Genomic DNA, 72,089 nt, shown 5'->3' on the forward strand with positions numbered 1-72,089 from the left:
TCCAACTTTTGAACAATTATAATTGTCAGAAATAAGTAATTTACATTAAGCCTAATTTGCAACTTCTAGTAGTCATATCTAACAAATTTAATTCCTCTTACACCTGAAACACAATCAAATATTTGTTCATAGTAATTGTGCTTCTCCCCTCTACCCCCTCTCCTTGTCTTCCAGGTCTGAATAATAAAAGAGAGGCATTACTGTTCACTTTTCTGGATGCAGTAAGAAAAAGTAAAATTTCATAAAGTTCAGCACAAGTTCTAGGAGCCTCTTATATTTGATCAGTAAAAGGAAACACTTATTGAAATCTGTCGGGTACCAAAGAAACCAACTTTTCTGTACATGAAGAGTCAAGACAGGGGTAAGAGAATAAAAGAATGTCTTATGAATGAGCTGTTGAAAATGTGAGATAGGTAGGCATAGCCAAATGCAATGTAACTCATTTTGGAATAAGTAATTCAAATTATACATTTGAATTGATTGATATGCAAGAATCCCTAAAAAGTAACTAGAAGTTCTTGAACCTTTTCCCTTTTAAGACACTTATTTGCCATTATTTCCAGATTTAAATAAGACAGTATAATACCGGGCATTATCACAGAAAAGGCTTGGAGGCAAAGCCACATATTTTTACCTTGGCCTCCTATAGAAAACCCAGGCTGGGCTGCGGACCCAAACAATTATATCATGAACCAGAGAGTTCTTATTAATTTTCTTTGTGTAATCACACTACAGACCCATGAGGAAATAGAACATGGGATGGTGTAATTTGAGTTTTAGGCAGAAGTGTCCAGAATCTATAAAAGGAAAAGGGGAGGGAGCGGAAATAAGTATTGAATTGACAGTTTTTGTGATCCAGGGACGCTGCTAAATTCTTTACAAATATCATCTCATTTAATCCTCACAATAATCATGTGAGGCAAGTGCTATTATAATTGCCATTTTACAGTTGAAGAAACTGAGGCAGAAAGAAGTTAAATGACTTCCCCAGGTCAAATAAGTAGAAAGTGTTTAAAGCTGAGTAGAAAATCAAGTCTTTGTGACTTTAGGAACAGTGCTCTATCTAATAAGGTGACACTTTGCTGCCTTTGAGAAGAGCAGACTTCAGTTCAGCCAGAGAGTACATGGATGAGAAAGAGAAACAAAAGTCACTGAAAATCAGGTTAATGGGAAAAGAAGGGTAAAATTTAGATACTATAGAATTTTTCCATTCCCTGACTCTGATCAGTATCACCTCATAAGGAAATCTTCATAGATTATTTTCAGTCTAAGAATGATATACTAAAATAGTTATACCAGTAGATATACGAAAATAGATGTGTTGAAATCCAAAATGAATTAAGAGATGGGAACACAATATCTAGCATGTGACACTGAATGCAAGTCAGTTCCAGAGGAGCTACATCCTTTGAAAGTGAATGGCCTGGAAGATGTGATTGCTGAGCTATCAGTGCACTTTGAGAAACCGAGAACTAGAAAAAAATGCTCTCAGACTGTAAATGAGTGTGTTTTCCCGAATTTTTAAAGAGTAGGAAGCGTTAGTACCTTCAACCCATGGATCAATGAATTTGACTTTAATTCACATAAAATTCTAGAAAATATCATTGAAGAAATGACTTTTGAGTGACAAGTAAAGGAGAAATGAATGATGATCACTAAAAGCAATCGTGGCTTCATCATAAGCAATGTAGGAGAGACTCATCTCATTTCCTTTTTTGAAATTGTTATTATGCTGTTATGATATAAAAAAATATTCAGGTACAGTATACCTTGATTTTAGCAAAACTTTTTGCAAACGTTTTATCTAATGATAAGATGGATATATTTTGTATATTACATATAGATGTGTGTATATATAGATATATAGATAAAGATATATCTTAGTGGACAAGATGTATATGTGCGTATATTTGGATATGTGTATTTATATATGTATTCATATTATTTACAAATATATTATAAAATATATAGAGAGACAGAGAGAAAAAGAGAGAGATTGGTTTATAGTGAAGCTAGAAGGATTAAAAAATGCTTAAACAGATCAAAAAATATTTTTTCACTTTATTCTTTTTCTTGTTTGTTGACCTATTGATCTAGTTCTTCTTTCACAACTGTAATTAATGTCAAAATATATTTTACATGATAGCGCATGTATAATCTATATCAAATTGCCTAATATTTTTGAGCAGAACAGGGGAGGAAGGGAATGGGAAAATCTGGGGCTCAAACTCTTGTAAAAATGAATGCTAAAAAGTATCTTGGCATATAATTGGGAAAAATAAAATACTGTTAAAAATTTTGAAAAATTTAAAGACTTTAGAACTCTGAGCAGTGCATCAAGAAACCAGTAATTCACAGGATTCAAAAGGAAGTAAGCTACTCACCTCCTGACAAAGAAGCAATGGACTCAAATTAGAGAATAAAATCTACATTTTTAGAAATGGCTAATAAAAATCTTCCTTTACTTTAAAAAAGTGATTCAGAAGAGGAGTACTGGGAATGCCTGGTCATATGATTGAGCAGAGAACTTACGTATGGGTGTAAGTGGAATTAGTGCAATTTCTTCATGACCTGTCTTGATATTTAAGATCAGGTATGAGGGTATTTCAAGGAAATTCTCAAGCCAGCCATGTTGAAGCTGTCATTCCTCTACAGATCTCATTGTTTTCTGAACCTCTTTCTCCAATATGATCCTGTTTGGGTAGCCTCCTTCCTTTTCAGCTTTATTTCTATGATGTTACATTAGATTGTAAGGTCTTGATTACAGGGATTGTGTGTTTCTTTTTGCTTGTATTTGCATTCCATAGTTTAGCACAGTGCCTGGATACAGTAGGAATTTAACAAATGCTTGTTGACTTGACTTCATTGATCAAAGATTTTCTCAGACAAGAAAACCTACAGACCATTCATGTTTAGTAACAGACCTTCATAGTAATGGAATGGAAGGCAGTAAAAAAGAAATCAACAATGTTTGAAAATCTGATCACAATGCCACAGTGGATCCCTCAAGTTTACTGTGGGTGAGAGTTGTCCTGCTAAGTAGTCTTTCTTACTCTTGGGAGTATACTGCACTCTAATGGTTGTGTGGAGACTACTAATGAGACACAAGTAACTCATTCCAAGTGACCTACATCTTGGGTGCAGGCATCAATCTGAAAGAGTTGTTACATTTCATGAGCTTAAGGTGTGAAAATGTCAAAAAAAAAAAAAAAAGAATGGGGTTGTGGTATTATGAGGGGGAAAGAAAATATTCCTTTTAAACCAAGGATGAGAAAATTTCTTGGGAACAATCAGGCAAGGAAAATAAAACTTAAGGTAGACAAAGAATCATAGGATTATAGAATTTCAGATTTGGAAAGAAAAAGATCATCTGGTAAAATCCAATGATTCTTAAAAAAAAAAAAAAAAAGATCCATACTACAACATCCTCAACAAGTGATTATCTTTGCTTGAAGATGTCAGGTGAGGGGAAATACATTACTGGATGAGACAATGCATTCAAATTTGAGATGGTTCTAATCTGTCTCTTTTTAGCTTGCATCCATGGCTTTTAGCTTTGTCTTTTAAAAAAAATATTAATTAATTTTTAGTTTTCAACAGTAATTTCCCCAAGACTTTGAGTTCCAAATTTTCTCTGCATCTCTCACCTCCCCCCAAACCAAAGTGGCATGCATTCTGATTACCCCTTCCCCCAGTCTGCCCTCTCTTCTATCCCACCTATTATCCACTTCCCCCTTATTTTCTTTTAGGGCAAGATAGATTTCTATACCCCATTGCCTGTATGTCTTATTTCCAAGTTGCATGTAAAAACAATTTTTTAGCATTTGTTTTGAAAATTTTAAAACTTTGAGTTTTAAATTTTCTCCCTACTTCCTTCCCCACCCATCCTCAGTAAGAAGGCAAGCAATTCAACATAGGTTATAAATGCGTATTTATGCAAAACACTTCCATAATAATCATGTTGTGAAAGACTAACTATATTTTCCTCCATCCTATTCCATGCCCATTTATTCTATTTCTCCTTTTTCCCTGTCCCTTCTCAAAAAATATTTATTTCTGAATTTTATTTCTATCATCCCCACCCCCACTAATCCCCTTCCCCCTTCCTTTCCTGTAGGGTATGATACTCAATTAAGTGTGTATGTTGTTCCCTTCTTAATCCAAATATGATGAGAGTAAGGTTCCCTCATTCCCTCTCACTTCCCCCCTCTTCTGCTCCACTGGGACCTTGTTCCTGCCTCTTTCACATGAGATAATTGAACCCATTCTACCTCTCTGATTATCCTTCCAATATATTCCTCTTTCACCCCTTAATTTTGTTTTTTAGATACCATTCTTTCATATTCAACTCACTATGCCTTCTATCTATCTATGTGTGTGGGTGTGTCTGTGAGTGTGTGTGTGTGTATGTATTTCCTCTGCTATCCTAATACTGAGAAAGCTCTCATGAGTTACAAACATCATCTTTCCATGTAAGAATGTAAACAATTCAAGTTTAGTAAGTCCCTTATGATTTCTCTTTCCTGTTTACCTTTATATGCTTCTCTTGATTCTGGTATTTGAAAGTCAAATTTTCAACTCATCTCTGGTCTTTTCATCCAGAATGCTTGAAAGTCCTCTATTTCATTGAATATTCACTTTTTCCTCTAAAGTATTATGCTCTTGCTGGGTAGGTGATTCTTGGTTTCAATTCTAGCTCCTCTGACCTCTGGAATGTTATATCCCAATTCCCTTGACCCCTTAAGGTGGAAGGTGCAAGATCTTGTTGTTCTGAATGTATTTCCACAATACATGAATTATTTCTTTCTGACTACTTGCAATATTTTCTCCTTGACCTGGGAACTCTGGAGAGAGAGGGAAAGGTCATGATGTATTAGGGGGTAAATAGAGAGGGTGACGTGCAAACGAGACGAGAAAGGTAGATTCCCTTAGGTTACCTAGGATAGAGCTTCTCTCTCTCTCTCTCTCTCTCTCTCTCTCTCTCTCTCTCTCTCTCTCTCTCTCTCTCTCTTTCTCTCTCTTTCTCTCTCTCTCTCTCTCTCTCCACCCTTGCCTCACAGTTTCTGAGGTCAGTACTCAGGTGGTCATACCTGAAGGTCAATCTTCAAGGGTCTCAAGTACCACTTATTCTCCACCTTCTTGGAAATGGCTAATAGGGCATAATTTGCTAAGTTCTATCTCTGTTTACCTGATACACACACATGAATATGCATATGTGTGTATGTATGTATGTATATACATATACACGATATATATATACACACATATAAGTGTATATTTTATAAGACAATAGGTCATATATACACACCTACAGGTGTATGTGTGCATGATCTATTGTCTTATAAGATACATTCAGATAGTCCACCCCCAAACACATAATATCATCATCTTGATCATCAGCATCATCATCATCTTCAACATCATTGTTTCAGCTCTCAATCTCCAAGTTCCATGAAAAAAGAAACTTGCAAAATGCAGAGAATGGACTGGGCAGATCAAAGTGTGGGCAAAAAGGATGAGGTTCCAATAATCTCCATGGTCCTATGACTCACTGAGGTTGTTAAATGAAGGAATAAGACTTTTTAAGCACTTACATGAGAAGCACTATGCCAAACAGCAGGATCTAAATAGAAAAATAAGAAAATCCTTGCTCTCAAGGAGCTCAAATTTTAAAGGGGAAAATGACACACATAGAAGATTTCAGTTGCAAATCAGATACAAAAGCCACATGGATCTTAGGATACAGCAACAAAGCAGATGTTAATTCAATTATCTCAGTGAGCCTGTGAATATTTTTGCTCAACTTCAGAAAGCAGTTACTTTCTCTGTCTATACAATAATCCACGGAACCCTGAATATATAAGAACATAAGAATAATGGAAGAATAGCAGCTTGGCCCAGGATTGTTTTGGTCTGAAAAGCATGGGAAAAAAAATTAAAAGAATGAGATGATGGTGATGATAACGATGATAATAATAGTACAGTAGTGTGTATTTACATAGTGCATTAAGGTTTACAGTGTATGTTTCATATATTATCTTATTTGATCCTTACAGCAACTGTGTGATGTATGTGTTATTATTAGCCTGGTGTACACAAATACACACAGTAAACATGCACATTAGCATATCAAGATAAACCTATATATGGAAATGTTTCATATATCTATGGTCACGTACAAATTACACACCAACAAAAAAGGCGCATTACACACAGTGTCAAAAATAGGAGTCAGTCATCAAGTTTGAGTTGTGGCTCTCCTATGTACTTCTTATGTGACCTTGGACATAATCTCTTGCTTCTTTGGGTCTAAGTATTCTCCTCTTTAAAATGAGAAGGTCTTTGTGTTCATCCTTCATTGCTGAAGAAGACCATGCCATCAGAGAAATGATGACATGACATTCACTTGACTTTGTTTTGAGTGAGGGAGGGCTGTACAGGTCACCAGCCTCATTTCTCCTCCATGGCCATCTGAATCCAGTGACCAGATATTCATCAGGATCACTGGAGAAGACCCAGGATGAGGCAATTGGGGTTAAGTGACTTGCCCAAGGTCACACAGCTAGTGAGTGTCAAGTGTCTGAGGTGAGATTTGAACTCAGGTCCTCCTGACTCCTACACTGGCGCTTTATCCACTGCACCACCTAGCTGCCCCAAAACAAGAAGGTTGTTGGGGAGTGACTGAAGAAGTTGTGATATATGATGGTAATGTGTTAAAAGAAATGACAAGCAGACTGATTTCAGAAAGAAGCTGGGAAGATACGCACTGATGCAAAGTTAAGTGAGCAGGACCAGTAGAACAAATAAGAGCAATAATGTATGATGATCAGTTGTGAATGACTTAGCTCTTCTCAGCAATACACCGTGATCCAAAGCTTCCAAAGGACTCAAAATGAAAAGGGCCATTCACCTCCAGAGAAGGACATGATGGAATTTGAACGCAGATTGACACATACTATTTTCACTTCTTTTCTTGTGGGGGTTGTGGGGAGTCTGTCCTCTTTTACATGATCAATATGGAAATATACTTTGCATGATTTCACATGTATAATTTATGTCAAATTGCTTACCATCTCAGGGATGAAGGTGGGAGGGAGAGAAATTGAAACTCAAAATTATTAAAAGTGAATGTTAAAAATTGTTTTCACATGTACTTTAGGAAAAATAAAGTATTCAAAAATGAGAGTATTGTACAAGATGTCAGTTCAAGATGTAAATTCTGGATTCTTTTGGACATATGCTGACACACTTTCTGAAACTCACTGGTGCCCAAACATACTCTTGGAATCTGAGGATGTCAGAGTATTTAGTAAGCACCCCCAATTTGGGGATATCTACAGCTGCTTGCTCAACATGCTAATACATTGGCCCAGCCCATAGGGAGCAAGTTATTTCCACTGTTTGGCTCCCTTGAGGCATAACAGGTGCAGGAAATGATGCTGGCTTCTCAGGCAATGGAATAGTTAATTTTTCCGATTTCACGTGGCCTGAACTCCCAAGGGTCTCAAGGGATATGCCTGGCTCTGCACTAACTTATTTATCCTCACATCCCAGGGAATAAGGAAGGATGAAAAGCTCTGGGTCTGCCCTCTTTTTGAAACATGGCTATCTGCCCCATTGGCATTCCCATTCTTTGAGCTTGTACCAGGACTAGGATCTGGTGGGTAAGTGCTATTAGACAAAGAGCAGGAAAGTCTAAAAGCAGAGTAACAACAGTATTGTTTTAAGAACAATTTTGAGTAACTAAGTCATTTTGACTATTATAAATGCCCAAATTAACTACAAAGGTCATATGAAAGAGGATGCTATTTGCATCCACAGAAAGAACTGATAAACAGAAGTATGAACAGAATGATATACACACACAAAGATACACACACATACACATATATGTGTGTGTGTACATGCATATATACGTGTTTGTGTTTAAAAGTAGCTGTCTCATCTACTATGGGGGAGGAGGGAAGGAAAAAGGAAAAAGAGAAAGTTACATGATAACGTCATATTTAAAAAGAATAGTAAGTTGTACATAATGGAGTTACAGTTTCAAGGACAATAACATTTTTTCTATTCTGCTGTTATGGAAATGCTTGTTTTATTTCTCAAGTTCAGAATAAAATAAACAAAATAAATTAAAAAGCAGATGTAGCATTTCAGCTAGTTTTGGGGCAAAGTCCTAAGGGGCTGAGAGGGAAATGAGAAGAGATAGATCCGGACTTCAACTTCTATTAACGGATTTTGGTTTCTACTAGAACTCAGCATTCCAGAGAATTATATGTGGCATGAGCCATGGAGAACAGAGAAGAGAACAGGGAAGCCCCATGGAGTGGAGTGTCAGACCCTCAGCTACACTCTGACAAGCCATAGGAGATGGACAGGCTAGGGGAGGACAAAGACTCTTGGCTTTAGTCGGTGGACTGGGGTTCACATCTTTACTCTGTTACTAGTTCCCTGCTTTACTGGACAAATTCCATCTGTAAAATGAAGTAATTGAATTAATTTTCTAGCTCAAACTCCTGATTTCCTCTTCCTGAATCTTCAGGTAGTGGCCTTAGTATATATATATTTATATATACAGCGTGTGTGTGTGTGTGTGTGTGTGTGTGTGTGTGTGTGTGTGTGTGTGTAAGGATGTGCTGATAAATTTTTAACAGTTAGCTCCAAAAGAAAAAAATAGGTACACACAGCACACTTTTAAATGTAAAGTTTAATTTGCAATATTGACTTTTTTCCTTCAATGTTTTCTTAAGTATAGACAGTCAAAAAAATAGCAAATCCAGCCATACTAATTTCTGAGGTGTAAATTCGTACTCTGAATATTTAACCACTGGCTCTTGCACAGGTTCATGAGGGCTCGAGCATAACCTTTCAGATGCCTACCTGATATACTATGGCTGTGTGATCTTGGGCTAGGCACAAGGATTTAAATTTAAGGATATAAACTATAGGCACCAAGTCGAGTTGATGGAACTTATCTGGGAATTCCCTCCCTGTCTCAGTGGTCTGGTCCCTCTCCTACTTTATATAGCATTATTCCTGAGCAGGGGATAGTGTCAAAACGATGAAGATCATTTAATCCAAATGCTTCTTTGTCCTGAGAGGGGGAAAATGGAAACCTATGGAGCTGAGTGATTTACCTTAGGTTACAAAAGTACTAATTTGCAGAGCCAGGAGTAAAAATGAGATCCTATTGTTCAACACACCTTTCTCCTTCTCTGTTTCATGAGACTCCCTCTAAATCAAGGTGCTTCTGATAGGGTGCTTGGGTGCATGTACTTGGGTCCTAATACTAAAACATTTCTCTTTAAAAATCACATTTCTCCCTAGCCTAAAAATGCTATCTCAGGCAGTTTCTCCCTCAAGGACACAGCCTGCTCTACCAACAGCTGTTATCTCCCTTACTGCTATAGCAGCCAGTTGCACCAATAGAACTCATTAGTTTGAACCAGTTGTGTACCGAACTGGCTGTGTACTGGGTCATAATGACATTTACTACTCACTGACCAATCATATGTATTCTAGCCTTGGACATACCTCTACTCCCTTACATTAATCTTGTCTAACAAGGCATTGATGAGAGAAGCTTGGTTTTTCCTGGTCAGCCCTGACCGTTGGTTGTCTTAGTGACTTTTCAGGCCTAAAATCACACCTTCAGGTGTCCCCACATTGGCTTATTTCCCAATGAATTGTGGGTAAAATACCTGTGCAGTAGATACCAGAAGTGCATATTTCTTTAAGAACTGACTACTCCTTAACCACTCCCTAATCCCACCCCAAAACACCTAGTTAGCATATTTGGCACAAGTGATACTATGGAATATCCTGTACCCCTTTAAGGTTACAGATTCCCTAAGAACTATTGCCCTCTGAAAAGCGTAATAAACCTTTACCTTGACTTCAACAATTCTTGAGTTCGTAAATTCTTCTCCAGATGACCTGCCTCTGGTACCCCAGTCTTTGTGGGGGTCTCACATCCCCTTTCCAGCCCTCATCAATTCCTACTTTTAAGGAGGTCCAAATTCACCCAGAGAGGTGCAACAAGCATGGTTAAAGAGAATTGGAAACCCTGTCATTATCTTCCTTCAAAAACACTTTCCTTTTCTTAACATCCCTATTACTTCCCAGGGCACTATCATTTCCCAAATCATCCAGGATCACAACTTAGGTTTCATCTGTACTCCTTACACTCTTTCACTCCCCATATTTAATCAGTTGTCAAATAATAATTCTACCTTCTGAATTTCTTTAGTATTCTCACATCCCTTCTTCCACCTAATGCTGCCACCAGCCTATTAGAGTATCCTTTACGATGGCCTCTCTGCCCTAAGTCTCTCCCCACTCCAGTCCACCTTTCTCCCAGTGTGAAAGTAAACTTCCCAAAACATAGGTCTGCCCATGTCACCTTCCCCCTTCCATCCCATTCAATAAACTCCAGTGGCTCTTTATCATCTGAAGGATCAAACGTAACATCTTCTTTTTATTGGTTTTAAAGTCTTTCCAATATAAACAATCTCTTTACTCCTTCTCTCCCTCTATAGACTCTCCATATAATCTAGTGGTGCTGGCCTCCTTGCTGTTCCTTGCACAAGACATCACATCTCCAGCTGTACCTCATGACTGGAATGATCTCCTTTCCCATCTGTGCTTCTTTCGTTCACAGGCTTCCTTCAAGTCCAAGCCAAAATTCCACTTTCTGCCAGAAATCGGCTCACAATGGTCACCTTTAACTTAAGTGGCTTCAACCCAGACATATTCATCCTGGTGGGGATCCCAGGGCTGGAGCAGTTCCACATCTGGATTGGCATTCCTTTCTGCACTATTTACCTTGTGGCTGTAGTAGGAAACTCAATCTTGCTGTATCTCATTCTCATGGAGCGTAGCCTCCATGAGCCCATGTTCTTCTTCCTTTCCCTGCTGGCTTCCACTGATCTAATGCTGTCCACAGCTGGTGTGCCCAAAACCCTCAGCATCTTCTGGCTTGGAGCCAGGGAAATCACCTTTACTGGCTACCTCACTCAGATGTTTTTCCTTCACTACGGTTTTCTTTTAGATTCAGACATTCTGTTGGCCATGGCATTTGATCGCTATGTGGCCATCTGCTCCCCACTGAGATATGTCACCATCCTGACTCCTCAAGCTGTCATCAAGATCATAGTAGGTATTTGCTTTCGCAGCTTCTGCTTCGTTTTCCCTGATATTTTCTTGTTGAAGCGCCTGCCATTTTGCCAGACACGCATCATCCCACACACATACTGTGAACATATTGGTGTGGCCCGCCTCTCCTGTTCTGATATCTCCATCAACATCTGGTATGGCTTTTCTGTGCCCATTATGACTGTAATTTCAGATGTAATATTGATTGCTGTCTCTTACACACTTATCCTCCATGCTGTCTTCCGCCTCCCATCTCATGCTGCCCATCAGAAGGCACTAAGTACATGTGGTTCTCATGTCGGTGTCATTCTTATGTTCTACATACCATCCTTTTTCTCCATCCTTGCCCACCGCTTTGGACATAATGTTCCCCTAACCTCCCACATCATGTTTGCCAACCTCTACATACTCATCCCACCTGCACTCAATCCTATCATCTATGGAATTAAGACAAAGCAAATAAGGGACAAGATTGTCATCTTGTTCTCCCCAAAGGCAATCCAGTGACATGGTACTGTGAATCAGGAAGAGTGTATAATGAGCTGCTAGTATGCAACTGTGATGCAAAATAGCCATTTGTTAGTTGTTTGATCTTTGCTGTCAATATGAGCTTTCAAGTAGAGAACACTTGAAATTTTCACTCAGGCCTGCAAGTGCGCTTAAAGGAAGGGATTCCATCCAATCCAATTCGGTTTAATTCAGAAACCATCTTTTATTCATCTCGGCATCTATTCCACAGCATAGGACCATGTATATGTTAAAGACTCAATAAATTATGCAGTGAATAGTTCTGGAATCAATAAATAAATGATGTTGACTGACCTGTGAACCTTCAGAAGTGCAGAATCCATTTTAGGGGAATTTCAAATACATGATCATTTATTAATAGGTATGGGTATAAATGACTGCAAAGAATCTAAAATCGGCAAAAACTGACAAATAAAGATTAATCTGGCTCCTTCTTGGGCTGTTTCTTCCTCTTCACTGTGGCCACTTCCTAGCCCTAGGATCTGCTCTTTATATCATATCATATCTTATATATGTATGTATATGTATACATATACATATATATATATATATATATATATATATATATATATATATATATATATTTCCTTAATATCCATCTATTCTTGTGACTTAAGTTTACCTTTATACAAATACCTCAATCTCTGTCTCTAGCTTTGACATCACATTTGAGGTCCAATCCCTCAGTTTAATTGCTGACAAGATATAACATCAGAAGCATGCTGTAGTGGGAATTGAACAATTACTGGATTTATAGTAAAGAAACAAACAAAACCTCGAATCTATGCTCAGTGCCTGACTCTTAAATACTGTCTTAGCTTTAGGTAAGTCCGTTAAATTATTTAGCTCTCACCATCTCCCATTATTAAAAGAAGGGTTAGACTAAATGATCTCAAATGTCCTCTAATTCTGCAATCTTCAAAGAAAGAGGGGCAGGACCAATATGTACAAAAAATATTTAAAATAATTCTTTTTCATAGTATCAAATATTGGAAACTAAAGGGGTTCCCATCATCTGACCACATATCTTGATATACAAACATACATGCACATATATGTATATATATACATACACACTTGCACATACACATGTATGTGTGTGCCATAAGAAATGACAAAAGGAATGCTTACAGAGAATTCTTAAATTTTCATGAAATGATAGAGCAAAGGAAGTAGAACCAGGAAAATAATTTATACAACAGACACAAAATTGTGAAGACATGATTTTGAAACCCCTAAGAACTCTGATCAATGCAATGACCAAATATTTTTCCAGAAGTCTGATAATGAAGCATGCTAATCATCTTCAGACACAGAGGTGGACTCACATGCAGAATGAGTTATTTTTTGGATAGGAACAATGTACAATTTGCTTAACTTGACTACATAAGTTTCTTACAAAGGGTTTATATTTCATTTTTTTGCAGTGATGGGATGAGTAAGTGGGAGAAAACAATTTATTTTTGTTTTGACAAAAACAAAATAAATTCTTTGATCTTCATTTGGATTTTAAACGATTTTCTCAAACTTACCAGGTCGAAAGGTAAGCATCATATTTCTCCCTCCCTTCAAAAAAAATATCTTTCTCTTCCTCTCAACTTCTTAATTTCTTTTCACCACTGAATTGCATTCAACAATGGAAAATCAGTATCGGGAAATAACAGTAATCTAGAGTTGGTATGATTGTCTTTACCATCCTATGTCCTGTATTCTACCAGTCACATGTTATCTTTTAAAATAGATTTCCTTAATATCTCTGGTTTGCATTCGTTACATTTTCCATTGTATTCTTCCTCCTATATCATCCCAGAAAGCCATCCTTTATAATAAAGAAAAAAGTAACAGCTAGAATTTTTGTAGCAGTTACTATTCCAAGGACTATGCTAAGTGCTTTACATATGTTTTCTCATTTGTTCCACACAACCTTGAGAGGTAGAATGCTATTGTTATCTATATTTTACAGTTGAGAAACGTGAAACGAACAGAGGTTAAGTGATTTTCCCAGGGTCACACAGTTGGTAAGTACTCAAACAGGGTTTGAATTCAAGTCTTCCTGACTTAAAAAAATAAGCATAAATGATACATGACACAAAAATAATGAGTTGCATTAAATTTGTTCATAATAATCACTGCTAACTTTGATATAGCATCTACATTGTGCTAAGCACCAGACAAATATCATCTCATTTGATTCTCACAACAACGTGGGGAAGTAGATGCTATTTTACCTCCATTTTACAGAGAGAAACTGAAGCAGAAGCTAAAGGCTTCTGGGTTACACAGTTAGTAAGTGTCCAAAACCAGCTTTGAATTCAGGACTTCCACTGTACCACCTAGCTGCTACTGCAAAAAAACTGTTCCATATAATTTATCAAAATTATCTTTAATCTTTTAAAAACTTGTCTCCATCCCTGGTTTCTTTATGAATCCAAACTCTACCCAGAGTTATAACTGGTATTTAACCAGCTTTGCTTCTAGCTTTTGTTTTTAAATATGATCTAAATATTCAAGTCACAAATCTATTTTGAATTTATTGTTGATACAAGTTATCAGGCTAAACCTAATTTCTACTAGACTACTTTCAATTTTTTTTCCAGCAGATCTTATCAAATAGGAATTTCTTATTCTGGGTAACTTCTGGTTTGAGATTTATTGTGAATACTGTTACTGTATTCAATTATTTCGATTTCTTCCTGTTAGCTTTGTGGTGCAGTAGAAAGTACTCTGTGTCTGGAGTGGAAAATCTGAGTTTCAGTCAAACCTCAGACACTAATTGCATGATCTTCAGCAAATCACCTCTACCTGCCTCAGTTTACTCAACTGTAAAATGAGGCTAATAGTAGCACCTATCTTCCAAGTTGTGGTGAAGATCAAATGAGATAATATGTATAAAGCACTCAGCCCAGAGTCTGGCATATATAGGGACAATAAGTGCTTGTTTTCTTCATTCCTGTGTAAACTATTCCATTGATCTACTTTTTAAAAACCAATTCTAGTTAGTTTTGATGATGGCTCTTTCACAATAAAGGTTTGGAAATTAATTTGTCTTTTTTTCACAATTTCCCTGGACATTCTATATCCTTTGTTTCTCCTAATGAATTTTGTGATTATTTTGTCTACCTCTGTTAAATATCTCTCTAGCACTTTGATGGATATAGAGCTAAATTCTTACTTAATATTGATAATATTTGCCATTTGTACTACATTGGCAAAGTGTAGCCGAAAACACAGAATATCCTTCTAGAAGGTTAAGTTGTTCAATTCCCTAAGGAAGTTCATATAACTATCTACACAAGTATTTTCTTCTTTTTGCTCTGTGCAATCATTGAGTTAGTTCACAACTCCAAAAAATAGTGCCATCCCCTCCAACATTTGTCATTTTTCTTTTCTCCCTATTAGCCAATCTAATAGGTGTGAAGAAGTGTCTCAGAATTCAAATCTTTTATTTCAGAGAGTATTTTTCCCCTTTCTCTCTTTTTCCCTTGTCATCAGTCTATTAGAGTCTATCAGTCCATCACCACCCATGAACAGACTTTCTCCAGCAAGATTTGGCTTGGAGGAGTTACTGCTATGTGCTTTATCTTGGCAAAGCATCAAGTGGGTCTCAAAACTTGAGCCATACCAGCGCACAGCAAACTGAGCATGTGTAGATGCCTAAATGGCCCCTTGACTTTTTTGATTTCCCTGAATTCACAGTTCATTCTGAGGGTAGGCATTAATTCTCCCCAATTTCTCTCCAAAAACTCAGTCCTTAAGCAGTTCAGCCCTTTTCAGCACACAATCAACAGCAACTTATTAAGTGCCTACTATATTACACCATATACTGAAGATAAAGTTCAAAAACAAAACAGACCTTGCAATCAAGAACTTATATTTTATTTAGAGAAATAAATAACATGTGCATATATCGACATGTAAAAACACAAATAAAAGTAGATAAAAGGCCATTTCAAAGAGGGTAGACAATAACACCTGGGGGAAATCAGGAAAGGGGAGGTAGCACTTGAAATAAATTTAGAAAGGAAACTTGAGAGAGAAGGAAGGAGGGAGGGAGCAGAGGGGTAGAGTCAGAAAGAGACATAGACAAACTTAGGGGCAGAGACAGACAGATAGATAGATAAATAGACAGATGATAGGTAGATAGATAGATAGATAGATAGATAGATAGATAGATAGATAGATAGATAGATAGATAGGCAGACAGAGGGAGAGAGAGGCAGAGAAAGAGACAGAGACAGAGATAAAGACAGAATTAAAGAGAGAGAAAAGGAAGGAAAGGGTTAGAACAACTACAGTGAGAGAGACAGAAACAGGCAATTTGCTGAATGAGAGGGATAAGGTCAGATCTGTGCCTTAGAAAGAGCAATTACACAGTTAAATTGAGAACAGACTGGATTGGGGAGGAGACTTGAGGAGGGCAGACCAATCAACTAGTAGGTTATTCAACTCGTTCAAGCATAGAATACTTAGTTTAGAAGACAGTCTCAGTTGTTCATTAAATTCTTTTCACTTCAGGTTACCTCTACATTACCTAAGCTTGAGGTTTGTGATCACATAACTACATCTCCTGCTTGCTCCCCACCTTGGTACATGGCTACCATTCCAGACTCCCGGCCTGATTCAACCTTAGATATTTATTCTCTACCGTTCCTCCATTGCTCTCTTTGTAAAGGCAGCTGTCTCACCAGCAGCACATCTAGACATCTTCATGGCTTCATCAGTAGGTAATCATGACCAATAAGTTAGTTCAATTTTGAGGAGAAGTAAGTAGGGTGTGTACATAATCTACTGCAACTTTCACATATTCTATGACAAGTCATTGTCTCAATAGTTGTATACCTTTGAGTTTTGTTGTTTTGCTTTGTTGGTAATGAAGTTAGTTTGTAGCACTTTGAAATTTCAACATGATCCTGATTATGCATCAGAATATATATTCTTTTTCAAGTTGCTATTGAACATCATATAAGGACAAAGAGCTGAGTTAATCTGAGATTGGTTGGACTGTTCATTCAGAGTTTATATACAAGAAAAAAGAATAATAATAAATATATTGCCCCCAAATAAATACATATCCAGTTGAAGATAAGACTGAAATTCTTCTGGAGCAGTACTAGTCCTTCTTCCATTATACAACCTGAAGAGGGTAGTCTTTAAGGAGGAAGAAAACACGTAGATGAAAACCAACTTTCTGAATGACCTGTGCCATAGGTATTAAGGCTATAATAATAAAAAAAACTAAAAGAAAAAACAAAACCTAAACATATATGTTTGAAGTGAATGCTTGAGACATTGTCATTACCCAAAAAGGTGACTAAATAACCATATCGCATGTTTGATGGTTTGTTTATTTTTTTAGGATATTGACTTGATGGCAGAGGTATACTAGAGCCAGCTTGAATTTGTTCAGAGAGCTGATTGTTAAATTTCCTCAGAAATCGCTAAATGCTTTAAATCATGACTTTGATATATTACTGAGTTCAGATAGGTTAACAGAATTCTGGGGAGTGGAAACAAATCAGAAAATGTTCTGCAGCACTCCTCTACAGAATACTCTAGTGTGTCCTTTTGTCAGACATATGAAAATTAGGCTTTGGACACTCTTACATGGACTGGAGAGTCCTTACTAGTTTTGTGTGGTAAATACATAGCAGGACTTCAAAAGGGTGGGGTATTGAACAGGAAAGAGGTTTATGGCACAAGCAGATGTCTAAAAACTTGAAGTGACTGATGTCTGGGGGGAAGTAGATCTGGAAGGTCTAAAAGGACTAGTGGATACTAACCAGACCTGAACAGTCATTAACAAATGACTGTCAGGGGAGGTGCCAAGATGATGGAGTAGAAAGATACACATATGCTAGCTCCTAACCTACAGCCCATAAAATACCTGTAAAGAAGAACTCCCAACAAATTCTGGACCAGTAGAAGCCACAGAACAACAGAGCAGAGGAGATTTCTGTTCCAGAGAGACCTGAAAAACTGACATGAAAGGTCCGTCGAGCACCAGACCTGGAGCAGAGTCCAGCCCTGCCTTGGCTGCGGGGCACCAAGAGGAGCAGATCCGAGCAGGCTTCAGGGACTGAATCTCCAGTTGGCTGCGCAGGTCGCCTCCACCCACAGGCACCAAAGGTCAGTGAGAGAGTCTCTTTGGCTCACCAAGAGGGGAGTGGAGTGTCCCCATAGCTCAGGCCCCTCGAGAGGCAGCAGAGGAGGCAGGAGCACACAAGGGCTGCCAAATCAGGCAGGAGCTTGGATCCATTGCTGAAAGTCTCTACATAAACCCCCTGAGGGAACTGAATCCCATGTGGTGGCCCTGATCCCACCTGGGCACCTGAACTTAATCTCACACTGAATAGCAGCCCCACCAAAAGCCCTGAGGCTGGGAGGCAGCATTTGAATCTCAGCCCCAAATAGCTAGCTGGGCAGATCTGGAGGTGAGGTGGGTGTGGAGAGGAAACTCAGAAGTCAAGTCACTGGCTAGGAAAATGCCCATAAAAGAGGGAAAAAAATAAGACCATAGAAGGTTACTTTACTGGGGAACAGATATCTCCTCCCACCCTTTCAGATGAGGAAGAACAATGCTTACCATCAGGGAAAGACATAGAAGTAAAGGCTTCTGTATCCCAAACATCCAAAATAAATATTCAGCTGGCTCAGGACATGGAAGAGCTCAAAAAGGATTTTGAAAATCAAGTTAGAGAGGTGGAGGAGAAGCTGGAAAGAGAAATGAGAGAAATGCAAGAAAAGCATGAAAAGCAGGTCAACACCTTGCTAAAGGAGACCCAAAAAAATGCTGAAGAAAATAACACCTTGAAAAATAGGCTAACTCAATTGGCAAAAGAAGTTCAAAAAGCCAATGAGGAGAAGAATGCTTGCAAAAGCAGAATTAACCAAATGGAAAAGGAGGTTCAAAAGCTCACTGAAGAAAATAGTTATTTCAAAATTAGAATGGAACAGATGGAGGATAATGACTTTATGAGAAACCAAGAAATCACAAAACAAAACCAAAGGAATGAGAAAATGGAAGATAATGTGAAATATCTCATTGGAAAAGCAAATGACCTGGAAAATAGATCCAGGAGAGACAATTTAAAAATTATGGGACTACCTGAAAGCGATGATCAAAAAAAAGAGCTTAGACATAATCTTTCATGAAATTACCAAGGAAAACTGCCCTGAGATTCTAGAACCAGAGGGCAAAATAAGTATTCAAGGAATCCACTGATCACTGCCTGAAAGAGATCCAAAAAGAGAAAGTCCTAGGAACATTGTGGCTAAATTCCAGAGTTCCCTGGTCAAGGAGCAAATGTTGCAAGCAGGTAGAAAGAAACAATTCAAGTAATGTGAAAATACAATCAGGATAACACAAGATCTAGCAGCTTCTGCATTAAGGGATTGAAGGGCATGGAATAGGATATTCCAGAAGTCAAAGGAACTAGGATTAAAACCAAGAATCACCTACCCAGCAAAGCTGAGTATAATACTTCAGGGGGAAAAATGGTCTTTCAATGATGAAAAGACCAGAGCTGAAAAAGAAAATTTGACTTTCAAACTCAAGAATGAAGAGAAGCATGAAAAGGTAAACAGCAAAGAGAAGTCATAAGGGACTTACTAAAGTTGAACTGTTTACACTCCTACATGGAAAGACAATATTTGTAACTCTTGAAACTTTTCAGTATCTGGGTACTGGGTGGGATCACACACACACACACACACAGAGAGAGAGAGAGAGAGAGAGAGAGAGAGAGAGAGAGAGCACAGAGTGAATGGAATAGGATGGGATCATATATTAAAAAAATGAAATTAAGTGGTGAGCGAGAAATAAATTGGGAGGAGATAGGGAGAAATGGAATGGGGTAAATTATCTCTCATAAAAGAGGCAAGCAAAAGACTTTTTCGTGGAGGGAAAAAGAGGGGAGGTGAGATAAAAACATGAAGTTTGCTCTCATCACATTTGACTAAAGGAAGGAATAAAATGCACACTCATTTTGGTATGAAAACCTATCTTACAATACAGGAAAGTGGAGGAGAAGGGGATAAGCAGTGTGTGGGGGGGTGATGGAAGGAAGGGCAATGGGAGGAGGGAGCAATTTGAAGTCACCACGCTTGGGGAGGGACAGGATCAAAAGAGAGAATAGAAGCAATGAGGGGCAGGATAGAATGGAGAGAAGTATAGTTAGTCTTACACAACAGGACTATTATGGAAGTCATTTACAAAACTACACAGATATGTCTTATATTGAATTGCTTGCCTTCAGAAAGGGAAAGGGAGGGGAGGGAGGGATGAAGAGAAACTGGAACTCAAAGTTTTAGGAACAACTGTAGAGTATTGTTCTTACTACTAGGAAATAAGAAATACAGGTAATGGGGTTTAGAAAGTTATTTGGCCCTACAGGACAAAAGAGAACATGGGGACAAAGCAAGGGAGGGATGATAGAAGAGAGGGCAGATTGGTGATAGGGGCAATTAGAATGCTCAGTGTTTTGAGGGGGAGTGGACAAATGTGGAGAAAATTTGGAACCCAAAATTTTGTAAAAATTAATGTTAACACTTAAATAAATAAATTTAAATTTAAAAAATGACTGTCAATTTGATAGAGGTATCTACTTTAGCATCTGAGAGATTAAGTATCCTTTATTTGTGCTGCTAAATATTTTTATTGAGGAAGTTTGTGAAAATATAGATTGCATACTTATAAACTTCAAAGGTGACAAGAGACCGAAAGAGACAGGGCTGTTCAGCTGAGCAACAAAGTTGGGATGTAGTGGACTGTATCCAATTAGATTAGGTTTAATAGGGGAAGATGGCGGAGTGAGAGCAACGACCCACCTAAAGTCTTGGACAAACTCCTTTGGATACCTTTGAAAGGAGAAGCTGACCAAATTTTGGAGGTGCAGAATCCAGTGGGAGACAGACTGTGATGGATTCGGAGCCCAGGTTAGACTGGAAGGTCCACAGGAAGGATCTGTTCCATGGGGGTGAGCCCCCAGCACACAGTGCAGCATGGCCAGTGCAGCGGATTGGAAGGGAACTGAGAAACCTGAGAGCAGCTGGCAGAACCAGCAGAGCAGCATGGAGGGTGAGGGCGGGAGACATGTCAAACGGAGCCAGTGAGAACCACTAAGTGCCAGATATCAGCACAGTAGCTCCTGAGACTTTCAGCCCGAAGATTAAACATTGGTAAGTCACCTACTCGAACTTCTGGGATACAGGATGTCAGAGTGATCAGTAAATGCTCTCTCCTCCCTCCTTGGTGACCGTGAAAGAACCATAAAACATTTCTCCAGAAAAATCCTGCATCAGTGGGAACAGCAGAAGGGGCCAATAGTCTCATAACACCTGAGGCTAGGAAAAATAGTTAAGGAGGATTCCTCCTACTGTGGTGGTGGCAAACCAGAAGGACAGAAGACCCAAGGCAGAGAAAACTGGCACTGGGACCCAGGCAAGCCTCGGGGTTAGGAGAGGAGCCCCAGGAGAGGTGGAAACACGCATTAATATCTAGGCATGCTTCAGCACTCCAGGGGAAATGGAAAGACAATAGGGAAGCTGGGATCACCATTCCCTGAGCTTGCCTTTGCCTCAGTTCAGCCGAGGAGATCTCCTGTGACCAGACCATTCCTCCCTCACACTTAACAAGCTAACCCCAAGGTTGATCCGGGAAACAAAAAACAAAAACCTGCTTTTAGCTTTTTCACACATCAGCTCAACACAAAGTTCTGTAGCTTCTGACTGAAAGAACTAGAAGCCACAACACTCAGTCAACATCATGAACAAGAAAAAGCAGATGAAGGGTAAAAAATCCATAGAATCTTTCTATGGGGATAAGGAACAAGAAACAAACACCAAAGAGGTCAGAGCTGAGACTGTACTTCCATCTGAAACTTCAGAAGGGACTATGAACTTCACGCAAGCACAAGCAGCTCTCCTGGAACAGCTGAAGAGGGAAATAGAAGAAAAACTGGCCAATGATTTTAAAATTATAAAAAAAAGAATTCATTGATGAGAACATCTCTTTGAAAAGGAAAATTGAACAAATGGAAAAGGAAGTTCAAAAATTAACTGGAGAAAATAACTCCCTAAAAGGAACAGTTGGTCAAATGGTAAAGGAAACACAAAACCTAACTGGGAAAATTGGTCGAATGAAAAAGGAAGTACAAAAATTAACTGGAGAAAATAACTCCTTAAAAGGAAAAATTGGACAGATGGAAAAGGAGATGCAAAAGTTAATTGAAGATTTGACAAAGATTAGAATTGGGCAAGTAGAAACTAATGCCTCAATGAGACAGCAAGAATCAGTCAAACAAAATCTAAAGATTGAAAAGATAGAAGAAAATGTAAAATATCTGATTGGAAAAACAACTCACCTGGAAAATAGATCTAGGAGAAAAAATTTAAGAATTATTGGCCTGCCAGAAACCCATGATGGAGAAAAGAGTCTGGACAATATCTTCCAGGAAATCACCAAGGAAAACACCCCAGAAGTGCTAGATTCGGAGGGCAAAATAGTCATCGAAAGAATCCAACGTTCACCTACAGAAAGGGATCCCAAACTCAAAACCCCATGAAATATCTTTGCCAAATTCTACAGCTATCAAGTGAAGGAGAAAATACTACAAGCAGCCAGAAAGAAACAATTCAAATATAAAGGAGATACAGTCAGCATCACACAGGACCTTGCAGCTTCTACATTAGAAGATCGAAAGAATTGGAACCCAATATTCCATAAGGCAAAAGAGTTGGGTCTACAACCAAGGATCAACTACCCAGCAAAGTTCAGCATAACATTTCAGGCAAGGAGAAAGTCATTCAACGAAGTAAGGAATTTCCAGAGCTTCCTGACCAAAACGCCATAATTCAATAGACAATTTGATATTCAAATGCAGGTCTCAAGAGAATCAAAAAAAAGATAAACAGGGGGAAAAAAACAAAAACAAAAACTTGTTACTCAATTAGGGCAAACTGTTTAGCTCCCTATAAGGGAAGATGATACCTGTCAATCTTGAGAATTGTGCAGCTATTATGAAATATAAAAGGGATATACATAGAGGGAACAAGTATAAAGTAAATGACGTCATGTTAAAAATATGATTTAAGTATGAGAAGGGATTGTAATAGGGGGTGTGAAAAGGAGGAAGCAGAAAATGGCAAATTACATCACAGGAAAAAGTACAAAATTATGGTAGAGGGAAAGAGGGGAGGGGGATGAGCATTTTTTGAGAGGACTCTCATCTGATTTGTTTAAAGGAGGGAACAATAAACTTAAGTATATAATCCTAAGTAGCTCTATAGGCAGTAGGAGGGGAAAGGGGAAGAAAGGGGAGGGGGGCTATAAGAAGGAGGGGAAGGCTGCAGGAGGAGGTGGTGAAAAGTGAATACTATTTAGGAGGGGAAGGGAGATGGAGAGCTAAAAGCATAAGTGGTGGGAAAGAGGATGGAGGGAAATAGACAGATGGTAATCATAACTGTGAATGTGAATGGAATGAATTCTCCCATAAACAGAGATGGATAGCAGAATGGATTAAAAGCCATAATCCAACAATATGCTGCTTGCAAGAAACACATTTGAAATGGGGGGATACACATAGGATAAAGGTCAAAGGATGGAGAAGAATATATTGTGCTTCAGCTGATGTAAGAAAGTCAGGAGTAGCAATCCTAATCTCAGACAAAGCAAAAGCAGAAATAGATCTAATCAAAAGATATAAGGATGGAAACTATGTCCTGCTAAAAGGCACCATAGACAGTGAAGCAATATCATTACTAAATGTGTATGCTCCAAGTGGTATAGCATCCAGATTCTTAGAGGAAAGGCTGAGGGAGTTGAAGGAAGAAATTGACAGCAAAACTATACTAGTGGGGGATCTCAACCTCCCCCTCTATGAATTCAATAAATCGAACTTCAAAATAAACAAGAAAGAGGTTAAGGAGGTAAATAAAACTCTGGATAAGGTAGATATGATAGATCTTTGGAGAAAATTCAATGGGAATAGAAAAGAATATACATTTTTCTCAGTGGTACATAGAACATTTACAAAAACTGACCATGTACTAGGACATAAAAACCTCACAGTCCAGTGCAGAAGGCAGACATAATCAATGCATCCTTCTCAGATCATAATGCAATAAAAATTATATCTAGTAAAAGGCAATGGAAAGATAAACCAAAAATCAATTGGAAACTAAATAATCTAATCCTAAAGAAGGAGTGGGTTAAAGAAGAAATCATAGAAACAATCAACATCTTCATTCAAGAGAATGACAATATTGAGACAACATACCAAATCTCGTGGGATACTGCAAAAGCAGTTCTCAGGGGAAGTTTTATATCTTTGAATGCCTACATAAATAAAATAGTCAAAGAGGAGATCAATGACTTGTTCATGCAGCTGAGAAAGCTAGAAAAAGAACAAATTGAAAATCCTCAAGTAAATACCAAATTAGAAATACTGAAAACCAAAGGACAGATTAATAAAATAGAAATTAAGAAAATTATTGAATTAATAAATAAAACCAATAGTTGGTTTTATGAAAAAACTAATAAAATTGATAAACATTTGGTCAATTTGATTAAAAAAAGAAAGAAGAAAATCAAATTTCTAATATTAAAAATGAAAGGGGTGAACTCACCTCCAATGAGGAGGAAATTAAAACAATAATTAGAAACTACTTTGCCCAACTTTATGCCCACAAATTTGATAATCTAAACGAGATGGATGAATATTTTAAAAAATACAAATTGCCCAGATTAACAGAAGAGGAAGTAGAATACTAAAACAACCCCATCTCAGAAAATGAAATGGAACAAGCCATCAATGAACTCCCTAGGAAAAAATCTCCAGGGCAGATGGATTTAGAAGTGAATTCTAACAAACATTTAAAGAACAGTTAATTCCAGTACTATATAGACTATTTTTGAAAATTGGGGAAGAAGGAGTCCTCCCAAATTCTTTCTATGATACAAACACGGTTTTGATACCCCAACCAGGAAGAGACAAAACAGAGAAAGAAAATTATAGACTAATTTCTCTAATGAGTATAGATGCAAAAATTTTAAATAAGATTTTAGCAAAACGAATACAGCATCTTATCATGAGAGTAATACATTATGATCAGGTAGGATTCATGTCAGGAATGCAGGGCTGGTTCAATATTAGGAAAACTATTAGCATTATTGATCATATCAATAACAAAACTAACAAAAACCACATGATTATCTCAATAGATGCAGAAAAAACTTTCGACAAAATACAACATCCATTCCTATTAAAAACACTGGAGAACATAGGAATAAAGGGAACCTTCTATAAAATAATAAGCAGTATCTACCTCAAACTTTCAGCGATCATTATATGCAACGGAGATAAGCTAGATGCATTCCCAGTAAGATCAGGGGTGAAAGAAAGATGTCGATTATCACCACTATTAATCAGTATGGTACTAGAAATGTTAGCTGTAGCAATTAGATAAGATAAAGAAATTGAAGGAATAAGAATAGCCAAAGAAGAAACTAAGTCATCACTCTTTGCAGATGATATGATGATATACTTAGAGAATCCCAGAGATTCAAGTAAAAAACTACTTGAAATAATAAACAACTTTGGCAAAGTTGCAGGTTACAAAATAAACCCACACAAATCTTCTGCATTCCTATATATTAGCAACAAAGTCCAACAGCAAGAGATAGAAAGAGAAATCCCATTTAAAGCTAGGGTAGACACTATAAAATACTTAGGAGTTTACCTGCCAAAACAAATCCAGGGATTATATGAACACAATTACAATACACATTTTGCACAAATAAAGTCAGATTTAAGTAAGTGGAAAAACAGCAGTTGCTCATGGGTAGGCTGTGCTAATATAATAAAAATGACAATTCTACCTAAATTATTTTACTTATTTAGTGCCATACTAATTAAACTATCAGATAATTATTTTCTAGAGCTGGATAAAATAATATCAAAATTCATTTGGAAGAACAAAAGGTCCACAATATCAAAGGGACTAATGAAAAGAAATGCTTGGGAAGGTGGCCTAGCACTACCAGACCTCAAATTGTACTATAAAGCAGCAATTATCAAAACCACTTGGTATTGGCTAAGAAACAGAGAGGCAGACAAGTGGAATAGACTTGGCACTCAAGACGCAGTAGGCAAGGAATACAGCAACCTCCTGTTTGATAAACCCAAGGACCCCAGCTTCTGGGATAAGAACTCACTGTTTGACAAAAATTGCTGGGAAAACTGGATAACAGCGTGGCGGAAATTAAGCATAGACCCATACCTGACACCGCACACAAGAATAAAGTCCAAATGGGTACATGATTTAGGTATAAACATTGATACCATGCATAAATTGGAGGAGCAAGGAATAGTGTATTTATCAGATTTATGGAGAAGGGAAGAATTTTTTACTAAAGAAGAGATAGAAAGCATTATGAAATGCAAGATGGATAATTTTGATTACATTAAACTGAAAAGTTTTTGCACAATCAAATCCAATGCAACCAAAATTCGGAGGGATGTAGTAAATTGGGAAAGAATTTTTATGGCTAAACTCGGGAATGAAGGCCTCATTTCTAGAATATATAGAGAACTGACTCAAATGTATAACTATACAAGTCATTCCCCAATTGATAAATGGTCAAAGGATATGAACAGGCAATTTTCAGAGGAAGAAATTAAAGATATCTATAATCATATGAAAAAATGCTCCAAATCAGTATTGATTAGAGAGATGCAAATCAAAACAACTCTGAGGTACCACATCATACCTGTAAGATTGCCAAACATGACAGACCAAGAAAATGATAAATGCTGGAGAGGATGTGGGAGAATTGGAACACTAATTCATTTTTGGTGGAGCTGTGAGCTCATCCTACCATTCTGGAGAGTGGTTTGGAACTATGCCCAAAGGGCTACAAAAATGTATCAATATCACTACTAGGACTGTATCTCCAAGAGATCATAAAAATGGGAAATGGTACCACATGTACAAAAATATTTATAGCAGCACTCTTTGTAGTTGCCAAAAACTGGAAGTCAAGGGGATGCCCATCAATTGGGGAATGGCTGAATAAATTATGGTATATGAATGTAATGGAGTACTACTGCACCATAAGATGATGAACAAGAAGACTTCAGAGAGGTCTGGAAGTACTTATATGATCTGATGCTGAGCGAAAGGATCAGAACCAGGAGAACTTTGTGCACAGCAACAACCACAGTGTGCGAGAGCTTTTTCTGGTAGACTTAGAACTTCGTAATAACGCAAGAACTTATTTTTAAAAAATCACAGTGGTGGTTTTCTAAGGCAAAATGACTTCCACACTCAGAGAAAGAAATATGGAAGTCATTTGCAGATTGTAGCAGATCATGTTTGTGTATGTGTGTATTTTTGTGTATTTTATTTTGATTTGTTATATGATTTCTTCCATTTATTTTACTTCAACTACATAGCATGACTATAGTGAAAATGTACTCAGTAGGAAAGTATATGTAGAACCTATACAGAACTGTATGCTGTCGTGGGGTTGAAGGGGGAATGGGGTGGGAGGGGGGGATAAAAATCTTAATTTTATGGTAGTGATTGTAGAACATTAAAAAAATAATAATAAAATTTAATTTGAAAAAAGTTTAATAAAGAAAATAATAAAGTACCACTTGGTTTTAAAAACAATCTAATGCACTAAGCACATAGGAGTAAAGAGACTGAAAATATTCAGCTGAAGAATGGATAATCAATTCCCCATAACCAAGAGGGAAATTTTTGTTCAGGCATAAGTTGAAAATGGCTTCTGAAGTTCCTTCCAACTCTGAAAATCTGTCAAATTTCTTTTGGCCTCAGGAGAAGTATTTTTGTTTTACAAAATCCTGTCTAAACACTGAAAATTTTAATATTCAATAAGATTCAATAAAATAGAAAAAAAGACTTTTGAAGCATTATTACTGTTAGAACTTCATACAGGGAGTAATACAACACAAGATAGGTTGTTTCATTACAGAGTAAGGAAAAGGGAAAGGGAATGAATTTATAGTAAGAGGGTTGGGGTTCCTCTCCCAACTCTGCTGCCTCTATGACCCGAGACAAGTCATTGAGCATGTCTGGGTATCAGGTTTTCCATCTATAAAATAAGAAAGGTAGATAAGATAACATTCAAAGGGTCTCCCAGCTCTAAATCTATAGTGATCCTCAGACCAGTAAGTGACATCTGGGAGTATTTAACTGAATAAGGGTGTATTTTTCTTCTTTTCAGGTGATTAAGCAAAAAAAGGAAGAGGAGAGAACAAACCACAGTCTCATATACATGGATGTAATTAATCAAATCACCTTCCATGCAGTTCTCATCATATTGATAGGCATCCTAGCCTTCAAGAAACTACAGTTCTCGATTGTCATTCCTTTTGGTTCTGTGTATGTAGTAGCACTTGTGGGTAACTCTTTGCTGACCATTCTCATCTGGTTAGAGCACAGTCTCCATGGGTTCACGTTTCTCTTTTTGGTTATGTTGGCTACAACAGACTTCTTGCTGTCCAATACCATCATGCCAAAGATGTTGGTTCTTTTTTGGGTGCAGAATGATTCCATTTCTTTCCAGGCCTGCCTCACCCAGATATTCTTTGTTATTTTCATTTTTATCAAAGAGTCAATGGTTCTTTTTCCCATGGCATTTGACTGCTATGTAGCCATCTGCTTTCCACTAAGACACACCATGATTTTGACCCACTCTGGGATCAGGAACCTTGGAGGATTTTCTTTGGTCAGGGGCCTGGCCTTCACCTTTCCTTTTGTCTTCCTTTGTTGATCAGCTGCCATTCTGTGGAAACAATATCACTGCTGATATTTACTGTGAACAAACTAAGGGCTCTAGGCTGACCTGTGAAGATATCACTGCCAGTAATATATATACTCTGGTGATGTCATTCTTGTCCACAGGCTTAGACGTCTTGCTCATTTTTATCTCCTATGTGTTTTTTTTTTCTTCTAGCTGTCTTCCGGCTCTCATCCCATGATGCTCAGTTGAAGGCTCTAGGCACTTGTAGTTCACATGTATGCCTCATCTTCATGTCCTACCTGCCTGCCTACTTGAGAGTGTTGGTCATCCACCCAGAATGTGGAATCCTTCTGGTCAATCTCTATGTGGTTGTGTCCCGTGCTTTGAGCCACATCGTATATTGTGTCAAGTCCAAACAGATTCGGGATATTGTCACATCCAGGCACTCCAAGTTGGGTCTGGGTTTCTGAGCTGAAGTTTGCTAGGAAAATTGTACAGCTTAAACATTGTGTATGAATCATTGTAGGTTATAAATATTGATTAATAGTTTCCAAATGAAGTAGTGGTTGTAGATGGAAGATATTTCCTTTGATTTACATAAATGAACTTCATAATAACTGCTAGCAGTTATATAGAGCTCAATGATTTACAATCTACTTTACATATATATGCAAACACCTATATAATACACACACATATTTATTATACACATACACATATGTTATACACACACACACATATATATATGTGTATATATATATATATATATATATATATATATATATATATATATATATATATATATATATATACACATACATATTCCCTCTAATTACCCTAATACTGAGAAAGGTCTCATGAGTTACAAATATCATCTTTTCATGTAGGAATGTAAACATCTCAGTTTTAATGAGTCCTTTATGGCTTCTCTTGTTTGCCTTTTCATGTTTCTCTTGTTTCTTGTATTGGAAAGTCGAATTTACTGGTTTCTGGTCTTTTCAACAAGGATGCTTGGAAGTCCTCTATTTCATTGAAATTCCATTTTCCCTATGAAGTATTATATTCAGTTTTGCTGGCTAGGTGATTCTTGGTTTTCATCCTAACTCCTTTGACCTCTGCAATATCATATTCCAAGCCCTTTGATCCCTTAGTGTAGAAGGTGCTACATCTTCTGTTATCCTGATTGTGTTTTCACAATACTTGAATTTTTTCTTTCTGACTGCTTATAGTATTTTCTCCTTGTCCTAGAAACTCTGTAATTTGATTAAAATATTCCTAGGAGTTTTATTTTGGGGATCTATTTCAGGAGGTGATCAGCAGATTCCTGCCATTTCTATTTTACCTTTTAATTCTAGAATACCAGGGCTGTTTTCCTTGATAATTTCTTGAAAGATGATGTTTTGGCTCTTTTTTTGATAATGGTTTTCAGGTAGACCAATGATTTTTAATCTTTCTCTCCTGAATGTATTTTCCAGGTGACTTGTTTTTCCAATTAGATATTTCACATAGTCTTCTATTTTTTTCATGGATTTGGTTTGGTTTTATATTTTTTTTTCTTATAAAGTCTTTAGTTTCCATTTACTCCATTCTGATTTTGAAAGAACTATATTCTTCAGTGAGTTTTTGGACTTCCTTTTCCATTTGGCCAATTCTGCTTTTTTAAGGTATTCTTCTCTTCATTGGCTTTTTGACCTCTTTTGCCATTTGGGTTAGTCTATTTTTTAAAGTGTTATTTTCTTCAGCTTTTTTTTTGGGGGGGGGGTCTCCTTTAGCAAGTTGCTGACTTCTGTTCCATGATTTTCTTGCATCACTCTCATTTCTCTTCCCAATTTTTCTTCTGCTTCTCTTATTTGACTTTCAAAATCCTTTTTGAAGCCTTCCATGGCAGGAAACTATTTCATATTTTTCTGGGAGGCTTTTGCTGTGGGAACTTTGCCCTTGCTGTCTTCCTCTAGTTGTATGTTTTCATGTACTTTGTTGTAGGAAAATACCTTTGTGGCAAGAAAGTAACCTTCTGCAGTCTTATTTTCACCACTTCCTGTCATTTTCTGAGCCAGTTGTTTGACTTTTGAGCTCTTTGTTAAGTGGAGAGAGATGTACTGCCTCAGGTTTCAGGGGATTTGTGCAGCTGTTTTCAGAGATATATCTAGGGACCTGTACATTCTCACTTCCTCCAAGGTGGTGTGATCAAAAGAGAGGTGTTTGCTCCTTTTCTGGCCTGCAGTCTACTCTGTGAGCAACCACAACCACTCTTTTCTGCCCTGGAACTGTGAGTAGGATACCCTCTCCTCAGCCACCACCAGTTTTGCCACATCAGCACTCCTCCTTGCTCCAGGACAGTGAAACAGATCAGACACTCAATTCCCCCACTGTCTGGAGGCTGAGAGATTCAAAACAAGCCACTACTGTGGCAGTAGCTATTGCCACACTGTGGCTAAAGCTGGGGCTGAATCATGTTCCTCACCCAGGTAAGAGAGCTTTCCCACTGACCTTTGAAGCTTTCTTTACTCTTTGTGGGTCAAGAAGTCTGGAAACCACTACAGAAGCCAGGGATTCAGTGCCCTGAGGCTTGTTCCAGTCTTGTATGTCCTGGTGTGATCCATACTAGTCTATGCTCCACTCTGAGACTGGTGCAATGGACCTTTTCTGTCAACCTTCCAGATTATCTTGGTCTGGAAATCTATTTCACTCTGTCATTTTGTGGCTTCTGCTGCTCTACACTTTGTTCAGAACCATTTTTTGCAGGTATTTTGTGGGGTTTGGAGGGAGAACTCAGGCAGGTCCCTTCTTTTACTCCACCATTTTCTATAATTATGTTGCTGTACAATACCTCGATCTAGAAGAGTACATGTGGCAGTTTTTGACAGGGAGAAGGAGGCAGGGTTTTCAGGAGCTTTGTCAGCTCATAGTCATTAATTATGTCTGTTCTGTGCAGGAGATAAACAGGAGTCTATGTGAACTTTCCAGTACTCTTTTCTGTCTCTATATTTCAGAGGTAAGCAGGGAATATTGTCTGATTATTATATAGAAGCAAAAGCCATAGTTCAAAAATTCAGAAAGAACAAGAGGAAGAGAGACAAATCTGAGGTCAGCATTGTGAAGTGACTGCTTTTTCTATTTCCCTCCAGTGGATTTCCTATAACACATAACGAAGGGAAAAAGTATAAGTTGACATATGTATTATTTAATTATATAATCACTGTTATAATAATATGTATTGTATGGCATATCACTATATTATACAGAAAATGGATACACAACCATATAATTGCATATGACATAGTATCATATTATATAATATAAAGATTGCAAAACTCCTTTATATACATCATATCATTTAAGTCATGAAATTATGTTTATGTTGAAGAAACTTTTGGTGGAAACAGGATATAGTTTGAAAAACATTCACTGCATGTGGAGTCAAGAAGACCGAGATTTAAGTTCTGATGAAAATACTTTCTATCTGTGTGACCTAGGAAAGTTGTTTAATCTCTTTCAGGCTGTTTCCTCATCTGTAAAATGAAGATAATAGAAATATATACCTCACAGACTTGTTGTGAGGTTCAAATGAAATAATACATGTGAAGTATTTTGCAAACCTTAAAATCATTATTTAAATGTTCTCTCACTTGGTATACCTATCTGTCTATACATATACATATACATATATATATACACACATACACACATATTTGCCTGTATATACATATATGTGTGTACATATACATGTGTATATATGTATATATATATACTATATATGTGTGTATATGTATATATATATGCCATGTAACACATCTCCATTCACAAGATGACAGCACTGAAGTTTAGATAAGTTCAATGGTTGCCTGTGGTCACATAGTTTGAAACTATCATAGAAGAACTTAGAATTTTTCAAGAATAGCACTTTATTAACTGCAATGCTTTTAAAAAATTTTGAAGGTCAATAATCATAAATTTTTTAGCATCCATTGAAATGAAAATGGAAATGTTATTTTAGTGGGCATTATTAGATCCCTTGAGTGCTTCTTCTCTAAGCACATTTGTGGTACATCCCACTCATTCCCTGTTAATTTCCTGGGCCTAGTCTTATTGAGTTTCAACTGCTTTCTAAGTGTTCACCCCTTTCTCCCTAGGAGCTGAGTAGAGAGTGGGACAAAGACAACCATGGATGTTAAAGGCCTAAGGAGTAACAAAGAATGAGCATATGTATTTACATAGCAAAGTCCAGATTTGTGTCACCTCGACATAGGAAGATATTTTCATAGAAATCTGGCACAGGTCATGTTCACTGTAGCTTTTAAAGTGTTGGACCACTCGTGTGAGTTATAATTCTTCGTTTTCCCTCCAACATGGAAAAGATATTGATAAGTACATTAAAAACTGTTGAATAAATTATTTATCTGAGTGTTTATTCATGCATAGATATAAACTTAAAAGGAATATTCTGTTGGTTACTCAAGATTTCTGAGGTGAAATATTTTCTTCTTAACTATTTTGCCTCCAAATTAGATGAAAGCATAGGCATATTTCCATTCCATAAACATTTATTATTTCAATTAAGTTCAATGAGCATTTATTAATCATCTGTGTACTAAAACAAAATTTAAAATAGCCTCTGATCTCAAGGAGTTATATATACAGTTTAGCTGAGCATACAGAACTGTTGAATAAATGATTCAGTGGGGTATACATCTAAAGCATAGTTGTAAGCTTGAAAAGAAGACTGTAATAGTTATCCCTCTTCTCCCATGTGAAATCTGTTCTGCTTAACTGCTTTTTATCAATGAACAGAATGAAACCATAGACATATTTTCATGATATGTTTATTCATTCAGTTATAATTATGAGCATTTAGTAAGCATATGAAACATGCTCAAACAAAATAAAAATAGTCTCTGATATCAAGCAGCTTATATTCTACTGGCAGGGATGGAGACAAAATATTTACGCAGGTAAGTAAAAGCAACATAATTTGAGAAGGAAGTGAGCACTTGTTAGTGAGATGAGAAAAATATTCTCTTAGTTGGTAGTGCATGAGGTGAGCCTTGAAAAGCAAGAATTCTGAGAAACAGTGGTGAGGAGGAAATGCTTATAGCCTATGTGAAGTCATGAATATGAGAGATGAAAAGTCAAGTTCAAGGGAAAGGAAGTGGGTCTGTTTGTCTGGAACACAGAGTATGTGAGGACAAGTAATGAGGAATGAATCGGGAAAGATATACTGGAACCGTACAGTGAATGGTTTTAAACTTCAAATTGACTAGTTAGTATTTTATTCCCGAAGAAATAGGAGTCATTAAAGACTGTTGAATGACAGAATGATGTGGTCAAACCTATGTGTTGTAGCTATGTAGAGAAGAAGTCAAAGAAGGAAATTTATTAAAAACAAAAAGTCAAATTAAGCCCCTTTTGAATACTTATGGGTAATAATCTTTCTTTCTCATCATCCCTGCAAATTATCTTTTCTGCCTGATATCTTCAGCAATCTCTCATATCTGCATAGGCTCTGCGTCCTCTTCATCATTCAACAGCTTTTAGCTTATTACTGTCCTTAAATATTGACATCCGGAACCAAACACACCATTTCAGATGTGGTCGGACTAGGGCAGAAGATGATTGCCTCTCTCAATACTAGCTTCTGTTAATGCATCCTAATCTTTTATTAGCTTTTTTTTCCCATTTCCCATTATTGATTTTCATTAAACCTGCAGTTCGTTAAATCCCCAGATACTGTTCACATAAAGAGTTTATAGTCACAGCTTCCCCATAATATATTTGCATGGGTGAACTTTTCAATAAAAGTGTAGGATTCTTTATTTATCCCTGTTACCTGGCATCTTACTAAATTCATTTCATCATTCCTAACTCTTAAGATGGTTTGGAATCTTCATTTTGTTACATAAATTAGCTTATTCCACCTAAAAGAATGAATAAACAAAAGAATATTCAAAACCAAAAATGTCTAGTGATGGGATAAATTGTGAATTCTCCATACTTGAACATATTTTTTGCATCTTTATTAAGATAAATTTTATTTAGAGAATTCTCAATAAATTAACATTTTAAAACATCTTAAAGACTCATTTAACTGTGCATATGAAGTTTTTTATACTATTACATGAATTTAAAAGTCTCAGTCAGCTTTTCAAAATTAATGAACTTAGCAGCTATGAAAGTTTTTTTCTTGTGATTAATAAGTAAAATATATGAATGATTAGAAGCAAACCAAAAATATGCACTAATAAATAACCTCTGATGTGCTTGTTCTTTTGAAGACAAGGAACAAATGTAGGAAACATTCTTTTAAAACAATATTGGAAACCTGTATGACTAAAGATTCTCATTAATATTTCACTATTTGATCTAGGAGTAGACAAAGCACGTGTTTAGAAATTTGCATGAGATTTGACCCCACTGACATTCTTAAAATGACAATTGTAGGGCGTTGTAAAATATCAAAAGCCAAGGGTCACATTTTTAATCCTTGCTGAAAGTACTGCTTGTTCATTGTGTAATCTCAGACTTAGTCCAATTATATAGCAAAGCATGACAGCATGTTATAAATTACTCTGTACCAAATTGATACAGTAATATACAGAAGGCTTAATTTGTTATTGATATAAATTATAATCTTCTTTCATTAGCTTGGAGCTGAATAACAGTTGATTTTTGGCCTTCTGTAGCTTTTCTAAATTTTTTATTCACTTTTAAAAACTAATGTGTAGTTAGACTAACAATTAAAAAGATCTTAGGATTCTCCACTTCCCTTTTCTACTATTTCTTCGTTTTAGAACTGAAAACCTGAAAAGTAGCTTTCCAAAATGATAGGACTTAAAAAAAAAAAAAAAAAACAGGCAACCTTTGATTGTTTAGGAACATTGCTATGTTTATTTTGCTCCTGCTGGCCAAGAAAGATTGGCTGTAACTTCTGTTAAAAAAAAAAAAAAATTTGTACAACGTATACCGTTTTTATCAACTGACAGTAAAAGCAGATTACCATGAAATCATGTTTCGCTAATCTGTTTAGGTTCTCCTTCTGCTCCAGATTCCCAGGTGAATACTTAAAGAGAAACTTAGCTTATTTTTATATAATTTTAATGTATTTTCAAATGTATGTGTGTATGTGGGTTCATGTACATAATATGTGTGTATATATGTATATGCTTATGTACTACCTTTATAATTCTGTTTTTAAGTATTTTTCTCTTCCTAGCACTCTCCATTGAAAAATAAATATGCACACTCAAAACAGTTAAAAGATAAAATTCATTTTTATTTTTGATAAAGCATGCAAAAGTTACACACTTTTTGGATTGTTGCATGTCTAAAATTGATAAAAATTGAAATGCTTAACAAATCTAGACAAACAACAATCTTGTGGTAGAACTTGGAATTCAAACAATCACTAAACGGTTGTACTAAAGATTAAAATAAAATATGGCCAAAGTGAAAGTTTGGCAGTCTATAAAATTCAATATGTTGTCTTGACGATCTTATACTCATCCTCTTATTTTAAATGAATTTAAATTTTGATATAAATTATAGTTTTAGCAAACAACTGTGAACTATTTTGAAAAACTATCATAGCAAGTAAAAATAACAAAAATTGGTGACTAAATCATTCATTGGTTTGCTTGGCACTATTACTTTTCTGCCATTTGTTGTTGGTGAATAGTTGTTGTGCTGTTTGCTATATTATCTTTAATTTTTCAAAAGTCAGAAATTTTAGTGATAGAAGTTTGGGTTTTCACAGAATCATGGTGGACACATCTTCCACAGACAACTTTCCTCTTTTGGGAAGGATTTCTTGGAACATTGGCTTCCCCTCTGCCATATCGGAAGTACTGTTTTCCTTTGTTTCCTTTGATTTTCAGTCCTGATCAGGTCTGGGGACCGCCTGGGAGAGGGAAACAGCAGCTACAGAATTCTCTCTCCTCCTAACCTGGAAGCTCCAAACCTGAAGATCTTAAATCAGTGGACAAACAAATTGTTTGTGCAGAGAGAACTCTTGATTCAGGTAAGTATTAAAGGTGACATTCTCTCATATCCCATCAAACCCATCAAATGAACAACTAATTTTTCATTCTAATATTTAATGTAATAGAAATAGCCAAACCAGGTCAAAGCAAATCTTAATTTTACCTTCTTCTACAATATCCTCAACCAACTGAGGAGAGATTCTAAGAAAATTCCCTCTCTTCTCCCTGTCCACTAACAACAAGGGAAGAAAGTGTTCATTGTCTTGATGTCATTTCTCTTGAATCAGAGATGAGAGGTAATTATTGACACTCCATCCTCGTGGGAATGTTAAGCATGAAACCTTAATATAAGTGACTCAGAGTCTCATTGTCCATTATACCAGAGATCCTGTTACTATAACCAAGACAAAATCACCATACCAACAAATAAGGTGAGTGATACATCTTTCTGAAGAGTGAAAAGAAGGAGTTTCAAAGGGGATGAATGAGTCATAGACAAACATAAAGAAAATAAGAGAAGAACAATGAAAAGGTAATGAGGAAAGGAGGAAAAATGATTGGTGTGAGGATTGCTGGAAGTGGAGAGATAATGGGAAGATAAGGAGAACATCTGAGGGATAATGATGAAGAATAAAAGGTAATGAGAAGGAAGGAAAGATAGTTCTGGAGATATGGAATTTTTTGAATGGGTTGGGGGTAATGAGGGGTTTGGGAAAGAATAAAGGAAGGAGAGACCTTGGATTGTAATAACAATAGATGGATATGATGAGACAGTACTGGGGATATAAAAACAGAGGTAGGAATGAAAGAAAGAAGTATAAGAAGAGAGGAGTGGGGTAAGATAGAAGGATGGCAAAACAGTGACTGAGTTGGGAAGAGAGATAATGTAAATGCAATGATCAATCAATTAACAATCAATTTATCAATTAGGAATTTGGCATTTTCCAAAGGCTATGCCCTGTGCTTGTTGTTGGAGGAGGAAAAACATAGCAATATAATAATAGGTTCCCTTTTTCAGAACTTACAGCCTAGCTACGGAGGCAATTTGTAACTTTATGAACAGAATAATAAGCAATATTTTGACACAGATACATCCATGATTTCATGCAAGTGGGAACTCCTTTCACTATGGCAGATCACAACCATCCATTCCTACTTGTCCTATGCAAAGCACATACATTTCCCCTCATAAATCCTCCTAGGGGTAAAAAAGAAACTACCCTAATTGGGAGAATGCTCTTCTAGGTCTTCTAATGTCCCGTGGACAACAATACAACATTTGACCTTTCTACCTTCCCCCCTTTTCTGTGAGTGACCTATACCCTATTCCAAACATCTGTGTATCAATCAAAAATTATCAAGTGCCTACAATGTGTTTATATGGAAATGCCAAAAAATAAAATAAAATGAAATGGTCCTAAAAAAATAACTTATATATAGTTTTGGGCAAGTAGCTATAAGGACATAAAAATATAACCAAAAGATTTTCAAAGTAATTTGGGGATGAGGCAGTAATAGCTGAGGAAACAGAAAAAGCCTCAGATAATAAGTGGTATAGGAACTGAGCTTTAAATAAAACAAGAGATATTAAAAGGTAGATTGGGGGTGACACTAATTCCAGGTATTAGGAACATAGTATGTGAGAACAATCTGGTGGCAAGATTTATTCAATTAAAATTGTTCATGGATCAAAGTATAAAATAAGTGGTTGTTTGGCACAGTTGAATTCTCAGATTGTAGAGGAAAAGAAGATAAGTGATAAGGATGGTTATAATCCAGGGCAGGTCATTTTGTCCAAGGGCAAGTCCTTACCACTCTGTGGGGTTTTCAGCAAAAGAAGTCACAGACTCGTTAAAAATATATAGGAAATATATTTGTAGCTTAAGCAAATCTCAATATGCCACTGTGGTCTATATCTGTGCTTGACCAAGTAAAAGTAAATGGAGGTGGCCTCACAGATGTGGCCAACGTTAGTAGGTGGCAGGCATATTTGTTCATCCAGTAGTTAAGTAAAGCTATGGGTCAGGCATGTAGAGACTATAAGAAGATTAGGAAAACAAAAAGCCCGGGAAAGGGATTCTGTAAACACCCGAAAAGAAGGAGCATGTAGAAATGCAGTTAAAACAGGGTCTGCGATCTCTGTTCATTAAACTCCTGTTTCTATAAGACTTTACCTTTTTCAAATTATCTTCACAACGAAATGGTGACATAGCATGTAAGGATATTAGTTTCCTAATCTACATTTTATAGAAGAGAAAAAAAAATGAGGTTCTATACTTTTTAAGTGACTGGAGCCAGGGGTGGAGAACCTGTGTCCCAAGACCACATGTGGCCCTCTAGATCCTCAAGTGTAGCCCTTTGATAGAATCCAAACTTCACAGAACAAATCCCCTTCAGAAAAGGATTTGCTCTGTGAAGTTTAGAGTCGGTCAATGGGCTGTACTTGAAGACCTAAAGGGCTACATGTGGCCTCAAGGCCATGGGTTCCCCACCCCCAACTAGACCAAGTCATAGAATTGGAATAGCAGCTACACCAATAATAAGAATAATAGAATGATGATGATGATGATGATGATGATGATGATGATGATGATGATAGCTTTTTAGGTGTTGCAAAATGCTTCATTTCACCTTCATGATAATTTTAAAAGTAAGTGCTATTATTACGTACTTTGCAATTGGAGAAACTGAGGCACAAAGAGGTTAAGTGACTTGCCTAGGGTCATGTAGCTAGTGTCTGAGACAGGATTAAAAATCAGTTTTTCCTAACCCCAGGCACAGCATTCAATTCTCTGTGCAACCTAACTTCCCTGTTAGCTAGCTAGCTTTTGGCATATAAATCTGAGGTTTCTGATCCAAGCCCACTCTTCCTCTCACTACATCAGTTTTCCCCTGTGTAAGCTGAGCCTAAGGCTTGTGATCACACAGACATTTGCTATGGAGTCCTCACCTTAGCACATAGCTAACATTCTCCTGCTTGGAGCCTGATCTCTGGCTTCAGCTTGGAAAATCTAGCTTTCTTCCACATTCTCTTTGCAAGTGACCCCCTAATTAGCAAGCTGTCCTCTGCTCTCTAATCATCATTCCATATAGCAATTTTTTCTCCAATGAGAAAAAATCACCAACTTATTACCTAGATTTATTTGAGAATGTAAATAGGTACTCAAAGATAAATTGTGGATATATCATACTGCAATATTCTCTGACAGGTCATTGGCTTAGTATCTTTCATATTATTATTTTTTGTCATAGGGTAAGTTTATATTACTGTGTGTTTTCCTAGTGTATTTGGCGAAATGGAATTGAGTATTTAATTTGTCCAAATCATGAAATTTAGAGGATAGTTTTTATTAAATTATTTAACATGCAATGGGAAAGCATTTGAGTTGCCATGACCCTGACTGGGCTATTTGGTCATGGCTTAGAAAGAGGAAATGGAAATATAGAATTTCTGAGGTGGAAGAGACTTAAGAGGTCATAAAATTTAAATCATAAGTGCACAAGAAAAGAGAGTAGGATAGAGCACTAGACCAGGAATAAGGAACACCTGATTTTATCTTCAGCTTCAGGCACTCATTAGCTTTGTCACCCTGGTCAAGTCACTAACCTTTGTTTGACTCAGTTTCCTCAATTGTAAAATGGGGACCATAAGAGTTGACAAGGTAGGTCTGAAGATTGAATGAGATAATATGCCCCCTGATTCATGTTTAACAAATGGTCATCTATGCTGGTTCAGAATGAACCGCATCTTTTGAAGGTGAAAACATGCTTCTCTGATCCTACTTCTTAAACCAGTCAATCCAACTTTTGAACAATTTTTATTGTTAGAAATAAGTAATTTACATTAAGCCTATTTTGTAACCTCTACCCATTTCTCATAAATCCGTCCTCTGGTGGTCATATCTAACAAATCTAATTCCTCTTATACCTGAAACACAATCAAATATTTGTTCATAGTAATTGTGCTTCTCCCCTCTGCCTCCTTCTCTTGTCCCCAGATCTGAATAATAAAAGAGAGGCATAACTGTTCACTTTTCTGGATGCAGTAAGAAAAAGTAAAATTTCATAAAGTCCAGCACAAGTTCTAGGAGCCTCTTATGTTTGACCAGCAAAAGGAACCACTTAGTGAAATCTATCATGTACCAAAGAAACCAAACCTTTCTGTACATGAAGAGTCAAGACAGGGGGAAGAGAATAAAAGAACGTCTTATGAATGAGCTGTTGAAAATCTGAGATAGGTAGGCATAGCCAAATGCAACGTAACTCATTATGGGATAAGTAATTCAAATTATACATTTGAATTGATTGACATGCAAGAATCCCTAAAAAGTAACTAGAACTTCTTGGACCTTTTCCCTGTTAAGACACTTATTTGACATTATTTCCAAATTTAAATAGGACAATATAATACTGGGCATTATCACAGAAAAGGCTTGGAGGCAAAGCCACATATTATTACTTTGGTCTCTTATAGAAGATACAGGTTGGGCTGTGGACCCTAACAAAGATATCATGAACCAGAGAGTCCTTATTAATTTTCTTTGTGCAATCACACTACAGACCCATGAGGAAACAGAATATGGGATGATGTAATTTGAGTTTGAGGCAGAAGTGTCCAGAATCTATAAAAGGAAAAGGGGAGGAAGAGGAAGTAAGTATTGAATTGGCACTTTTTATGGTCCAGGGATTCTGCTAAGTTCTTTACAAATATCATCTCATTTAATCCTCACAATAATTATGTGAGGCAAATGCTATAATAATTGCCATTTTACAGTTGAGGAAGCTGAGGCAGAAAAAAGTTAAACGACTTCCCCAGGTCAAATAAGTAGAAAATGTTTGAAGCTGAGTAGAAAATCAAGTCTTTGTGCCTTTTGGAACAGTGCTCTATATAATAATGTGACACTTTGCTGCTTTTGAGAAGAGCAGACTTCAGTTCAGCCAGAGAGTACATGGATGAGAAAGAGAAACAAAAGTCACTGAAAATCGGGTTAATGGGAAAAGATGGGTAAAATTTAGATACTATAGAATTTTTCCATTCACTGACTCTGCTCAGTATCACCTCATAAGGAAATCTTCATAGATTATTTTCAGTCTAAGAATGATATACTAAAATAGTTATACCAGTAGATATACGAAAATAGATGTGTTGAAATCCAAAATGAATTAAGAGATGGGAAAACAATATCTAACATATGACATTGAATGCAAGTCAGTTCCAGAGGAGCTACATCCTTTGAAAGTGAATGGCCTGGAAGATGTGATTGCTGAGCTATCAGTGCACTTTGAAAAATTGAGAACTAGAAAAAAATGCTCTCATACTGGACATGAGTGTGTTTTCCCCAATTTTAAAGAATAGGAAGCATTAGTACCTTCAACCAAAGGATCAATGAATTTGACTTTAATTCACACAAAATTCTAGAAAACATCATTGAAGAGATGTCTTTTGAGTGACAAGTAAGGGAGAAATAAATGATGATCACTAAAAGCAATCGTGGCTTCATCATAAGCAATCTAGGAAAGACTCATCTAATTTCCTTTTTGAAATTGTTATTATGCTGTTATGATATAAAAAAAATTATTCAGGTACAGTATACCTTGATTTTAGCAAAACTTTTTGCAAATGTTTTATCTGATGGATGAGATGGATATATTTTGTATACTATATATAGATATATGTACATAGATATATAGAAATACAGATATAGATATATCCTGATGGACAAGATGTATGTGTGTGTATATTTGTATGTGTGTGTATTTACATATGTATTAATATTATTTACATATATATTATATAACATAGAGAGACAGAGAGAAAAAAGAGAGAGATTGGTTTACACTGAAGCGAGAAGGATTAAAAAATGGTTAAACAGATCAAAACATTTTTTTACTTTATTCTTTTTCTTGTTTGTTGACCTATTGATGTATTTCTTCTTTCAAAACTGTGACTAATGTCACAAGTATAATCTGCATTAAATTGCCTAATATTTTTTGAGCAGGGTAGGGGAGGAAGGGAATGGGAAAATATGGAGCTCAAAATCTTGTAAAAATGAATGCTAAAAATTGTCTTGGCATGTAATTGGGATAAATAAAGTACTGTTAAAAATTTTTTTTAAATTGAAAGACTTTAGAACTCTGAGCAGTGGAACAAGAAACCAGTAATTCACAGGATCCAAAAGGAAGTAAGCTACTCACCTCCTGACAAAGAAGCAGTGGATTCAAATTGGAGAATAAAATCTACATTTTTCGAAATGGCTAATAAAAAATCTTCCTTTACTTAAAAAATGTGATTAGGTGACCAGGACTAAAGGGCAGTCATGTAAATTTTTTCCACATTCATTTTTTTATAAGATTTTGAGTTTCAATTTTTTTCTCCCTCCCTCTGTCCCAACCCACCCTCCAGAAGACTGCAAGCAAGTTGATAAAGTTTATACATGGGCAATCATGTAAGCATATTTCCACATGAGCCATATTGGGAAAGAAGAAACAGAACAAAAAGAAAAAGCCATAAAAAGTCATACAAAAACAAAAAAATGAAAAAGTGAAAATAGTTGGCTTTGATCTGCATTTAGACTCCATAGTTCTTTCACTGGGTATGGATAGCATCTTCTATCATGAGTCTTTTGGAACTGTCTTGGATCATGATATTCCAGGGAAGAGCCAAGTCAATCATAGCTGATCATTGCACAAAGTTGCTGTTACCATGTACAATGTCCTCCTAGTTCTACTTACTTCACTTAGCACCAATTCATGTAAGTCTTTGCAAGTTTTTCTGAAATCTGCCTGCAAATCATTTCTTATAAAACAATAATATTCCATTACATTCATATATCACCACTTGTTCAGCCATTCCCCAACTGAAGAATATTTGCTCAATTTCCAATTCTTTGCCATCACAAAAACAAATGCTCTAAATAATTTGTACATATAGGCCCTTTCCCCTTTTGTATGATCTCTTTTGAATACAATTAGTAGTGGTATTGCTGGGTCAAAGGGTATGCACAATTTGGTTGCCCTTTGGGCATCGTTCCAAATTGCTCTCCAGAATGGCTGAATGCATTCAAACTCTACCAACAATGCTTCAAGATCCCAACTTTCCCACATCTTCTTCAACATTTATAATTCTCCTTTTCTGTCATATTAGCCAATCTGATAGGGGTGAAGTGGTACCTCAGAGGTGTTTTAATTTGTTTTCTCTAATGAATAATGATGTAGAGAATTTTATATGACTATAGATACTTTTAATTTCTACATCTGAAAATTGCCTACTTATATCTTTTGGCCCTTTATCAACTGGGAAATAGTCATTCCAATTTTAAGGTACTGGGAGGTATCTTCAGTTGAGTGGGATCTTCCCTTTGCCTTATATTATTCAATATTTTTTTATAAATTACGTGAATGAAACAATGTTCTTTTAAATCTCCGAATGATGCAAACCTGGGAGATAAAAAAATTCTACTCTTCAAAAGTCAAAATCTAAAAATATTTCATTAGAAAGGAATGACAGAACCATGAGAAAAAGGTAAAAAGAATAAAATTTTTGATTGGTGGAAAGAAAATATTTCTAAAGAGCTATGTAGATGTGCAATGAGCCATCTTAAGGGAAAATCTCCTCTCTCTGGAGATCTTAAAGAAAAAGCAAACTGGATGATCACTTCTCGGTTATTTTGTACAGAGAATTCCTGTACATATAGAGAATGGAAAAGAAGACCTCTGAAGTCATGGCCATCTCTGGGTCTATGATTCTTCAGTGGGTTGAAAGGATGACATTATACTTAAGCAACTGATCAATAAAACAACAAATGTTATCAAGCAAATACTAGGTGCCAGGTACAAAGCTAGGTTCTAGGGATGCCAACACATGCACACATACGTACCTATATTTATATGTTATATTGTTAAGTTATCTATGTGGGAAGCATTAGAAGCTGGAAGAAATTAGTGGTGTGTCTCAGGGTGAGTTCTGAAGAAAATTTTGTTTCCAAGAGGCAGAGGTGAGGAAGCATGTATTTCAGGCATAAGGAACATCGTTAACAAATGCACAAACATGTTTGATATAGTGTAATTAGGGATAGACTATAAGAATGACTGTCTGGCTGAACTAGAACATATACCAAAGGGCATAATATGAAAGAAAGCTGGAAAGGTAGGTTGGGAAAGTAGGGAAAAGAATAAAACAGTATACTCAGGTTCACTAGGACTCATAGGGAAGGAACTTGGGGGTATTTACATGAACACTGAACTATCACTCCCTGGGAATTTTGCAGAGAGGATGTCTTTACAAGGTAAATGTGAGATTCTGTGATACCTTCTTCACTCATCTCCAGATCCAGGAGGAAGTTTGCGTGAAATCTGTCTAGAGATTTACAACATTAAAATTATTTTATGTAAATAGTAATCATAAAAATTAACAAGTATTTATTAAGTGCTTATAATATGTCAGGTATTGTGCCTTTCCCAATATAACTCAATTCTAGTGCCTTCTGTCTTTGAATAATTTACTTTTCGCAAATTTGGGATATCCACCCCATATATTCACACACACTATCTGTACCCAACCTGTAGTAGAGCATTCTGCGCTCGTATTGGTCTGATCAGCCACAGTTGTACACAATGAAATTTCACTTTATCATGGTGATATCATTTTGGTCCTCTTCTAAGACGAAGGACAACAAGCAACCATTTATCTATCGTATTAACTTGTTGTCCATATTTGTTTGCTTATTTTCTCCCACATTAGACTGTGATCTCCTTGAGAGCAGGGACTATTTTTGGCTCTTTTGTATCCCTAGTGCTTATCATAGTTTCTGGCACATAGTACTTAATAAATGCTTCTCGATTGACTGACCCCAAAATAGTTTATGAAAGGCAATGCCCTGGTGGAAAGAGAATGAATTTTTCCCCTATAATACATTCCCAGGGATAGTATTTATTCAAAGAAGCATAGAAATTTCCTTGGGCAATATTCTTCTCCACCCTTCATTTTTGTAGGTGATCAAGCTAAGGAAGGAAAGAGAAAACCACATCATCAAACTCCAGTCTGATTTTATGGCTGCCACCAATCATACCTTCCACCCAGATGTCTTTCTCCTTTGGGGCATCCCCGGTCTAGAAGAACTGCACATCTGGCTCTCCATCCCCTTCTGTACCATGTATGTACTGGCCCTTGGAGGTAACTCTCTGCTAATCATACTCATCTGTATGGAGCATAGTCTACACGAGCCTATGTATTTCTTCCTGGCCATGTTGTCCTTGTGTGACCTTTTGCTTTCCAGCACCATCATGCCCAAAATGCTGGCCATCTTTTGGTTCAAGGATAGAGTCATCTCTTTCCAGGCCTGTATGACTCAGATGTTCTCTGTCATTGCCATCTTTGTCATGGAGTCAACAGTACTTCTGGCCATGGCATTTGATCGCTTTCTGGCTATTTGCTTTCCTCTGAGGTACACCATGATCTTGACCCCTTCAGTGATCAGGAAAATTGTTGCATTTTGTGTGACCAGGGGTCTACTTATCACTTCCCCTTTTATCTTCCTAGTTGAGCGGCTACCATTCTGTGGAAACAGCATCATTGCTGATACATATTGTGAGCAAACCAAGATTTGCAGGCTGGCCTGTGCAGATATAACAGCCAATAACATTTACACTCTAGTGTTGTCTTTCTTGTCCACAGGCTTAGATGTCATCCTCATTTCTATCTCCTATACTTTCATTCTTCGAGCTGTCTTCCGACTCCCATCTCGTGATGCCCAACTCAAAGCTCTGGGCACCTGCAGTTCACATGTGTGTGTCATCTTCATGTTCTATATACCAGCCTACTTGACAGTGCTGATCAGCCACATGTACTATGGCATTCTGCTGACTAATCTCTACATTGTGGTGCCCCCTGCACTGAATCCCCTTATATATGGCATTAGAACTAAACAAATACGGGATCATATCATACACAGTTTCTGCCAATTGGGCCTGGGAGGCTTAGCTAGAGGTCTCAGGGATAACTAAGCTATTCTGTGTAAGTCACCATGACTTAAACATACTTTGAACCTATATCCACTGTTAAAGATTATGGTGACAATGATTGTAACATCAAAGGTTATTTTTTTCCTATCAGTTGGGCAGCTAAGTGGTGCAGGGGATAGAACACGAGATCTAGGGTAAGAAAGACCTCATTTTACTTTAAGTTTCATATACTTATTAGTATGTTACCTTTGGCAACCTCTTTTTACCTCAGTTTCTTCTACTGCAAAACGGGGGTAATAACAGTATCTACCTCCTATGACTGTAGTAAGGATCAAATGAGAAATCTGTAAACACTTCTCATATTGCCTGGCATATAATAGACACCCTATAAATGCTGGCTATTGTTGCTGTTATTATTATTTTTATGTTTAACATGGGTCTTGTGCACTAACAATGTGAAGTATTAGTCCTCTATTATTCTATATAAGTAATCCTACCTATTATTCTATGTAAATTCTAAATAACCACATGTAGGGCTTTTTAAAATTTCATTTATATGCTATTTCACTTGGTGGTCTCATCAGCAACTCTAGTTTTAGTTATCATCATTATTCAGATGATTGCCAGATCTACTTGTCCAGTCCTAACCTCATATTTGCATCTCTAACTACCAATTACATTTATCAAACTGGGTGTCTCAAAGTCATCTTCAATCCAACATGTCCCAAATTGAACTCATTTTCCCCCAAAACCCTCTCCTTTTCCTAATTTTCCTATTTTTTTCAAGGGCATCATCATTCTGCTAGTCATCTAGTCTCACAACCTAGGTACAACCTCTTCTCCTCATCCTCACTCATTTCTCATACCATTGTCAAATCCTGCCATATCTAGCTTAATGATCTCTCTTATGTATGCACTTCATTCCTCTGACACTGCAATAACCCTGGTCATCTTAAGCACCTCACAACTCATAGGCTTGTAAAATCCAACTGTTTGGACTCCCTGTCTCAGATGTTTGTCTACTCTAATCTGCCTTACACTTAGCCATCAAATTGATTTTCCTAAAACTCAGGTATCATTACATCATAATTACTATAGAAAAGAACCTAGTAGCTCCCTATTACCTCCAGGATCAAATCTATTTGGCTTTTGAAGCCCCTACCTGCCCCTACAACCACTTTTCTAATCTTATACTTTATTCCCACCCATAAACTCTTCAACCTAGTAATAACTATCTCATTGCTATTCTTTGCACATGACATTCCATCTCTTGACTTTCAGCATTTTTCTCTGGCTGTCTCTCATACTTGGAATGTTCTTCCTCCTTATCACTGCCCTTTAGCTTTCCTGACTTCCTTCAAGTCTCAGTTAAAGACCAAACTTCTAGTTCTAAATCACTTTTCATTAGAGAAATGCAAATTAAAACAACCTTGAGATGTCAAATTGGCTAATATGATGGAAAAGGGAAATGATAAATGTTGGAAACACTGTGGGGAAATTGGAACACTAATGCATTTTTGGTGGAGTTGCTAACTGATCCAACCATTCTCGAGGGCAATTTAGAACTATTCCCAAAGGGCAACCAAATTGTGCATACCCTTTGATCCAGCAATACCACCACTAGGTCTGTATTCCAAAGAGATCATACAAAAAAAGGAAAGGGCCTACATGTGCAAAAATATTTGTAACAACTCTTTTCATGGTGGCAAAATATTGGAAATTGAATGAAAAAATGCCCATCAGTTGGAGAATGGCTGCACAAGTTGTGATATATGAATTTAATGGAATGCCGTTATACAATAAGAAGTGATGAACAGATGGATTTCAGAAAAAATAAAATAAAACCTTGAAAGACTTGTATGAATTGATGCAAAGCAAAATGAGCAGAGCCAGGAAAACATTTTACACAATATTAGCCACATTGTGTGATGGTTAACTATGAATTACTTAGCACTTCTCAGCAGCACAATGACAGCAACAAAGTACTCATGATGCAAAATGGTATCCACATCAAGATAAAGAACTGATGAACTCTCAACTTGGATAGAAGCATATTTTTTTATTTCAGTTTTTGTGGGTTTTTTTTTCTTTTTTCTGTCTCTTCTTTCACAACTGTGACTGATATGGAAATATATTTTACATAATTACACATATATAACCTATATCAAGTTGCCTACCATTTTAGGAAGAGGAGAGGGGAAGAAGGGAGGGAGAAAAATTTGGAACTCAAAATCTTGCAGAAGTGAAAACTAAAAATTGTCTTGACATATAATTGGAAGTAAATAGAATATTATTTTAAAAAAATAAAGTCTTGTTGCTACAAGAACTCATTCCATGTCCTCCTTAACCTTAATGTTTTTCCTCTGAGATTACCTTCAACATACCTTGTTTTGCAGAATTGTTTGCATGTTGTTTGTTTAGTTGTATCCTTTGTATCTCCAGTGCTTAGTACAATCCCTGCCACAGAGTATGAATAAATGAAATCATGTTTCATTCTACTGATTACAGCTTTTAAGTCTTTCAAAGTTGTTTCTTTTCAGTGGTGTTGTTATATAAATTTCTCTCTTGGTTCTATTAATTTCACTTGGCGTTATTTCATATAAACCTTCCCAAGTTTCTTTGAAATGTACCATTCATCCTTCCCTATATCACGGAAGTATTCAGTTATATTCATAAGGGTTTCACCTACAGAGGAGTAGTACTGAGAATGCCTGGTCTTATGATTGAGAAGAGAACTTCTTTGTGGGTGTAAGTGGAATTAGTACAATTACTTCATGACCTGTCTTCATCTTCAAGATCAGGTACGAGGGTATTTCAAGGAAATTCTCAAGCAAACCATGTTGACGCTGTTGTTCCTCTCCAGACCTCATTCTTTTCTGAACTTCTTTCTCCAATATGATCCTGTTTGGATAGCCTCCCTCTTTTTTACCTTTATTTCTATGATGTTCCATTAGATTGTAAGCTCCTTGATAACAGGGATTGTGTGTTTCTTTTTGCTTGTATTTGCATTCCCATAGTTTAGCACAGTGCCAGGATACAGTAGGAGTTAAACAAAAGCTTGTTGACTTGACTTCACTGATCAAAGATTTTCTCAGACAGGAAAATCTACAGACCATTCAAGTTTAGTAACAGGAAAATTTCATAGTAATGGAATGGAAGGCAGTAAAAAAGGAAATCAACAATGTTTGAAAATCTGATCACAATGCCACCGTGGATACCTCAAGTTTACTGTGGATGACAATTGTCCTGCTAAGTAGTCTTTCTTACTCTTGGGAGTATACTGGACTCTAATGGTTGTGTGGAGACTACTAATGAGACACAAGTATCTTATTCCAAGTGATGCATATCTTGGATGCAGGCATCAATCTGAAAGTATTGTTATGTTTCAGGAGCTTAAGGTGTGAAAATGACAAAAAACCAAAAAACAATTGGGGTGTGGTATTATGGGGGGAAAAGGAAATATTCCTTTAAGCCAAGGATTAGCAAATTTCTTGGGAACAATCAGGCAAGGAAAATAAAACTTAAGGTAAGCAAAGAATCATAGAATTACAGAATTTCACATTTGGAAAGAAAGCGATCATCTGGTAAAATCCAACCCATTCCTGAAAAAAAAAAAAAAAAGATCCATACTACAACATCCTCAACAATTGATAGTCTTTGCTTAAAGATATCAGGTAAGGAGGAATACATTACTGCATGAGGCAATCCATTCAAATTTGGGATGGTTCTAATTTTTTCTCTTTTTAACTTTTACCCAGGACTTTTAGCTTTGTCTTATTTAAAAATTGCTAATTGATTAATCTTTAGTTTTCAACATTAATTTCCACAGGACTTTCAGTTCCAAATTTTCTCTGCATCTCTCCCCTCTCCCCAAATCAAAGTGGCATGAACTCTGATTTCTCCTTCCCCCAGTCTGCCCTCTCTTCTATCCCACCCATTTTCCTCTTCCCTCTTATTTTCTTTTAGGGCAAGATAGATTTCTATACCCCATTGCCTGTATGTCTTATTTCTCAGCTGCATGTAAAAAACAATTTTTTAGCATTTGTTTTTAAAACTTTTAAAGCTTTGAGTTTCAAATTGTCTCCCTTCTTCCCTCCCCACCTACCCTCAGTAAGAAGGCAAGCAATTCAGCATAGGTTATACGTATGTAGTTATGCAAAACACTTCCATAATAACGATGTTGTGAAAGACTAACTACATTTTCCTCCATCCTATCCCACACCCATTTATTCTATTTCTCCTTTTTCCCTGTCCCTTTTCTAAAGTATTAATTTCCGAATTTTATTTCTATCATCCCCACTCCCACTAAACTCCTTCCCCCTTACTTTCCTGTATTTCCAATTGAGTATGTATGTTGTTCCCTTCTTAAGCCAAATATGATGAGAGTAAGGTTCCCTCATTCCCTCTCACTTCCCCCCTCTTCACCTCCAGTGTGAGACCTTTTCTTGCCTCTTTTAGATGAGATAATTTACACCATTCTACCTCTCTGATTTTCCTTCCAATATATTCCTCTTTCACCCCTTAATTTTGTTTTTTAGATATCATTCTTTCGTATTCAACTTACTGTGCCCTCTATCTATCTATGTGTGTGTTTGTCTGTGTGTGTGTATTTCCTCTAACTATCCTAATACTGAGAAAGGTCTCATGAGTTACAAACTTCATCTTTCCATGTAAGAATGTAAACAATTCAACTTTAAGAAGTCTCTTATGATTTCTCTTTCATGTTTACCTTTCCATGCTTCTCTTGATTCTGACATTTGAAAGTCAAATTTTCTACTCAGCTCTGGTCTTTTCTTCCAGAATGTTGAAAATCCTTATTTCATTGAATATCCACTTTTCTCCCTGAATTATTATGCTCAGTCTTGCTGGGTAGGTGATTCTTGGTTTCAATCCTAGCTCCTCTGACCTCTGGAATATCATATCCCAATTCCTTTGACCCCTTAACGTGGAAGGTGCAAGATCTTGTTGTACTGAATGTGTTTCCACAATACACGAATTGTTTCTTTCTGGCTGCTTGAAATATTTTCTCCTTGACCTGGGAACTCTGGAATTTGACTACAATCTTGCTAGGAGTCTTTCCTCTGGGATCTCTTTCAAGACGTTATCAGTAGATTCTTTCCATTTCTATTTTACCCTCTGGGTCTAGAATATCTGGTCAGATTTCCTTGATAATTTCCTGAAAGATAATGTCTAGCCTCTTTTTTTGATCGTGGCTTTCAGGTAGTCCAGTAACTTTTATATTATCTCTCTTGGATCTATTTTCCAGATCAGCAGTTTTTCCAATGAGATATTTTATATTGTCTTCTATTTTTCATTCTTTTGTTCTGTTGTATAATTTCTTGATTTCAGGTGGTCCTGCCCCTACCTGAGCAGCTGCTCTTAAGCTCACACTGAATAGCACCCCCACCCCAGCTGAAAACCCCTAAGGCCTGGGAGCAGCTCATCTGAATCTCAGCCCCCAAGTACTGGCTGTTCTGAACTGGAGGCAAAGTGGTTGTGGAGAGGAAACTCAGAAGTCAAGTAACTGACTGGGAAAATCCCCCAAAAAGGGAAAAAAAAATAAGACCATAGAAGGTTATTTTCTTAGGAAACAGGGGTCTCCCCTCATCCTTTCAGATGAGAAGAACAAGGCATCCTGTCAGAGGAAGTCAAGGCCTCTGCCTCCGAAGGGAACTTTGGGCTCAGGCAATAGAAGACCTTGAAAAACAAGTTAGCAGCTTACTACAGGAGAACCAAAAAAAATGCTGAGGAAAATAACAGCTTTATAATGAGGCTAACTCAATTGGAGAAAGAGGTCCAAAAAGTCAACAAGAAGGAGGTTTTAAAAAACAGAATTAGTCAAATGGAGGAGAAGGTTCAAAAGTTCACTGAACAAAATAACTCATTGAAAGAGAAAATTGAGTTCAGGAAAATGAATGACTATGAGTTAAAAGAAGCAGTTAGAAAATAAAACCAATTGTTTGAAAAACTATAAGATAATGTGAAACAATTTATTAGAAAAACAAATGACCTGGAAAAATAGATCCAGGAGGAATAATTTAAAAATTATTGGACTACCTGAAAGCCATAATCAAAAAAGATCCTAGACGTTATCTTCCATGCAATTATCAAGGAAAACTGCCATGATGTCATAGAATCAGAGGACAAAATTGACATTTAAAGAATTCATCAATCACCTCCTGAAAGAAACCTGAACATAGAAACTCCTAGGAATATTGTGGCCAAATTGCAGATTTCCTAGATCAAGGAGAATATACTGCAAGCAGCTAGAAAGAAACAATTTGAGTACTGTGGAAATACAATCAGGATAACACAGGATCTGGGAGCTTCAACATTAAGGGATCAAAGGGCTGGGAGTGGGATATTTCAGAAGTCAAAGGAACTGGGTGGGATTGAAACCAAGAATCACCTACCCAGCAAATCTGAATATAATACTTCAAGGGAAAAAATGGTCATTCAGTGATATAGATCAATTTCAAGATTTCATGTTGAGGAAAAGACCAGATCTGTATTTAAAAATCTGACTTCCCAGGACAAGAACCAAGAGAAGAATGAAAAGCTAAACAGAAAAGAAAAATCATGAAAGACTCTCTAAAGCTGAACTGTTTACATTACTACATGAAAAGAAAATATTTTTAACTCTTGAATCTTTTCTCAGTATTTGGGTAGTTGGAGAGATTATACACACACACACACACACACACACACACACATACACATAGATAGATAGAGAGAACAGGGTGTGTTATATCAGAAGAGATAATATCCACACGCAAAAATAAAATAAAATAAAATAAAAATGAAGGGGTGAAGGAGGAAAATTCAGGGAAGAGAAAGGGAGTAATGCAATGGGGCAGGCTATAACTCATAAAAGAGATAAGAAAAATATTATTCAATGGAAGAGATAAGGGAGAAGGGGAGAGGGGGAAAAATAAAGCCACTCTCCCCACGTATGGCTAAAGGAGGGAATAACATGCTCACTAAATTTGACATGAAAATTTATATACACCCCAAGAAAGTAGGAGAGGAGGCGACAAGTGGAGCGAGGGGAATGTTAGAAGGGAGGGCAAATGGAGAAGGGAGTCACTAGAAATAAACACTTTCAAGAAGGGACAAGGTCAATTGAAGGGGGAAAAAATAAGGGGGGATAGGGTAGGTCAAAAAGAAATATGATTAGTATTACACAACATGATTACTATGGAAGTCTTTTGCAAAACAACACATATTTAGTCTGTATTGAATTGCTTGCCTTCTCAGTAGGGATGGGGTGGGGGGAAGGGGGAGGGAGAGAAGTTGGAATTCAAAGTATTTGAAAGGAATGTTGAGCATTTTTTGCATATAATCGAGAAATAAGAACTACAGGGATAGGGGTATGGAAATTTTTCTTGCCCTGCAAGAAAAGAGAGAAGATGGGGATAGGAGAGGGGTGGGGTGGGATGGAGGGGAGGGTACATTAAAGGAAGGAGTAATCAGAATGCAAGGTATTAGGAAGTAGGGGGAGGAGAGTGAAGGGGAGAAAAATTGGACATGTTACAAAGTGAGGTAAAAGCAATTAGTATTAAAACAATAGACTGAATTAATTACTGAGAATAAATCAATGATATCTTTAGTTTGGAGAAAAGAATTCCAGTCCAAATTTCCTAGAGGAAGGTAACCTCGGGTAAAATTTGGCATTGATGGAAAAGTAAAGGTTTTAATGATAAATTTGATTTTATGATTGCCATTTAATCAGGAACTAGAACATGTATAGAAAGGCATGTAAGCCACTTAAGCCTTGCCTCAAAAGATGTTCCTTAGCCAAAGTGAAACTATAATCATATTTGAAACCTGGTTATTGGAACTTGCCAATTTTGGATGCTATGGGACTATTAAGTGACTGTTTTTCTGAGTCTAACTCCAGGTATGGGTAGCAAGACAGGCAATCTGAGCTTCCAATCCATGATGCCAGTAAGCTGATGAGATGCTGGTATGAACTGTATAGGTGATCTCAAGTGAAGGGTGGGAGAGCGTCTGTTCAGCCTGGGCTGAAGTGGGGTCCTCCTGACCCAATTTCCCCACTGACACCTGGCAAATTTTAAGCTTGATTGAACACAAGTGGATAATTTAATCTTGCCTGGAATTGACATGAAGTTGGGGAGTTTTTGTATCCCTCCAATATCCTTATTATTGGTGGCAATTTCCTGTAATCAAAAGATTTGCAAACTTAATACCAGTTCTATTAAGTTATGGATTATGCATAGGGGAACATCTGAGGTTGTCTAAAATTAAGCTAGTAGGTGTAGGGCTTTAGAGCAACAACAATAAGTTAGGGTCCTTTAATTTTTAGTAATGCTGTGGAGACAATTATCTCAATAGCTTGTGAAGTTAGTAAAATAAATATTATTTGTGTATCAGCTGGTTAATGTTTAAAAATAAATTTCTTTTGTGGTCCATATTGTAAATGCTGTAAGAAGAAGTATAACCTGACCAAAAGTTTGAATTGCTTTATCTGTTATAAACTGTGTTAAAAATAAAAAATAAATAAATAAAGAATTCTCCTCTCTAACATATAAAAAAATTAAAAAAAGCTTCTATGGTCTGAGTTTATTTTATGCTGGATTCTCACCTTCCTAGCCAAATGCTTGACTTTATAACTCTTTGTCAAAGTAGGTGTCTGCTTCCAGTTGGGGTTTGGATGGGGTTGGATGTCCAGTCCCAGCCTCCAAAGATTATATCACTCATTTGATCTCCCACTGTCTATAAGCCTAGAGCTCCACACATCCTCCCAACCCAGGAACTGGGGCTGGACCCCTGCTGAACTACACCACTCTTTCACCCAGGTCCCACAGAGTTTTCCCACTGATCTTCTGCACTGTCCCCAGGGTTTGTGGGTTGAGAAGTCTGAAAATCGTCACAATTGCCTGAAACTCAGTTCCCCAAAGTCTGTTCCAGTCCATCTGCACCTGCACGGTCCATGCTGGACTGTACTCCACTTCCAGCCCAGGTCAATATATTCTTTCTGTTGATCTCCTAGGTTGTCTTGGGTTGGAAATTTGTTTCACTCTGTCATTGTGGGTTCTGTAGCTCTAGAATTTGTTAACAGTAATTGTTACAAGTATTTGGAGGTTTTTACAGAAGAGCTTAAGCAGTTTCCTGCTTCTACTCACCATCTTGGCTCTGCCCCTAACTTTGTCCTTTGGGGTCAAGAAAAAGAGCATGTGAAGTCACTCTTCCACTTGATAGCTGATTTCACTTGCAGCTCAACTCATTCTCTGGCCAGCTCTCCCTTCCCACCAACTACCTTAACCTGGTTCTGTTTTGAAGTCCTCCCCTTGACAGTTTGTCATCCTTTTTTAGAATGTAAGCTCCTTGTGTATAATGAATATCCTGCTTTCTGAATTTGTATCCCCAGTGATGAGCGTAGGGCATGGTACAATAATAAATAAAAATCTACCTGTTGTCCTTAAAGTACCTGAAGACATCTTGATTCCTTCAGTCAATTTTCATAGGGCACAAATCAAGGCCCTTCAATTATCTGGTTGCCTACTTCTAGATTTTCACCAACTTATTAACATACTTCCTCAATTGTGTTTCCCAGAACTAATCACAACTGGCCTGGGCAGAGTGTATTGGGACTATTGCTTCCCTGGTTCAGAGCATATTTCAATTGCTGCTCAAGTCATCATTATCATTATTAGCTACCATATAGCACACTTGACTCATATTAAGCAGATAGCCCTGAAAGGCCCTGGATAATTTTTAGGCATACCTTTCAAAAATGTACTAGTAAAATTTAAATTAGTATTATTTGTAAGTATTTGTCAAGTGCTTATAATGTACCATATCCTTTACTTGGTATCACTCTATGTGATTCACTGCAAAATTTTCCTTGCCCATCATTCTTTTTTTTAATTATGTAATCTGTGGATTTTTAATTAATTGATTTATTCTTAATATTGAACACTCATTTCCACAAGATTTTGAGTCTCACATTTTCTCCCTATCTCTCTCCTTCCCCCAACCCAAGACATCATCTATTCTGATTATTCCTTCTCTCACTCTGCCCTCCCTTCTATCACACCCCTCCCTTCCCTTATTCCCATCTCCTCTATTTTCTCGTAGGTTAAGATAGATTTCTAAACCCTATTACCTGTATTGCTTACTTCCCAGTTGCATATAAAAACAAGTTTTAACATTTATTTTTAAAACTTTGAGCTCCAACTTCTCTCCCTTCATCCCTCCCCACCCTGCCCCACTGAGAAGGCAAGCAATTCAATATAGGTTATACATGTGTAGTTATGGAAAAGACTTCCATAAAAGTCATGTTATAAAAGACTAACTGTATTTCCCTCCATCCTATCCTGTCCCCCATTTATTCTATTCTCTCTTTTGACCTTGTCCCTACACACAAGTATTTACTTTTAATTGCCTCCTCCTCCCATTTGCCTTCCCTTCTATCATCCCCCACATCCCACTTATCTCCTTCTCCCCTATTTTTCTGTAGTGTAAGATAGATTTTCATATCAAATTGAGTGTGCATGTTATTCCCTCCTTAAGCCAAATGTGATGAGAGTAAGCTTCACCTTTTACTTCTCACCTCCCCCCTTTTCTCCTTCATTGAAAAAGATTTTTCTTGACTCTTTTGTGAAAGATAATTTGTCCCATTCCATTTCTCCCTTTCTCCTCCCAATATAGTCCTTTCTCACCCCTTGATTTTACATGTTTAGATATCATCCCTTCCTATTCAACTCCCTTTGTGCCTTCTGTCTACATGTATATAATTCCCTCCAACTACTCATATACTGAGAAAAGTCTCAAGAGTTACAAATATTATCTTTCCATGTAGGAATGTAAACAGTTCAACATTAGTAAGTCCCTTATGATTTCTCTTCCCTGTTTACCTTTTCATGCTTCTCTTGATTCTTGTGGTTGAAAGTCAAATTTTCTATTTCAGTTCTTTTCTTTTCATCAAGAATGCTTGAAAGTCCTCTATTTCATTGAATGACCATTTTTTCCCCTTAAGTATTTTACTCAGTTTTGCTGGGTAGGTGATTCTTCTTTTTAATCCTAGTTCCTTTGACTTCTGGAATATCTTATTCCAAGTCCTTTGACCCCTTAATGTAGAAGCTCCTAGATCTTGTGTTATCCTGATTGTATTTCAACAATACTCATATTGTTTCTTTCTGGCTGTTTGCAATATGTTCTCCTTGAGCTAAGAAACCTGGAATTTGGTTACAATTTTCTTAAGAGATTTTCTTTTCACATGTCTTTCCAGAGGTAATTGGTGGATTCTTTCAATATTTATTTTACTCTCTGATTCTAGAATGTCAGGCAATTTTCCTTGATAATTCCACGATAGATGATCTCTAGGCTCTTTTTTTGATAATGACTTTCAGGTAGTCCAAAAATTTTTTAATTATCTCTCCTGGATCTATTTTCCAATTAGGTTGTTTTTCCAATGAGATATCTCACACTATTTGTTTTTTTTTTTTTATTTCTTTGGTTGTGTTTTATAATTTCTTGATTTTTCAAAAAGTCATTAGGTTCCATCTGTTCCATTCTAATCTTTAAGGAATTATTTTCTTCAGTGAACGTTTGGATCTCCTTCTCCATCTGTCCAGTTCTATTTTTCAGGACATTCTTCTCCCCATTGTCTTTCTGGATACCTTTTGCCATTTTGGTGAATCTATTTTTTTAAAGTGCTATTTTCTTCATTATTTTTTGGGGTCTCCTTTATCAAGTGGTTGACTCATTTTTTTATGATTTTCTTGCATCACCCTCATTTCTCCACCTAATTTTTGCTCTGCTTCACTTGATTTTCAAAATCCCTTTGGAGCTCTTCCATGGCCTGAGACTAATTCATCTTTTTCTTGGATGCTTTGAATGGAGGAACTTTGAAATTATTGTTTTTTGTTTGCATGCTTTGTTTTCCTTGTCATCAAAGTAAGAGTTTATAATCTTAATCTTTTTCTGGTTTTTGCTCATTTTCCCAGCCATTTACTTGACTTTTGATCTCTTTGTCAAGGTAGTGGTCTGTTTCCAGTGGGCGTGGGAGGTGTATTGTCAGCTGCTCAATGTTCCCAAAGTCTGTGGGCCTAGAGCTCCAGAAACAGTGGCTATATCTGACCCTGCTGCTACTCTGGCTGCCAGGAGTTCCTCTGTCCCCTCCCCCTTCCGCCACCCTGGGACTGGGGCAGGACCACTCCACTCTCCTGCATTGGTTCCACAAGCTTTTCCCACTGGCCTTCCAGTTTATCTTCAGTGTTTTGGAGTCATGAAGTCTGGAAACTACCACAAGTGTGAAAGATTCAGTCTCCCCAAGGCCTGCTCAGGTCTCCTCTGTGTGGTATGGCCCACACTAGATTGTGCCCTGACCCCTTAGTGGCACTATAAATACTTCTTGGTAACCTTCCAGGCTATTGTGGGTGGCAGATTTGCTTCACTCTGTCATTCTGTGGGTTCTACAGCTCCATAATTTCTTTAGAGCCATTTTTATAGATATTTCACTGGACTTGGTGGAGTGCTTTAGAAATGCTGTGCTGTTGCTCCATCATCTTGACTCCCTCCCCACTTCCCCATCATTTTTCCTGGAAACAAGAGTCAATCCTCTGTTGTTATTGTTATTGTTTTCCTAATAGCACTTGATGTTCAAAGATCAAACCCCAAGCCATCATCTAGACTGCAGATAGATTGTTAAAGAGTTTTTAGTACTTTGCAAGTCACTTGGCATGAGTCACTTGTATTTCATTCCTTAGAATCCATTCATTGCACTTTCTAGTTCATGCCTAATTCTATGCCAATCCAAATGATTAGGGGATATTTTGAGAATTATAGAATCCTATAGTAGGTAGGACCCCACAGAGTTTACTTGTATCTGTACAGTTATGATGTTCCTTAAAAACATATTCTCTGTCCACTACTGCTTGAATCTTTTTCTAAGGGTTTTTGGCCACTAGGGTACAGTTAGGCCCTTTTCCATCTATAGCTAAGTATTAATGGACTCAAAGCTCAACATGAAGCAACTGTGACATAGCAACAAATAAAGCCAATACAATCATAGATTGAATTAATAAAGGCAAATTATTCCAAATAATGATGTAGCTGTATCGTGCCCTGGCCAGAAAACATTTGGAATACCTTACTCACTTGTGAATGCCATATTTTAAGAAGTTAATGTGAATAGTCTCTATAATATTCAAAAGTAACGAAAAGGATCACAAGAAGGGATGATTCCCAGAGAACAGCAGTCTCCTTGTATCTGAAGGACTACCATCTCAAAGAGGGATTAGATTTATTATTCTGACCTCATCACGCCCTGTATCTTCAGACACTTCTAAATGGAAGAAATAGGAGTGGTAAAAATTGTAGAGAAGATCTAGGCTATATGTAATGAAAAAATTCCTTTTTTATAAATTTTTTGAATTTATTTTTAAAAATTACCTTCTTATTTAAAAGATATTTAATTTATTTTAAATTATGAAAGAAAACAAACATTTCCATAACATAGACTAATAAAAAAGATGACTGTATATTAAATTGCAAATCTATTATATAGAACTTACTATTCCTTTAACATATATTATAAAGGTATGCAATTTTTTTCTTTTTTTCTTCCTCCTCTCTTCCCAACCAGAGATGGCTAGCATTAGACAGAAAATTTGTGTGGTTGTGCATGTGTGTGTGTGTGTGTGTGTGTGTGTGTGTGTGTGTGTGTGTGTGTGTGGTCATTCTATACATATTTCTAATTATTAGTTCTTTCTTATATAGTGGAATCATATAGTGTCTTCCTTCACATGACCTTTGTAGGTAATTTGGGTATTGATAGTAGTCAAAATGACTTATTCACTCAAAATTGTTTTTTAAAAAAATATTGCTATTACTGTATACAATGTTATGTTTGATCAGAATGGTCATAACTCCACCAGAATTTTCAGTTCTAAGGGAAAGAAGAGTGACATTCAACAGCAGCAAGTCCTGCATATTCTCAGATTTTTCTCTAGACAAAATGGCATCCTGGACAGTTGCACCTTAGCCAACAGACTCATCAGAATTTCTACTTTGTTGAGGTTCTTGCCATTAAAGAAATTTTGCAGAAGCTTCTGGATTTGGGAGATTTGAGTGGAATCAACCACCCACATGGATAATGTCATGAATTTTTGATTTATGTAGCTTGGTATTTCTTAGTCTTTTCCACAGAATACAGTGTGCCACCAAAGAGGTCAGCATTCAGCTCTTTGAAATGGGTTTTGGTGATTGATATATGGAAATTAATACCTTTGTAGAGGGAGTCAACCTCAATACAGGCCTACGTACTAGAAGAGAGGGTACATTTTGCACGTTCACAGGCAGTGCAAAATGGCAAATAGCCCTCTTGTTCTCACTGATATCCTTCTCGTGCTTTTGCTTGATCTTGGTGATGAAATAGTTGACAATTTAGTTATCAAAGTCCTCCCCAAATAAGTGGGTGTCCCGATCTGTGGACTTGACCTCAAAGATGCCATGTGCAATGGTAAGATTGGAGACATCAAAAGTACCACCTCCAGGATCAAAGATCACCACATTTCTCTTAGCACCAACCTTTTTGTGCAAGGCATAAGCAATAGCAGCAGCAGTTGGTACACCAATGATTCAAGAACACATTGAGAACAGTAAGAGTTCTAGCATCTTTGTTGGCCTGAAATTAGGAATAATTGAAATAAGCTAGTACTGTGATCATAGCATTTGTGACACTCTTCCCAAGATAAGTTTAAGTAATTTTTTTCATCTTGTTCAAGAACATAGAAGATACTTTTTCTGGATAGAAATTCTGCTGTCCACTTTGTATTCCACCTGGACCTTAGGCCTGCCTGTGTCATTCACCACCATAAAAGACCAGTGCTTCACAGCTGACAGTACAACTTCATTGTCAAATCTGTGACCAATCAGATGTTTGGCATCAAAAACTGTGCTGGTGGAGTTCATTGCAACTTGATTCTTTGCAGCATCACCAATTAAATGTTCTGTGTCAGTGAAGGTTACATAGCTTGGGGTGGTCCTGTTTCCTTGGTCATTAGCACTGATCTCCACCTGCCAATGTTGGAAGACTCTCCCATATGACTAAGTGGTGCCAAGTTCAGTGCCATCTGTAGCTCCCTTTGACATAATTGCTTGGTTGTCAGAGTTGTAGTTGACCATCATGGAGAATGAAGGGCTGCTACCGCATTGAGTAGGGTATCTATTTTTAAAAAATCATGTTGCCTTTCAGTCCGAGCTGTAGCAAGGGCTGTGTGCAGGCAGCAGCAACTTGCCCAGCTTTTGGCCCTCTCTCACCCGGCTTTCTTTCTCCAACTCCAACACCTTCCCCCTGGGTAACCATGACTCAACAGGCCATCTCCTTCACCAAGGACTTCCTGGCAGTGGCACTCCGCTGCTATCTCCAAGATGGCAGTGCCTCCATCAAGAGAGTTAAGCTACTATTGCAGGTGCAGCATGCAAGTAAACAAATTGCTGCAGATAAGCAGTACGAAGGCATTGTGGATTGTATAGTCCGAATTCCAAAGGAACAAGGGGTGCTTTCCTTCTGGCAGGGTAATTTAGCAAATGTCATCAGATATTTCCCCACCCAGGCCCTTAACTTTGCCTTTAAGGATAAGTAAAAGCAGGTGGCCTATATTGAATTGCTTGCCTTTCAAAGGGAATGGGTGGGGAAGGAGGGATGAAGAGAAGTTGGAACTCAAAGTTTTAGGAACAGCTGTCAAGTACTGTTCTTGCTACTAGGAAATAAGAAATACAGGTAAAGGGGTATAGAAAGTTATCTGGCCCTACAGGATAAAAGAGAAGAAGGGGACAAGGGAAAGGAGGGATAATAGAAGAGAGGGCAGATTGGTGATAGGGGCAGTTAGAATGCTCAGTGTTTTGGGGTGGGGAGGGGACAAATGGGGAGAAAATTTGGAATCCAAAATTTTGTGAAAATGAATGTTCAAAGTTAAATAAATTAATTTAAAAAAAATCATGTCTCCCATTTGTACTTAAGCACTATATATACTGTTTTGCACAGCTGACTCTTTGGCAGTTATGACAATCTGTGTTGGGAATTCTGGTGTCAAACAATAAATACACTCTAAAAAAAATCATGTTATTTTGTAAATCTTCTGTGTATCTAGACTGTTCTCTTTGAACAATTTCCATTTTTCTTCACCAGAAGTTTCCTTTTTTGTCTTCAGAATTTCATTTCTTAGAGTTCTCACCTGAACTTCCATATTGAAATCCTAGGCTGTGTAGTCCTTCTTTGAAACCATTGAGGTCTACTCTCCCCAAATCTAGGTTGCTTTTAAGCTTATGTCTGATTGTCTGATTTTATTCTCCTTCTTTATCACTAACTCTAGAAGCAATGTGGTCACTTCTTCCCAAGTTTCTCATAATTTCCATACATCAGCCAACTTTTTCTAATAGATGAAAATCTGATTCAGGACAGAATTTTATTCTTGGTTCTTTGATCTTTTGAAGGTTAAAAGTGTGAAGTCAAGAGATTCTTAACTGGTCTACTTTGTAAAAAGCAATTTTTTCATTTCTATCTTTTATTTTATTTCACAAGAATTTTTCCCCAAAATTCCTCCTCCTTCTCCTCCTACAGAGCTATTTCATATAATAAATAAAAAGGACAAAAGGAAGAAGAGAAAAAAATCAGTAAAGTCAATCAATACATCAATGGTCATATATATATATATATATATATATATATATATATATGTGTGTGTGTGTGTATATATATATATATATATACACACATATATATATAATTTCCTTGACTCGACTTATTTCACTCTGCCTCAGATCTTGTCAATCTTTCCATGTTTCTCTGTGTTCATTATCTTTATTGTTTCTTACAGTATAATAATATTCCATTACATTCAGGGATCATAATTTGTTTAGTCATTTTTCCAGGCAATGAACATTTACTTTGTTTCCAACTCTTTGTTGCTGCAAAAAAGTGTTGTTACCAATATTTTGTTATATATGGGAATATTCTTCTTATCAGTGAATTTTTTGATAATCCAAGTAATGAAATATCAAGGTCAAAGGGCATTAGTATTTTAGTCACTTTATTTATAAAAGTTCTTCTTGTTTACCAATGTGGTACTACTGATTCATAACTGTACCAACAATACACCAGTGTCTTCATCTTCCCACAACCCCTCTAAAATTGACAATCCATATTTTTTGTTTTGTCAATTTCCTGGATATAAGTTGAAAATTCAGAGTTGTTTTGATATACATTTCTCTTAATATTACTGATTTGGAACCTTTAATACATCATTTTTAAATGGAATGTAATTAAAGAAGACTAAGATGTGTTTTCAGGGAAGCTTCACATATTTGGGTCCCACTTTTCTCCCCACCCCCAACCCATCCATTCCAACCTTCTGCTGACTTCACAAAATTTGTTGATTTCTAGTCTATTCTCATGTACTATTGTATATTTTAGCAACTTTTGCACATTTCCTCCTTCTATTAAACTTTGTGTGGTATTTGTGTTTATTTGAATTTTTGAATCTTCTTGTTCTATTGCCTTCAAATATTCAGAAAGAAAAGAGTCATCAGATCTATGGTTTCTATTTAGTGGTTCACAAACCCTATGGGGACTCTTGAAGCTGGTCGAAGGGGTTTACACCAACAAATCTTTGATGTCTTCTTGAGCAGTAAATAACTGCCCAATTATGATGCAAATACATTTTTTTTTTTGCTCTGTGACAACAGGCATGAATATATTTGAAGCAACAGATGTTTATTTTGGTGGTAATTCAAAACCATCATGATCTGGTACACAATGATTTTGCCATTCATGGGATTATTGCATCAAAGTCTGTTTCTGACAGAGCACATGTTCTTTCAGTTTCTCAACCTGTCATCAAATTGTTTCCAAACTATCACAAGGTTACTATATTTGAGCACAAACTTATTCCCAATGGATTGTCAGACACGTGGGTTCCCTCATTTGTATTTAGTACACTGTATCAAGGTAGTTTTCCCCTTTATTCCCCTCATAATCACTTGTATGATGGTGTGATCAAGACATTCTGAACAGTTGTGTTCTTGTAGGGCAATTAGGGGGCACAATGGATAGAGTGCAGGGTCTTAAGTCAGGATGATTCATCTTCCTGATTTTAAATCTAGCCTTCAAAACAAAGATTTTGATGTGATTAAAACAGCTGAACAATAACAGTCCAAATATCAGACTATTTGAGAAACATGGTCACTGAGTATACGCACTGCAAGATATCATGAAAGAAAAATGGACCATCACAAACATTTTGGAGAAACAAATCTTATTTCCCTCTTATTGCAGTGCTTAACTTTTAAAAATATTTGTTTAAACCTATAATTCACTTATGTTACTATCTTCCAATTTCATTGATTTTCAAACTGGTTAAGTGACATTAATCAATTGGTAGAGACTCTGGGAGAATTTGGCTGGTGAACCAGTGATAAAGGTCTCACATAAAGAAGTTGTTTTTTTTTTAATTTACAAAGGTTAGTTTCTATATAAACACTACTAAAAATGAAACAAATTGGATTTTAAACATATTTATCCCTTCAAATTCATTCTCAGACACAAATAAGCAAATAAGCTATGTGACCCTGGGCAAGTCACTTAATCTCTTTTTACCTAAATTTCCTCATCCATAAAATGAACAGGAGAAGAAAAAGGCAAACCACTTTAAAACCTTTGCCGAGAAAATCCTAAATGGGATCATGAAAAATCAGACATGACTAAAATGACTGAACATTAATAAATAATGTAATACAGTATTTCTAATTAGTCAGAAGAAAAGTAAATATTTTGTATCATAACTATGTCACTTGATTAGACAGCTGAATTTTTTACAAAATCAATTTTCACATCTCAGCAAGATAGTTTTTAAAATTCTACCCTCTTCCAATTTTATGTGAATAAATATTTTAGCTTTAATTTTGTTTTAAATCAAAATACAGAAGTAAAAGAACAAGATTTGTTTGTTTTGTTTTTGAGCCACATATCACAAATGTGTATTTAAATGAAATTTCAACATAGAAGTTAAATTTAAGTCTTTATTCTATTATGAAAGCATCTTCCAAGTTCTAGATTATTTCATTAAAATATTATTTACATTCAACAGAATAAAAAAATAAAGAAATTCAATATGAAGTCTTGTAGTCAGTAGTAAATATTTCTTGCTGAGTTACTTTTTTTAATTCTTAGAATGTACCACGTAAGATATTTGTAATTAACTTTATATTTTAAATTTATAATTTGGTACATAGAGTTTTTAGAATCATAAATAAAATAACATCGTATTTTTATAATTATGCAATTTAAATCTTAATAGGCAGCTGAGGGAGCAAAATATATCATTGCAGATATTATAGGCATTTAATGAATAAATCTAAAAGGATATTATTAGTAATATATTAAATCACCCTGGGGATTGATAACATATTTTTTTGCTGTTATTGCAAGGAGTTTGATGAGCAAAAGCATTGGGAACTACTGAGTAATAGATCAAAAGGAATTCAAGGATTTTCACAAATTCAAGGTGCAATATTTGAGTCACAAGAGGGCACTCTACTTGGACTGGTCCTTTTGTAACAATTCCCCATTTCAGCAGGCTGCACTATCCTTCCTGACCACTAGAGGATACCCTAATTTATATACGTATCAACTCAATACCTATTAAGACAAGTACATTTATGAACAATTCTTATTTTACATTAAAGACACAGACTTCATAACATACACTATTATTTTCTAGGATACATACAGCATTATATAGACTTTGAAGTCCAATGACATAGCACCTGTACCCACACCCTACAGTCTGGGAAGGGACCTAGGCAGTGACTGCGATGACATTTCATATTTTGGGAACCCTGAAGTTTCTTTTTCAGACACCTGGTACAATCAGTATAGTTCAGGGACTCATTCACTCTTAGTGTTGCCAATTATTGAGACTAACTGTATGGGCAATACCATATTGTTTCCTAGTCAGGAAAAGAGTTAACAAAGCTTATTTCATCTTTTCCACCAGGAACCAGGACCCCAGAGAACTGTTTGTTTTCAGATCTCCCTCCTGACATGCCAGGGAAAAGGATAAATGGTCTTGTCCTTTTAGCTACAGATCTATTTGTGTGGTTTCTAACACCTCTGCCATCTATCCAGGGCCCCATCCTCATCTCAGAAGCAGGATGTGGTAAGTATTGACTCCCTGGTGATTCAGGGATACAGAAACTGAAAATAATGAATAGTGAATTTGAGACCCAGGTCCTGGTGTAGAGGTTCCTTATGTTTAGGTGGTGAAGGAAATATGACGAAATGACTCCAGAATCATTGGGATCACCACTTTCCTGGAGAGAATCTCATGTTCTAGCTCAAATCTATGCTAGAGATTCAGAAAATAGAATGTAATGAGCAGACTTTAAAAGATTAGAAAAGCAGATGGAGGTTAAGGGATATTAAAGGCCAGGGTTAGAAATGGGTGAGCACAGTTGGAGAGTAATCAAAAATGTAGCAAAGGATCCTGTGTACACATCTGTCTGGTGACAATATCTCACTGTGTGTTTATTTAATGTGATTCTCACAAATTATCTCAATGTTATGATGCATTTATTAATTGGAGCAATATGGGGGATGTTAGATGAATGGCTTTAAATTACACACCATGGAGAAGCCACCGGTTTTTCCTTTTACAGTCTTGAAATTGTCTACTTCTTGGCAACTGAAGATGTAAGGGGATGAGATTATAAACTTAAGGCAAGAGGTACATTGGGTTGATGTTTTGGATGTGTCCACATCCATGCTCACTTATGCATACCCACACACAGACTGAACTAGAAGGCAGAATAACTTCATTCAAAAATTCCAGCCCAGCTACTACCTCTGTTTAGGCAAGTTACTTAACTACACTTCATTTATAGATTCATAGATTGTTAGACCAGGAAGGAATAGCAAAAATGTTGGTGCCCCACCTCTTTATTTTACAGGAGAGGAAAATGAAGATTCAAATGGTCATCTGATCTTTCTAGTGAAGGGACAATAGGTGTTTGCTATGTCCAGGGATTCTCTCCTTGGAAAGAACTGGTGAAACCATGCTCTACCTTTCCCCTTTAGTACCATTTTCCTAGGTTCTACATAAGGAACACCCTTCTGTCACAGACACATGTCAACAGAACCCCAACTTTTTATTTTAGTTACCCCATGGATGATCCCCTTCATAAAAAGGCTGATAGAATAGGCCTGGTCTCAATGACTCATTTTCACACCATCTCTTAATGTGGTTGGAATTGTGGGATAAAGATGCTAAGGATAAGAAAATGTTGACTAATCCATGCAGGTGGCTGAGCTCTTTCATTTCAGGATTATAGAAACTCAGACCTGCATTGGATTTCAGTTTGTCTCATCCAACCTATGCCTACACAAGAATATTCTCTAGAGCATTACTTGTAGCTTACCACATAGACATTCCTTAAAATAGGCCTCTTGGTAAAGGGAGTGCACTCCCTCCCAAATCAGCTCTTTCAATCATTCTTTTGGATGGTTCTGATTATTAGGAAATAATTTCTTATATGAAGACCCAAATTTATTACTTCACAATTAACACCTATCCCTCTGAGGTCAATGCTTTGGACCAAGTATAATTAGGCTTATCTCCCTTCCACATGCGAGCCTTTCATATATTAGAAGATGGCCTTCACTTTCCCCTGCATATCACACTTGGCTGTTTTGGTTCCAAAGTAAGAGGATGACAATTTCTTATGTTGTCCTCAAATTCTAGGAATGTACCCACTTAGGGTTTGTGAAAAGGATACATTTTAAGGACAGAGTAAAGTCTTTTAAACAATCATTGTATTTGACAGAGATGAGTTCTGTGCCTCCCAGGGGGGAAAGGTCATTCATTGGCACATAAATGATTATGGTGAACGTGTGAAAGTGTTTGACCCACTCCGAGATGGAAGAAAGAAAGATCTCAAAAGGCATAAGAAGGCAGGATATGGGAGATCAGTAGATTTAGCCTATTAGAATAGAACTTTGAATAATATTTCGAAGTTGCTGAGAGGGAGTTTTTGACTCAGTACAAAGAAAATTTTCCCAATCATCAGCATTATTTTTTTTAAAAGTAGAATGAGTTGGTAGTGGGTTTTCCATGGCCAGAATCTGGAGATTTTTGAGCAGAGGGTAAATATGGAACAGCTAGATGCCAGGGGGAATAGCAAATAGAGGCATGGATTTAGAGATAGGAAGACTGGAGTTCCAGTTCTGTTTCAAATAATGACCAAAAGTATGTCTTTGGGCAAGTCATTTAACCTCTCTCAACCTCGGTTTTCTTATTTGTAATAAAGAGGACAATCAAGAGCATACTGGGGCGAGCTCAAAATGGTTCTCAAGAGCCAAATATATGAGTATTTATACACCCATTTTGCCTGAAACAAATAGAATGTTTCCTTTTTTTCATATATGTATATATATATATATATGTAAAAATATATGTGATAAACACCTTTCCTTTGTGTTGACCAGCATTTTCTTCATATGTTAAAAGCTCAGAAACTAAAAGAATAAATGTCTCTCAAAGGAAGCTGATCTTTCCCAAGCAACCTGGAAACACCAGAGAGGGCAGGAAGTTAAAGTGATTAAATAATCCATGGGGAAATTTGGCCCTCTTTCTGGAGAGAAAATTATGATGATGATAATAATGATATAACTAGCATCCATACAGGACTTTGAATCTTACAAAACGTTATGTGGATGTTTTTTCATTCAAGCCTTACCAAAACCTGTGAAGTAGGTGTGAGAGAGGTAAGAAGAGAGAAGAGATGACTCAAATCAAAATTCAATAAACATTTATTGTTTCCTATGTGCCAGGCACTGTGCTAAGTGCTGGGGAATACAAAAAAGAAAAAGATAATTCTTGTCCTCAAGGAGCTTACAGCTAATGGGGGAAGATAACACACAAAAAGAAACTATAAAGAGGAAAGGATATCACTGACTTTTCCTTCCTTAATTCACTTTCTACCTTCAGATCTAGACTCAATGGAACCACCTATGCTAGCTAAAATTCAGTGGTCTGCTCTCCATTTTTCACATTCATCTTCAACTTCTCTCTATTGCTTCTTTGCTCCTAATTCTCCTACCCATAAGTTCCTCTTCTAAAGGATGATGAGAGGAGGGTTAGCTTGAAAGTCTGCAGACTGTTCAATAATCTATGTCCCTTTCCTCAAATCTTTTTGCCCATTTCAGGTTTGGTCAAAGATAGGCAAAGCTGAGGATCTGGGGGCATGGCAGAAGAAATATAAAACTAGTGGCATCGGAAGAAATAAATTCTTACATCTCTTCACATTTCCTGACTCTACCTTGAGATGTCTCATTAGCATTCAATGATCCAGCGCATGAGCAGCCAAGAGAAGAGCCCTGGATACTGACCCCTATTATATCCTGAGACCTTTCTGGGAATTGGTCATTCTGTGGAGACAAAGCAAGATTAAAGGCTCTCAAGAAGATAAAAGGTGGGTTATTCACAACACTGTAAATCAAGGTATATTTCTGGTGTCTCATTTCTACTACTTCATACCGTATATGCTCACTCTTTTTATCAGATTCCTCCCATCTCAGGAGGAAAGATGACCTTTGTGAAGAATAAGATCTGCAATCCCCAATATCTGCAGCTAACCATTGGATTTCGTGACTTTTCAACTCATTGGCAACTTTGTTTACCAATCATCCCCTTTCTTACACATATAAGAACTAATTTTCGGGTAGTTCTTTAAGTTTTGCAAAGTACTTTATACAAGTGTAGGGCCTCTGATAGAATTGCTATTGGAAAATCCTAAATGAGGAACTTCCTTCTATCAAAGTCATTTGACACTTTCTCTTCAAGTTATCATTTTAGAGACGTGCCTGGACTACTGAGATATTAAGTATTCTGCCCAATGTCACACGACTAATACTTGTCTGAGGAAGAACTTGCACCCAAGGTTTCCTACTTTCCAGACTGGCTCTCTAGTCATGCTGCCTATATATGTGCATTCCATACATTATATAATTTTATGCTCCCAACAAACCTGAGAGATGGGTACTACAGATATTGTTATTCCTACCTTACAGATCAGGAAACTGAAACTCATAAAGGTGAAAGGATTTCTCCATGATCACATGGCTAGAAAATTCCAGAAATGGAACTAGAACAAAGATCTCACGTTTTCCCAGGTCTGACACCCTTCCTCTGATATCACACTACTTTTTTCACTGACTACTTCCTCTCTACTTAGAAATTTGCTCACTTCTTTCTTAGGCTAAAATATACTTCTTCTCAAACTATTTAAAGCTATCATCCTATCTCTTCATTTTAACTGCAAAATTTCTAAAACAACACATTATACACTCCCTGCTTTCACTTCCATCATACTCATCTGTAAACCTATTACAATCTGGTTTCCAAAATTTTTTCTCACCAGAGGCTACTCATTTCATGATCACCAGTGCTCCATCATTGTTAACCCAGCGGTTGCTTCTTGGATCTCATCTTTCTTGACATTTCTAAACTATTTGTCACTGTTGATAACAGTCTGATTCTTGAGAATCTACTATCTTTTGGCTCTTCTTGTGACTGTCAGTCCATTGGTTTATCTTCCTTCCCTCATTCATTAAGTTTTCACCATCCTCCTCCCCATAAAGATCTGTCATCAACTTTCTTTCCTTCTTTCTTTACATGTTCTCATTTGATAATCACATTCATTTACTTGGGTTCGGTCATCACACCTATATAGATGACTTGCAAATTTTTATTATAGACACATTCCCTCTCTTGCCTACTACATATGATATCCTACTAGCACTTCAAATTCAATATGTAATATGTAAAAAGCTGAATTTATCATCTCCCCCTCAATACCTGTCTCATATCATCTCTTTCTGTTGAAGACACTACTATCTCTCTAAGCATTCAAGCTGGAACTTTCAGACTCAACTTTTTTTTTCTCTTTCTTATTCATGCCAAATCAGTTTAATAGGTCCTGCCAACTCTACTACCACCACAGTAGATTTTTCATCTCTTCTTTCCTCTCCATACCCTTGCAATCATCCTATTTTAAGTCCTTATTATCTCTCTCTAAAACTACTGAAATTTCCTTCTCTCTAGTTATTCTACTTCTTTCCTCTTCCCTTTTCAATATATCATTTCCTAAGTTGCCGAAATAATTTCCCTAGGACAAGTTATGATGACTTCATTTATCTGCTCTGAAATCTTAACTTCATTAGCTCCCTATAGTCTACCAAATACACATTCTTTCATTGGACCTTCAAGCATCTCTACCATTGCCTGAATAGACTTTCTTCTTTAAAAAACAAAAAATATATAATGTTATTTATTTTGTTATATATCTTCTAATCCAATAAAAAGGAATTTAGTATTCATTAAAAAGTTTTGAATTACAACTTCTCTCCATCCATTACTTCCTTACCCCTTGAGAAGGCAATCAATATGATGTCACCCATATAGTTTCTAACTTAATTTGGTTCTGCACAAGCACTTTACGTTTTGACTAAACTCATCTATTCAATGTTCTTTATATTGTCCCACCCTTTCCCTCCTCCCTATTCATGTAGACTACCCTTTCCTTTATGAAACTCCCTCCCTCCACATCTCCACATACTCATTAAACCTTTCATCCCCAACTTGCAAGTGATCTCTCGCTGCTCAGATTTCTCAGAGAGC

The 72,089-nt window shown here is 36.8% G+C and overlaps 2 protein-coding genes and 1 pseudogene across 2 annotated transcripts; all 3 read left to right on the forward strand.

The window, feature by feature from the left end:
- Positions 1–10,695: 10,695 nt before the first annotated feature.
- LOC140508711 (olfactory receptor 52H1-like) lies at positions 10,696–11,661 on the forward strand. The gene has a single exon (XM_072616594.1). It carries the CDS (start codon positions 10,714–10,716, stop codon positions 11,659–11,661), a length of 948 nt encoding a protein of 315 aa, XP_072472695.1. The 5' UTR covers positions 10,696–10,713.
- Positions 11,662–27,982: 16,321 nt separating this feature from the next.
- LOC140507571 (olfactory receptor 52Z1P-like) lies at positions 27,983–28,920 on the forward strand (annotated as a pseudogene).
- A 16,554-nt stretch (positions 28,921–45,474) lies between these two features.
- On the forward strand, positions 45,475–46,428 carry LOC140508712 (olfactory receptor 52B2-like). The gene has a single exon (XM_072616595.1). It carries the CDS (start codon positions 45,475–45,477, stop codon positions 46,426–46,428), a length of 954 nt encoding a protein of 317 aa, XP_072472696.1.
- The last annotated feature ends 25,661 nt before the right edge of the window (positions 46,429–72,089 follow it).

Source organism: Notamacropus eugenii, chromosome 5 (assembly GCF_028372415.1).
Source record: "Notamacropus eugenii isolate mMacEug1 chromosome 5, mMacEug1.pri_v2, whole genome shotgun sequence".
Classification (NCBI taxonomy): Eukaryota; Metazoa; Chordata; class Mammalia; order Diprotodontia; family Macropodidae; genus Notamacropus; species Notamacropus eugenii.

Bases quoted from the DNA above. Each gene is read 5' to 3' on its own strand.
- LOC140508712 (XM_072616595.1), top strand. From the start codon at position 45,475: ATGGCTGCCACCAATCATACCTTCCACCCAGATGTCTTTCTCCTTTGG.
- LOC140508711 (XM_072616594.1), top strand. From the start codon at position 10,714: ATGGTCACCTTTAACTTAAGTGGCTTCAACCCAGACATATTCATCCTG.